The sequence below is a fragment of the Mesoplodon mirus genome (assembly GCF_964341445.2).
Source record: "Mesoplodon mirus genome assembly, chromosome: 5".
NCBI classification, from domain to species: domain Eukaryota; kingdom Metazoa; phylum Chordata; class Mammalia; order Artiodactyla; family Ziphiidae; genus Mesoplodon; species Mesoplodon mirus.
Window position 1 is genome coordinate 27963890 of NC_138980.1, and position 72089 is coordinate 28035978.

General features: G+C 38.3%; 1 protein-coding gene across 2 annotated transcripts; it reads left to right on the top strand.

Moving 5' to 3' along the window:
• Positions 1–23841: 23841 nt before the first annotated feature.
• LOC309803727 (dual specificity protein kinase CLK4-like) lies at positions 23842–42253 on the top strand (the record flags this gene model as incomplete). Of its 2 annotated transcripts, XM_082620364.1 has the most annotated exons (14): positions 23891–24002; positions 24770–24836; positions 28838–28879; positions 29402–29600; positions 30651–30741; positions 31138–31204; positions 34148–34264; positions 34357–34523; positions 34730–34824; positions 35075–35204; positions 37982–38064; positions 40877–40956; positions 41679–41769; positions 41853–42253. In XM_082620364.1, the coding sequence occupies 14 exons, from the start codon at positions 23900–23902 to the stop codon at positions 41991–41993; spliced, it is 1473 nt and encodes a 490-aa protein (XP_082476490.1). In that variant the 3' UTR covers positions 41994–42253. The 2 variants fall into 2 exon arrangements, with proteins under 2 accessions (XP_082476489.1, XP_082476490.1); XM_082620363.1 differs by lacking the exon at positions 24770–24836 and having other exon boundaries at positions 23842–24002.
• Positions 42254–72089: the final 29836 nt, after the last annotated feature.

Sequence of the window (72089 nt, forward strand, 5' to 3'; positions counted from 1 at the left end):
ACTGTACATAAATTAGGTAAACAACAAGGTCCTACTGTATTGCACAGGGAATTATATTCAATATCTTATAATAAACCATAATGGAAAAGAATATATATATACACACACACACACACACACACACACACACACACACACACACACACATATATAACTGAATCACTTTGCTCTACACCAGAAACTAACACAACATTATAAAGCAACTATACTTCAATTTTTTCAATTAAATTTTTAAAAAAGAAAAGAAAAAGAATAGACTGGAAATGTAAGGCATTTTTGACTCTAAATTAGAGGATGTTCAAGGATTTATTGTATTTCTTATTGGTGCATATTTGAAGAAAGTTTGTTTTGCTTTTCTCCTAAACATTACTCCTATAATGACATAAAATTAGTATATATGTAAAGGTTATCATCAAAACACTAAATGCTGCGGTACAGAGGCCCTTACAGTCAGCTCTTACTTTAATAGTATTAATGTTGATGATTTATGTACTTTCAGCCAATTCTTCTCTGTGTAAAGCTCACATTTTTGTATCAGTTGTTCCCCCAGGTTCATCACTGTTAGCAAACACGTTGATGTATTGTCATGAAAACAACCGTGCCAACGATAATAATACGTACATAAGTGTAGGGTCCTGCGAATAAGAGCAGAGGATTTAGGAGACTGGAAGGTGATGAGACTTATGGCACATGTCAACAGACACAGAGAAGATGAACTTCATTTAGGAGATGAAAACCAGAGGAGGCATTTACAGACAGCAGGAATTACATGTTCTGATGTCTCTAAAAGAGCTCTCATGAGTAACAGAGATTGGATGAAGCCAAGCAAGGGAGTGGGAATTCCGCCAGGCACAAGAAGCTTCCTTCATCTCTCATAAGGTTTTGATCTCCTTTCCCTAGCATCTCTCCTCCACACACAGACATTCGTAACTGTTCTCAAGAATGACTATGTGTGTTCACCCTCTCAACAGATATAAGGAAATGGCACACTACTAAAACACCAGTTAATAAACAAAAGTTGGAACATATCCTGTCTTTAAGAAGAAAGGTACCATTGAGGGTGCCTGGGAGGGGATATATTGTCAAGCAACTGTGAGGACACATATACATATGCATATGTTTGTATGCATACATACAAATCTGTTGCGTGTGCATGTGTGCATTATTCCAGAGAAATAAATTTTTGTCAGAAATTTCATTACCAGAGTTGAGGAATACCCTCTAGAACCTTGCTATATAAAGTGTGGTCCTTGAGCAAGCACCATCATCACCTGGGAGCCTTTTAGAAACTCTCAGGCTCTAACTCAGACCCACTGAATCAGAATCTGCATTAACAAGATCCCTTATGATTCATGTACAGATTAAATGTTGAAAAAGCTGATCTACAATACTTTTTTCAAAGAGCCTAATAATCACTCATGAAATCAGTTTAGGCTGTTGGACCCAGCCCTTGAAAGAAAAATCAGGACAGGGGGATGGAAGAAGAGATGGCAGGAGACGGAAAGAGAAATGGAGAGAAAGCGAATCAAAACAAATAGGAGATATGAGAGCATATTGCAGTTAATATGGATAAGTATTATTTCATGAGCATGTGGTTTCCAAGGTCACCATAGCAGAGGAGCAGATATGGAGGCTGCACACTGGCTTTATACAGCCTAAACCAGAAATCTATGAATGCCCACAGTCCATTGGCCAGATTTAGTCACATGGTTCCAACCTCACTGCAAGGAATGCTGGGAAAAAGAGAGGAGCACATGAATATTCAGTGAACACTGTCTCCTCCACAACCCATGCACTGTTTTACCCCACAAACTTGAATGTGACTTCTATGAGAGATTTATCTGTTAGGCCTCCCTGCTGGATCCCCAGCCATGAGCTCTGTACCTGGCACAGAGTATGCCCTTGTTAAATGTGTAGAGAATGAATAAATGTGCCTTTACCATTAAGTTAACTAGATACTGAGATTACAAAAATAAATCTGATGCCGTTCCTCTTTTCAATGAGCTCCCAGGATTCTTCTCTCACATTTTGGAAAAAAACAGGTTTCAGAAAGTTCACCTTGCCATCTCTATATCTCCTAAGAACTTCCTTTGGCCTTAACTACATCAATCATCACTTCTCTCCCTTGGTCATTACTCTTACTCTACACTTACAGGATTCTCCTGCTGCTCTCCAAGTGGCTTCACATCGTCCCAAACCTAAAATAACCTTCTCTCAAAACTGCTTCCCCTACATGGCTCCACACCTCCCATTCACATGCCACAGTCTTCTATCCTCACCTATTTATACTCTATTTAAAATGCTTCCTCAAAAGCTATTGGTGACATCCTAATTTTTAAAGCAGATTTATTGATATATAGTTCACATACCATACAATTCACCAACTTAAAGCTCAAAATTCAGTCATTTTTAGCATATTCACAGATATGTGCACTCATCACCACTCAATTTTAGAGCATTTTCATCACCTCAAAAAGAAACCCCATACCCTTTAGCAATCACTCCACATCTTCCCACCATCCCCTACCAGCCCTGAGCCATCATTAATATACTTTCTGTCACTCTCTTTTCTTTCATATGAATGGAATCTTATAATATATGGCCTTTTGTGACTGGCTACTTTCCTTAGCATAATGTTTTCAAGGTTCACCCATGTTGCAGTGTGTATTAGTACTTCAATGCTTTGGGTTTTTTTTTGGTGTACATGGCCCTCTCACTGTTGTGGCCTCTCCCGTTGTGGAGCACAGGCTCTGGACCCGCAGGCTCAGCGGCCATGGCTCACGGGCCTAGCCGCTCCGCGGCATGTGGGATCTTCCCAGACCGGGCCACGAACCCATGTCCCCTGCATCGGCAGGCGGAGTCACAACCACTGCGCCACCAGGGATGCCCCCTTCAATGCTTTTTATTGCCAGATAATATTCCATTGTATGGATATGCCACATTTTGTTCATTATTCATCAGCTGATGGACATCTGGATTATTTCCACCTTCTGGGTATTATGAATAACACTGGTGAGAACATTCATGAACAAGTTCTTATGTGAACATGTGTTCATTTCTCTTGGATATATACCTAGAAGTAGAATTACTAGGTCATATGGTCATGTGGTAACTCCATATTTAACATTTAGATGCTATCAGACTGTACCATTTTAATTCTCTCAGCAGTGGACAAGGGTTCCAGTTTGTACATGTCTCACTAGACTAGTTATTCTCTAACTTTTTGACTTTAGCCATCCTAGGGGCTGTGATATCATACCTTATTATGGTTTTAATTTGCATTTCCTTGAAAATGAAAGACTTCCTAACTTTTTAATTCATTTTTTTCCTCATTCTTTATCCAATGTGTCCTTTCTTTAGCTTTTAACACAATTCTTGACACAACTCAGTTCTCTCCCCTTATATGGTACCTGAGATCTGCTGCTCACCCCAGGTTCTGTTCCTGAATCTCTGGCCTCTTTTTCTCAGTCTCCTTCACTGTCTCTTACACCCACCCCATAAACTCTGCTGCCCCCCAGGACTCCATCCTCACCCATGCCCATGTCCCTCCATTGTCCATCCACTGACCCTGTCCCTGCCTGTGCCTCCAACCATCACCCAGATGGAACTTTGGAATGTATATACTTCCCAGGTCTTAATACCAAATTTACTTTTAAATTAGTTTTAATAAGAAACCCAATTAAAAGTTCAATCAAATATTAATAAAACGTTCATGGCTAAGATGCACAGAAAATATTATAAACTATAATTAGTGATATGATCCCTTCATCAAGCTATCAGTTAAAAATAGGTACATAGATAACATTATATATTAAAAGAAATCCCCAGATAAAAGAACATTAAGTTGTATCGTACTGTTTTCTCAGTGTCTTTGTGGTCCAAGAAGGCAATTCATGCTCTAGCCCAGGAGTCAGTAAACTTTGCTTAAAGAGCCAGATATTCGATATTTTAGGCTTTGCTGGCTATATGGTCTCTGTCATAACTTATCACTCCATCTTTGTAATACAAAAGCAGTTATACACCATATGTAAATAAATAAGCAAGGCTGATTTCCAATAAAACCTTGTTTCTAGAACAGCCAGCCAGCCCACGGGTTGTGGATTCCTGCTCTAGCAGATGTGATGACATCTGCATCACAGCCAGCAGGAGGAGGAAGGAGAATAGAAATGTATACCTTCAACATTTAGGAACATTTCTACTTACTTATCATTGCCTGAAATTTGTTCACAAGGCCTTACCAATCTGCAACAGAGTTGGCAAAATAGAGTCTTTAGTCTGACTATCAGCTGCTAAATATTGGGGAGGAGAACTATTACTGAGGAAGTAGGAAAGAGTAGATTTAGGGACAATTAGCATTCCCTGCATCAGTAAGCTATTTTTATGGGAGAAAGACACGTACTATATGACCTCACATGTAGAATGTTGAAAAAAAAACAACAGAGTTCATCGATACAGAGAACAGATTGGAGGTTGCCAGAGGTGAAGGTGGGCTGAGAGGTGGGGAGGGGGAAACACAGTGTGGGGGGAAGGCCAACATAGGTGAAGAAGTCAAAAGGCACAAACTTCCAATTATAAAATAGATAGGTCATGGAGATGTAACATACAGCATGGTGACTCTAGTTATTAATACTGTATTGCATATTTGAAAGTTGCTAAGAAAATAGATCTTAAAAGTTTTATGACACAAACACAAATGTGTAACAACATATGGTGATGGATGTTAACTAGACTTCTTGTGATCATTTTGCAATATATACAAATATCAAATCATTACATTGTGCACCTGAAACTAATATAATATTATATGTCAATTATACCTCAATAACTTAAAAAATGAATATCAGGTAAAAGGGAAAATGAACCCCTACCATCAGAACATTCCACTATAGCTCCTGAAAATTAATATAATATTACTATTCCTAGGTTCATTTTACATTGGAATAAAATGAGAACATGTATCTTTAATTAAAAAAATATTATTCTTATGTTGATCTAATTTTTCTGAAAAGTCTCTCTGGTAAACTTTCCCCAGCTTGGGATTGGCTTAAGAAAACAGAAGTTATGGAAACATATGGTCACTGAAGACAACTAATCCCAATCTACATGGCACATGAAGACATGAACAAAAGAATCAGCATTAACAGAATTCTTGGCCAAAAGCAGCCACATTTCTTATTTAAGAAAAATAATATGAAAGTGACATAATGCAACTTCACATTAAGGATGTTAACCAAGAATGGGACCCATCCCTTCACTAGATGCAGATATGGCTCCTAATATTCTAGTTGGGAAGCCTACACCTCATTCTTGCGGTTATATTTTGCAGTTCTGTCATCTATTTTTCTCCACAAAATACTCTCTACCCTATAAGAAAGAGAACAAAAATAAGGAAAAGTGAGCTGTTGGCTCAAAAAGGTAGCTTCAACCTGATTGAGACCAAGAAGACCTAAAGTTGTCACCAGCCAGCTCAAAAGCTTCTCTCAGGAGCTTCCATTCACTGAATTCCTTAACTCCCCGTCTGAACTATCCTATCCCTAAATCTCTCAGAATGCCACCGCTTCCATAGGTACCTAAGAGCCTGAGTTCCCTGTGATTCAGCTCAAAATATGACACTACCCTCACCCTCCTTCTCAGCTGTTTAAAAAGGCAATACTTATAACAAAGCAGGGAAGGGGGAAGAGGAGCAGGGAGAAAAAAAGAATATAGATCTACCACAGCAAAAAGGATGCAAAAAAAGGCCAGTTTTCCCATCACCCTTGTAAAATATCTTCATGCATTACCATGACATATCCCTCCCCCTTCATTAAACACACACACACACACACACACACACACACGGAGGAGGGGGCTGTAGCTACCACCTCTTTATCATTCCCCAAAGAATCCACCCCTGTATTAGACACATAACCAGAATTGTGTGTTAGTGAATATGTTCATGCACAAACCTATTCAATCTTCTCATGTCTAGGTAAAGATCTCCAGTGACCCATCTGCTCTTTTACATGCCTACACTCCCATGTTAAAAAGGTATTATGCCCCCGAATGGTAAACACATATCACCTTTCCCTTGAACAAGTCACCTCTGGTAACTCTCCCCAGTGTTGCCCTATTCCCAAGGTCATGTCTCAGATACAGAAAAGAACTTTTCAGATCACTTTTGATGGCCCTCAGACAGCTATCTTGTGGTGCTCCTTGGACTGATGAATTAGCCTGCAGCAATGTGAAAGGGGGTAAGACAGTGAGACAAGATTTATGAGTTCCAGGTTTCTCTAGTATGACTCAAGTAATTCCCAAGACCAAATTATAGGCTATTGTGTGATGTCTCCACCATGAAAAGCATTTGTAAATATATAGGCTGGTTTTATACAACAAAGAATTATTAACATGAAAGCATAATAATGGCATGTAATATATACATTCTCAGATTATGTAGATAACGGAAAGGTTTTTTTTTTTCATTTTAAATTGTGAGATATAATGCATGCACAGAAAAGAATATATTGAAAAGTAGAAGCAAGGTTTTTGAAATATTTGGGGTTTTTAAGTTGTAACAGATATGTTCATTTTAAAGCAAGGTATATTTTTTTGCCTATTGACTTGGAAAACATAAAAAAATATCATCTTGTGATATAAAGTTTTTGGGCTATGTATCAGAAAGTCTTAAAAATGTGTACACACTTCTACTGGAATTCCACTTCCAGGAAGTTATCCCAAGGAAATAATCTGACCAATGTATAATTATTTAGTTACAGAGATTATTGCTATGTTTTTAAAAAATCATATTCCCAAATTGAAAAAAAAATGTATCTCAGAATCAATGAAATAAGTATAAAAGCAAATGTAAGATCTGGGAAGGAAAAAAAAAGAAATGTATAAGCAGGGTTGACAAACTTTTTCAGTATAGGGCTAGATAGTAACTATTTTAGTCTTTGTGGATCATTCAGCCTGTCACAGCTTTTCAACTCTGCAGTTATAGTGCAAAAGCCACTCCAGAAAATATGTAAGTGAACAAGCATGGCACTGTTCCAATAATACTTTATTTACAAAAAACAGGCTGGATTTGGCCACGCTGGCCATAGTTTGCCCATACCCAGGGTAAAGAAAACTCACAAGGCAAATACATAAGCAATCACTAAGTCCAGAAAGAGTGCATAGCCAACATTCACAGGACTTAATTATAAGAGTAGTAGAAATTCAGAGGTTGACTTCTCAACCCCAGTAAGTCTTCTATGCCGTGGTCAGGACCCTATGTGGGAAGGGGTAGGACCTGACACTTGGAATAAGGCTATCTGAGTTGATGCACTCAAGTATCTTGAATTCTTAGAATGCTCTGAGCCTTCTGGGCATGCAGAAGTAGCCTACTCTTCCCTGTAAAAGGCCAGTGCTGCCCCCCATGCTTGAAGATACTGAGACTTCTGCTTCACAAGTCAGCATGCGCCTTACTCAGGGTCCTCCCACACCTCCCCTCAGGTGACCAACAACTAAGCTGGCCAGGGAAGTCCTAGGCCTGTTAAGTGAAGAAAGGGACTGTGGGAAAAATAAGCTCCAGGGCCTTGCCAACAAATACTGGTGAGAGCTGAAAGAGTATATATGGACCTGGATCCTCCAGGTACTAGATAAAGAGGCCAGGGTGAGCAGGTCGGTGAAACAGAAGCTTGGAAGAGGGAGAGTTTATCAATATGGGAGAACTCACCTGTGACACAGGATTTTAATATCCTGGCAAGGACCCTGAGAGACAAATCTAGTATGCTTCTAGAATTGCTCTTAGAAGCTTAGAAAAAGTGCCATTCACACTATGTAAAGTACAAATGCTGGAAATGCTGTGGAAAATGGTAGAGGAAGGAATCAAAAGACCCGGAAGTGGGCATGCTAGAGGGAACATATTCTATAAGACCAGAAAACTCATCAGCTGACTACGTGTTGTAGGAGGGCCTGGAGGATGCTGCATTTACCAAAGTGATAAGAGAAGTGCTATTGAGAGGGTCACCAGCATCACCAAGAAGCTCAGTGGTGAATATCCTCCAGTGACAGCACTGCCATAGAAGAAGTTATTCAGAAATGGAGCTCAGAGCAGGAAATGGCTATGTAGTAGGTCTAGGCTTCGGTGTACACAGCCCTGCCACTTGGGCTATACAAGCTGGCTGACCTATTGGTATTAGAGGTATCTGTGGTGGGGAAAAATATGCTATGAGGGGAATTTGTGCTCTATTTCCCCACAACTCTATGCTCCGTTGTTCCAGAGGTCTTCATTCTCAGAGGGAGAGTGCTCCCACATGGACACAGAAAGAGTCCCATAAAACTTTAAGCTACGACTGCTGCCCATTCCCTTTGTGCTGCTTGTGCCAAGAGGGAAAGGAGTGAGTCAGAATACTGACCCCGACCATTAGGAGGAGGCAGGATTGCTGTTACACGATGGAGACAGGAAGAACATGTTAGACACTGAGATGATCCACTTGGTGCTCCTGGGACTCTATTTTCCAGTCTTGACAGTAAATGGACAAGTATAGCAGCAATGACCTGAGAAGGACACAGTGACTAGGGGCTCAGACCACACAGGGTTGAAGGTCTGACTTACTTCACCAGGTGAGTCACCAAGATCAGTAAAGGAGCTAGCCAAAGATGAAGAGAATCTTTCTTTTCCCCTTGGTGAAATCTCTATTTTCCTACCTGGTATGTGAACAATGTGAACATGAGTCATAAAAGTCAGCTGCACTGAAACACTTCAGCCAGTTGTGGAAGAAGGAGAACATGGTTACCAGCTGTGACCTGGGAACCAGCTGTAGTGGAAGGTGCTATATATACTTCATCCCACTAGCCTACCTCTATTCCTCAGGAGAAGAGAACAACCAGAATCCTGGAAGAGTTGTTCTGGATGGAGTGGATTTATATGAAGGAGGTGGATCTGAGTAGTAGAAGAGGATAGAGTGCTACCCAGATCCCACCTCAGGACCAAGGCCCTCGTTCCTCCAGCTGCTAGAAAGTCTGGGCTTTGCTGGCTTATAACTCATTCACTCTCCAGAAAACGCCTTCAGCCAAAAGAAGCTTCTTATCTGAAGTAACATGCTTTCCCTGGTGTCAGCCTACTTCTAATGGCTAGTCAATGTGTGAACATAAATATCTGGACTCAACTGGGACAACTATGAAAGGTGACTTCAGAACTAGATTTCCTAAGAGGATCAGCTGGAGATCACCTCCACCCAACCCTGCTTCTCTTACATTTTTAGAGGTGTTATGCCCCAAAACATTCCTTAATAAACTTCTTGCCACAAATCTCAGAGTCTCAGGGTCTGTTTCCTGGGGGACCCAACGTATAGATTTCTGTTTCTGGGCTCTCTATTCTGTTCCATTGGTTTACCTACCTTTGTGCCAATACCATACTCTGTTAATGACTATAGACTTACTATAATATTAGAACATGTCCCCTACCTTATTCTTCTTCAAGTCACTTGGCTATTTGGGCCCTTTGTAGTTTCATAGATCTTTTAGAATCAGCTTGTCAGTGTACAAAAAAAGTCTCATTCTGATTTTGCTTGTGACTGCTTTGAACCTAATGGGTCAATGTTTAAAGAACTGGCAGTTTTTTTTAAAAAATATTGAGTCCTTCACTCAGTGAATTTGGTATATCTTTATTTAGGTCTTTCAAAGGTATCTTAGTAAAGTTTTTATCATTTTTGCCATAGAGGTTTTATGCATATTGTGTTAAGTTTACTCTCAGCTATCTGACTTTTTAAAAATATTTACTTATTTTATTTATTTAGGCTGCACCGGGTCTTGGTTGCGGCATGCAGGATCTTTAGTTGTGGCATTCAGACTTCTTAGTTGTGGCAGCATGCGACTCGTAGTTGCAGCATGCGGACTCAGTTGCGGCAGGCATGTGTAATCTAGTTCCCCAACCAGGGATCAAACCCGGGCCCCCTGCATTGGGAGCACGGGGTCTTACCCACTGGACCACCAGGAAGTCCCTCAGCTACCTGATTTTTTATGTTAATGAAAATGGCATCCTTCAAATTTAACTTTCCAACAATTTGTTACTTGCATATAGAAATATTTGATTTTTTTACATGATTTTACATCCATCAGGCTTGTTCATAATTTATAGGTTATATTGCATTTTCTACATATATACACTAACATCCACAATTATGATAGTTTGTTTCTTCCTTTGAAATTCATTTATTTCTTTTTCTTGCTTTGATGTGCTAGGATCTCCAGAAAAATACTGAGTAGTGTTGAAAAAAGCTTAAGGCAATGGAGAATAGCATAAGATGCAGCCAGATTTTGTAAAGCCTTATAGGTCATAGTAATGAATTTGGATTTGTTTTTAATTAAAATTTAAAATTATTGATAGCCTTATATAGAGTAATCAGTTTAATATTTTTCAAAGATTGCTAGAACTTCTGTGTGGATAATGAATTAAAGGAGAGTAGAGAGAGACCCAATTTATTTCATGGACACAGATACAAAAATCCTTTTAAAAAAAGTTTGCAAACCACAACAATGACCAAAATGTATAGATATGAAAGTTTTATCAGAAATGCAAAGGTAGCTTAAGTTAGAGAATATCTAAATATAATTTTTATATTACTATAAAAAGCATATGACCATGTCAAAAGAAGCATAAAGAGCAAATTAAATGCCTACCAAGAATGTGTGTGTGTGTTTGTAAATTAAGCAAATTAGAAATAGAAGGCAACCACCTTAATCTAGTGAAAAGTTGCTACCAAAAACCTGTTATACATATCTATCTTAATGGCAAAATCTTAGAAATAGTTCCTGTAAAATCAGACAGGACAGTGTTGCCCACTATTACTGCTTCTATTTATAACTGTCTTAGACATCACAGGAACAGAAGAAAAATAAGTGGTGTAATGGTTGGAACAGGTGAAACAAGTCCATTATTATTTGCAGATGATATGGTCTTATATAGAGAAACTCTAAAAGAATCCAAAGACAGAAAATTAGACATAACAAGAGAGTTTAACAAAGTGACCAGACATAAGATTGATATTAAAAATCAATTGCTTTTCTCTACTCTAACAAATGTTAGAGCTGCATGCTCAGTATAGTAGCCCCTAGCCAATATGTCTGTTAGACACTTAAATTGTGACTAATCCAAATTAAGATGAGCTGTAAGTGTAAAATGTATATCAGATTGCAAAGACAGCATTTAAAAAAATGTAATGTATTTTATTAATAATATTTATATAACCAAGTCAACATACAAAAACCAGTTGCATTTCTATACACTAGCAATAAACTAGCTAAAAATAATCAAATAAAACACTCCCATTTACAATAGCATCAAAAACAATAAAATATTGGGAATTCCCTGGTGGTCCAGTGGTTAGCACTCTGTGCTTTCACTGCCGAGGGTGCGAGTTCAATCCCTGGTTTGGGAGCTAAGATCCCACAAGCCACGAGGCACAGCCAAAATAAATAAATAAATAAATAAGTAAATACTTAGAAATAAATTTAACCAAGGAGGTGAAAGATCTCTACACTGAAAACTATAAGACAGTGATGAAAGAAATTGAAGAGAACACAAATAAATGTAAGAATATCTCATGTTCATGGATCAGAAGAATTAATATTGTTAAAATGTCCATACTACCTAAAGCCATATAGATTTGATGCAATTTCTATCAAAATTTCAATAGCATTTTTCACAGAAATAGATAAAAACAATCCTAAAATTCATAGGGAACCACAAAAGACCCCAAATAGCGAAAGCAATCCTGAGAAAGAAGAACAAAGCTGGAGACATCACACTTCCTGATTTCAAACTATACTAATAAAGCTATAGTAATTATGACAGTATGGTACTGGCACAAAAACAGACACAGAGACTCATGGGAGCAGAATCAAGAGCCCAGAAATAAACCCACATGTATATGATCAACTAATATTTGACAAGAGAGCCAAGAACACTCATGGGGAAAGGATAGTCTTCTCAATATATGGTGTTGTGAAAACTGGATATTCACATGCAAAAGAATAAAATCGGACCCCCCTCTTACACTTCTCACAAAAGTTAACACAGAATGAATTAGAGACTTAAGTGTAAGATCTGAAATCATAGGACTTCTAAACGAAATTACAGGAAAAATCTTCCTGGCATGGCTTGGCAATGAGTTTTTGTATTGGACACCAAAGCACCAAGCAACAGAAGCAAAAATAAACCCATAAGACTATATCAAGCTAAAAAGCTTCTGCACCAGACACACAAAAATTAACAAAATAAAAAGGCAACCTACTGAATGGTAGAAAATGTTTGAAGCCATATATCTGATGAGGGGTTAATGTCCAAAATGCATAAGAAGTCATACAATGCAATAGCAAAAAAAAACAAAAACAAATAATCCACTTTAAAAATTGGAAAAGGGCCTGAATAGACATTTTTTTTCCAAAGAAGATATACATGGTCAACAGGTACACGAAAAGGTACTCAACATCACTAATCATGGAAGTGCAAATCAAAACTACAATGAGATATCACCTTACACTTGTTAGAATGGTTGTTATCAAAACAAGAGAGAGTGAGAGAGATAAGTGTTGGCAAGGATATAGAGAAAAGGGAATCCTTGTGCCCTGTTGGTGGGAATGTAAGTTGGTGCAGCCACTATGGAAAACACTATGGATGTTCCTCAAAAAATTAAACACAGAATTACCATATAATCCAGAAATCCAACTTCTGTGTATACATCTGGAGAAAATGAATTCACTGTCTCAAAGAGATATCTGCACCTCCATGTTCATTGCAGCATTATTCAAAATAGCCAAGACATAGAAACAACCTAAGTGTCCTTCAAAATTTAAATGAATAAGGAAAATTTGATATATGTACAGTGGAATATTATTTGGCTGTAATAAAGGAGAAAATCCTGCCATTTACAACATGGATGAATCTTAAGGGCATTAACTAAGTAAAATAAGTCAGACAGAGAAAAACAAACACTATATGATCTCACTTATATGGACTGTACAAAAGCCAAATTCACAGAAAAAAAAAAGGTAGCTTGGTGGTTGCCAGGGGCTGGGAAGTAGGGGAAATGGGGAGATGTTTGTCAAATGGTACAAGCTTCTAGTTATAAGGTACATAAGTTCTCTGGACCTAATGTACAGCATGGTGACTGTAGTTAACAATACCATATTGTATACATGAAAGTTGCTAAGAGAGTAGATCTTAGATGTCCTCACTGCACAAAAAAATAATGGTAACTATATGAGGTGATGAAAGTGTTAACTAACCTTATTGTGGCAATCATTTCACAATATATACTTGTAGCAATCATCCCATTGTACAACGTAAACTTACATGATGTTATATGTCAATTATATCTCAATAAAGCTGGAAAAACTATATAAGTTACATGTTTAAATGATAATTTGATATATTGGATTAAATAAAACAATTTAATATTAATTTTACCTGTTCTTTTTATGTTTTAAACATAAATATTAGAAAAATTTTAATTATACTCATGAAGAGTTTCCAGAAGAACAGATAGAAGACCTTGACACATCTTTTCTCCAAAAGAAGCAACTAAAAAACTGATGAATTACTAGAAACAACCATTTCAGAACTCTGGAAATTAACTAAAGGTATACAAGTTGAGAAACATTTATTCAAGAAAAACTACTGAGCCTCGGTTAGAACAATAGGGTCTGTGACATTTTAACTTGGAACTTGTTCCATCCTCACTTTCCCCGACTCAGCAACATGGTATTATAGACCTTGCTGGTGCCAGAAGGGATTGATATGATTTGGAGTTCCAAGGAAAAGCCCCATGTCCACAGCTCTGTTAAAAACAATAGTGCTTGGTAGCAAACAGTCAAAGGCCAACACGGAAGCTGCCTAAGGCTATAATAACAATAGCGGCAAGCAAGAGACCAGCCAAAAGTTTAAAATGAAGGGAATAAGACAGTTCAAATAAGGATATGAAAACTCTGACTTTTTCCTGCTGATTTGGAACGCTGTGCACACGGGTAGGCCTACATTCACACACAGGAAACACCAGAGAGGACCCCAGTCTACTGTTCATATCTGACTGACATTTAGACCCTGTGCAAGCAAGAAGTGAAAGCCCAGTCAGACTTGTTAACTCCCTGAATTTTGAATGCATTCCCTAACGCATACATAGATCACCTTTGCACTGAATGGAAGCCTAACCAACTCAAAGTGATAGAGTAGGGTAATTAAATGGTTAATTTGAATATCCCACTGGAGGATTGAAGACAGAGAGAGAATTTTAAGGGAGTCTGCAAGACTGTTGTAAGCTAATGACCATGCAAGAAAAGAATCCAGTAACCTAGCAACAATCTACACTACTTGAAGGAAGACCAGGCACATTCAAGCACCAGGCACACTCAAGCCACAAGTCCTGATAATTAAAACGCAAGACAGTAGATATGAGTTCTGAATCTTGTTACATGAATTCAGGGAGTTAATGGTTCTTGAAGAGTAGCATTTCTGCATGTGGCCAAGGCAGGAATATAGGTGAAAGGGGAAAAAAAACTAGGTGAAAGGGGACATTATACTGAAACCTGATATGAAGTACCATATTTTAGTGTATGTTACCACCCCTCTGCTAATATACGTATGTTTAACTAGTACCATGACAGTCCCATTTAGACCATATAGGGCCAAAGGAGGAACTAATGATGTAAGCCTTGATATCCACCACAAAATGAGGAAGAAGGTGGTCTTCTCCCCTCCCCACTTTTTCTTTGATTATAAAAACATAGCCTGCTTTGTTCTTGGGGCTGCTGTGCTCCCTTGCCTGCCCATTTGTATCTCTCACAAGCATCCTATGCTAATAAGCTCACTCTTTGCCAATCACTTTGCCTCACACTGAATTCTTTCTGCATTGAGAAAAAAGAACCTGAGCTTCAATAAGTCCTGACACCAGGTGAGCAGTTTCAATTAAAAGACAGTGGGTGTGAGTCGTCTCCTAAGTCAGGGATCATGGGTTCAAGTCCCAATCTGAGTTTTGGCTGAGTTCGAGTCACATTCAAGAAGGAGTGCGGTTTCAGCAGCATTCAATCTGACTGACTACTAAACTATGCTGACCCAAGGTAATCCCTAGGAAGCCAGAAATGACAACAACCCCAGGAGGTGGTATCAGAACAATATATTATCTAAAATGTCCAGTTTTCAACAACAACAAAAATAAGACGTGCAGATAAACTGGAAAGTGTGGCTATACACAGGATAAAAAGGCAGTCAATAGAAACTGTCCCTAAGGAAGCCCAGATATTGGGTGCAATTCATAGAGACATCAAATAGGTATTAGAAATATGTTTAAAGAACTAAGTGAACTAAGTGAAACCATATTTAAAGAGTTAAATGAAAGCTTGACAAAAATTCACACACACACACACACACACACACACACACAACCAAATAGAAATTCTGGAGTTGAGAAGTAAAATAACTGAAATGAAAATTTTACTAGAGGGTCTCAACAGCACAATTGAGGCTGCAGAAGAAAGGATCAGCTGAATTTGGTGTAGATCAATGTAGATTATTCAGTCTAAAGAACAGAAAGTTAAGGGATGAAAAAAAATAATGAATGGAGTCTCAGAGACTTGTAGGATACCATTCAGCATATCAACCAATGTGTAATGAAAGTCCCAGAGGAGAAGCAAGAGAAAAAAGGGCAGAAAAAATATTTGAAGAAATAATGGTTGAAATTTCTCAATCTGATGAAAAACATGAATCTACACACCCAAGAAGTCAATGAAATTCAAATAGGATATAATCAGTGTTACAACACTTTGACACATCACAGTCAGACTGCCAAAGGACAAAGAGAGAATCTTGAAAGTATGTGGAGTATCTTTTGATGTGCTTCTCAGTCATTTGTATATCTTCCTCGGAAAAAATGTCTATTCAGATCCTTCACCCATTTTTAAATTGGGTTCTTTGCCTTTTTATTATTGAGTTGTAAGAGTTCTTTACATATTCTATATACAATGCCCTTATCAGATATATGATCTACCAATATTTTCTTCCATTCTGAGATTGCCTTTTCACTTTCTTGATAGTGTCCTTTGAAGCACAAATGCTTTTAGTTTTGAGGAAGCCCAATTTATTTTCTTTTATTGCTTATTCTTTTGATGTCATGTCTAAGGATATATTGCCAAATCTGAGATCCTGAAGCTATACCCCCATGTTTTCTTTTAAGAGTGTTATAGATTTAGCTCTTAGCGTTTAGGTCTTTGATACATTTTGTGTTAATTTTTGTATAAGTTATGAGGTAAAGGTCCAATTTTATTCTTTTACATGTGGTAATCTAGTTGTTCCAACATCACTTATTGAAAAAATTACTCTTTCTCTATTGAATGGCCTTGATGCCCTTGTCAAAAATCAGTTGAGTATGGACCTATGAGTTTCTGAATGCTCAGTTCTATTCTACTGTTTTACATATCTACCTGTATGCCTTTACCCTTCCGCCATCTTCATTACCATTGCTTTGTAGTAAGCTTTTATATGGAGAAATATGGATCCTCCAACTTTTTTTTCAGGCTTGTTTTGACTATTCAAGGTCCCTTGCAATTCTACATGAATTATAGGATCAGCCTGTCAGTTTCTACAAAGAAGCCAGCTGGGATTTGGATGCGGATTCCATTGCATCATTAGATTAATTTGGAGAGTACTGTCATCTTAACAATACTGTTCATCTTCTGATGAACATGGGATATTTTTCCATTTATTTAGACCCTCTAATTTCTTTCAATGATATTTTGTTATTTTCAGCATAGAAGTCTTCCAATGTTTTTGTGAAAATTGCACCTAAGAATTTGATTCCTTTCAATGTTATCATAAATTGAATTGTTTTCTTATTTTCATTGTTAGATTATTCATTTAAAGTGCATAGAAATACAATTGATTTTTATGTATTGATCTTGTATCCTATGACCTTGCTGGACTCATTTATTAGTTTTAATAATGCTTTATTGGATTCCTTGAGATTTTCTGTACATAATTTCATGTCATCTGTGAATGGATATAGTTCTACTTCTTCTTATTCAATACAGATGCCTTTTATAACTTTTCCCTGTCTAAATTGCCCTGACTAGAACATTCAGTACAATGTTGAAGGAAAATGATGTGCACAGACATCCTTGTCTTGTTCCTGATATTAGGTAGAAATCATCCAGTCACTTACCATTCAGGATCATGTTAAACATGAATTTTCATAGGTGCTCTTTATCAGGCTGAGGATGCTTCCCTGTATTCATAGTTTCCTTCTATTTATTTATTTATTTATTTATTTATTTATGGCTGCATTTGTTCTTCATTGCTGCTCACGGGCTTTCTCTAGTTGTGGCGAGTGGGGGCTACTCTTCATTGTGGTGTGCAGGCTTCGCATTGCGGTGGCTTCTCTTGTTGTGGAGTATGGGCTCTAGGCACATGACCTTCAATAGTTGTGGCTCACGGGCTCTAGAGCGCTGGCTCAATAGTTACGGTGCATGGGCTTAGTTGCTCCACAGCATGTGGGATCTTCCTGGACCAGGACTGGAACCCATGTCTCCTGCATTGGCAGGCAGATTTTTAACCACTGCACCACAATGGAAGCCGTATTCATAGATTCTTGAGTGCTTTTATCACATTGAATTTTGTCAAATGCCTGTGTCTACTGAAATGATTAAGTGGTTTTTATCCTTTATTCTATTGATATGATGCATACCCTTTTCTCCTCAAATAATTTTAAAAACAACTGCATAAAACAATAATTATAGTGCTCACTTCAGCAGCACGTATCCTGAAACAATTATAAAACATTGTTGGTCTCATAATGTTAAAGATATACTTTACAGTAAAATAGCACAAAGGAGGGGGTAGGAAGAGAAACATATTTGAACAGTTTCTGTGTAATATTGGAATTAAGTTAACATTAATCTGAAATTGTTTTTTAACTTAAAATGCATATTTTATTCCTCACTTGAAAATATCTGTTTAACACAAAAGAAGAAAGTAAAAGAGGACAGAGGCACCAAAAAAGATATGAGATATATCCAAAACAAATACCAGGAACACCCCACCCCCACCCCAGTCAAAGCCTCCGCCAGACAGCACAGGTCCTGGTGGCCTGCGTGCTGCCCCCAACAAAGCCTCCTTTGGCCATGCAGGCCCCAGTGGGCTGTGCGCCATCCCCCTCCAAAGCCTCCTTTGGCCATGCAGGTCCCAGTGGTTTGTGCCATGCCCATGGAAGCCTGCACCCCAGATGGCTTACACTAGCACACATGCTCCAGGCCAGCTTCAGGAGCAGAAGCTGGTGAGAGGAACACACGCAGAGGTGGGTCCGACAAAGCAGGTCCAGAGACCTACCTAGAGGTCTTGCAGGGCCTCCTGGGGAGTCAGGGGTTGACTGTAGCTCTCTGTGGGGGCAAGGACAATAATAGCGGAGGCACCAGGGAAATTTTTACTTTAAAAATTTTTTTATCTTTTAATTTTATTTTTTACTTTTACTTTTTAAATATATTTATTTCTAATTTTTTTGAGCATAATCATATAATGCTTTTAATAAAGGCAAATAATATAAGGCAACAGGAGAAAGGTAATTCAAAGAAACATCCAGGAACAAGCTTCCCAATGTCCTTATTTGCCTGAAGACATGATTCATCATCTCTGAATGAAACTGCTGTTATTTGTGCTGATGTACATGCGCTGAAACTTGGTTTCAGGAGAGCTCAGGCAGAAGTTTCCTGCAGAGTAAATTTCAACCTTTGATTTAATCCAACTTAACCCAACTGAGCAAAACAACCAAAAGCAGCTTCCATAAACAACCTACAAATATGTACTGGGTTGTAGCCACTGAGATACCAAAGATAATATAAATCAGGTCCTTGTCTCCAGTCAAAGCACATAAGCCACAGAGAGTAAATAGGAGCACCATACATGTCGACCTCCTCCTGATCATGACACACTTTCAAATATTAGACCTTAATATTTAAGTGGCAGACAAACTTGAATATTCAAAATGACACTAAAATAAGATAGCAGCAACTACAAAGCAGACTCCACTACTGGGTAACATTGTTTTGTGATGTCTATAAATCCCTCTGTAGGGGGCCTTTCCACTTGGCTGTCTTTTAACTTTATATTGTTGTTTGAGCAAAACTGTGCACTGTCCTGACCACATTCTCTTTTAGCCTCACAAGACAAAGATCCTTCATGTGCCAGGAAAAAAGGGGAGCTTTTCTTTGCTGCCAGCTTAATTTATGCCTCTATATGCCTCAAGCTGAGTCCCACTTTACCTCGCAAGATGGCCCAGTCTACTCAGATAAACATTCCAACTGATAGATGTCCCTGAAATAGTAGGTGTAATCAATTGTAGAACCAATACATTTCACACTATGGGCAAAATTGGTCATCATATTTTGGTGGTTCCAGGCACACCAGTGTGCCTTGGCCAACTGATTAAGGACCTCATCTCTAACCAGAGTAGTCAAGAGCAGGGAGATGGGTGGGAACTCATGTAGTCAGAGATAGCATGTTAGAGATAGACCTCAAAGGATGGGTAAGATTTACAATTGTAGATGCATAAATGGTGGCTATTCCAGGTGAGGAGAATAACGTCTGTTTCGTTCTACAGCATAAAGAATTTTCACTTCCAATTTTCCAAGTATCTTTTCAACTTCACTTCTTCACTTCTTAACATGGGGTACAATCTCCATAACAATTCAATTTATCCAAAGTACGTGGCACACATTTTCTACAATATTAGATCATGAAATGACAGGGCCCTCCTTTCACCTAACAAGGTACAAGGTACAAACCCACATGTTATTGGATTTATGCCTGCAAGAGTCCAACCGTGCCCTCCCAAATCTGATTTCTGACTTTCTCTTTTATCCATCGAATGTTTGTCAGAACACAAAATCCCCTTGACACTTTTCAGGACCAACCCTACCTGACTCCTTCCCAGCATTTGTCACTGTCAGCCTTTCCCTCATTTAAACCCTTCTCTCACTTACTCTGACACCAAACTCTTGGTTCTACTCTCCTTCTGATCATTCCTTCTCAGGCTCTTTTCCTCTGTCCCTGAAGTGCTCCCCAGGGCTCAGATTTTGGCCCTCTTCTCTCTTCTCACTCTACACGCTCACAACGGGAAACTGTCTGGGGATCTTTAGAACTGCGAAATACCTTATTTGAGGTAAGCAAGCCCCTTAACGGGGCTCACTAGCTCTCAGACATTACTCTGCATTGGTTAACTAAAACTGACTCACAGGAATAAATAATGGGGAAAAGTTTGTTAGGGAAACTTCCAGCTACCGAATCTGCCCAGGAGGCAGGGATCACAACAGGAAAAATTTTGTAAGGAGTCTCAACTGAAACTTATTTTTTTTGTTCTTATCAGGAACACAGGCCTTAAAAAGATAAGCACCTCTGAGCTTGTTTCCTAAGACATCTTATTTATCAGAATCCATTTTTAGACAGGACGTTCCAAGCGGGCTGGACTACACAATCGCGTTCACTGAGCTAACCCCAGCACCAGCCTGGGCCTAGCACCGAGACGGTTTGGGGTTTGTCTATTGCACGGTGGCTCTGCCTGACAGTTCAGCCGTGCTGCGGCCCACTGGGGTGGGAGAGCAGGAAACGGAGCCAAGGGTGGCTCGGCTAAGAGGTGCTGCATTCAGCATAACTCCTCGAGTAGCAGCAGACACGTGCCACAGGCTTAAGTCGTCTCCTCCTGACTTCACCCAGGTTCTCCCGCAATGAAAACAATCTAAGGAGTCGCCTCAGCCACTGCACATCTCAGGGCCGGGACTGCTCCGGCCACGCAGCAGCGTGGTGGAGGGCCGGGCGCGGCCCTGACGTCACACTGGGCCCCGCCCCTTAGGGGCGGGGCGGGAGCGCGGGAGCTCTGTTACATAGGCGCCTTCGTCCTATATAAGTGGCGCTAGAGGCCGACGGTGGGGTTTTGGGGAGATGGTTTTGCTGTCATTTTGTCGGGTGTTTGTCGCAGCGACAGGGATTGAAGACGGCGGTTTGGTGACAGTTATTGGCCAAAGGGCCTTTTGCTTTTGAGGAGGTAAGGTTTCGGATAGGGTGTTCTGGGCTGGGCGGTTTCCCAGTGTTTTAGGTCTCGAAAGCCAGGTGTCAGAAAAACGACGGGATTCGGGGCCTCGGCGACCGGGGTTTCTTCGGGACACAGCTCTGCTCGTGGCATTTGAAACCTAAAGTTGCCCCGGTGTCATGGTAGATTTAAAATCCTAGGGCGGAAAGGCCTCGGCTCTGCCGCTGACTCGTCTCAGAGAGGCCAGGCCACTCATATCACGGCTCCTTAGGCCCGTGACCCGTCCCGCCGATCAGAGTGAGACCCTGCGAGAGCCTCCTGGGGCAAGTGTTGTCCTAGATCAAGGCTTACTCTGGGTCCCTGGCCTCGGCCGTTTGTAGCATTCTGGGATTTTCCGAGGTCAGACTTCTGCCTCTGAGTGCGCCAAAGGCCCTGGCCAGGTGCCCTGGCGGAGAGGCGAGGGGTGGGGACTGGGCGTCCGAGGAACTGCTCGTTTGCGAGTCCAGGTGGTGGAATTTAGCTCGTGCTTGTGAGAGGTAAATACGGAGAGGCTCATCCTTTGTGCGAACTGTTTTTTTCCTAAAGTGGAGCATAGTATTGTTGCATCAGATGTGCATTTCTGATACTTTTGGATCACCCTGTCCTTGATTACTTAAGTAACCATGAAACGCTTATACTATTCTTAGGAAACAGCGCTCCAAACTGACCACGTCAACCACCTGGTCTTATTTTAGAGCTATCTTTGTATGATTGTGCTCCATACATACACCCACAGGCTTCTTGTTATCCATTACATACAGTCCTCTTGGAGCCATCTAATCATAACTTTAACCTACATAGATATTTTTATATAGATAACATCAAATTGTCGGGTAATATAGGGTGTTAAAGGGCAGTAGAGAATCAGGTTTCTAAGATGGATATAAACATCTGATGTTTGTTGTATCTGATGTTTTTATTGAAGGATGTCCGATGATTCTAACATGTAGGATTCTTTGTTAATAAGAACTAGTGTGATAATTCTAGCTAGTTTTTCTCTTTTTTTGTATGCGAAGGAACCTAATCTGTATAACCTGGATCTGGGATTCTTCTCTTGGCCTCCTGAGAAAATATTTCTGAACAGTAGTGGCGGTGGGGGGGGGGGGGGAAGGCTTCCTATCAGCTGAATTAAATTTAAAGTAATGAACTTGGCTAGAGAAATAAAAACCTTTGGCTCTCCCAAGATGCTTATTTTAATATTTGCATATTGATAACTGTGGTTATTTAAGAATTCTGCCTTGGTGAGCTAGTTATGGCCTACTGATAGTAGAAGGAAAAAACCAAAACTGAAGCAGACACACGTGTTTTGCAAAAAATGCATTATAATAATCATAGTAATAAACCTCAGTCATCAGATGTTGTAATTTTGCTTGCTATGATTTAAGAATGCTTAACTAAACAATTTTAAAGAGTTCCTATGTGGTTAAAATATAATTTGGGTAATTGAAGGGTTAGAAGAATTCCACTAGAAATATAATTTTTTTGATGGCTTTTCTGATGGTCTTTTGGCTCAGGTTAATTTGTAATGTCATTTATTTCCGTTTCCCATATTCAAATGACTATGTAAATCAGAATGCTCACTTATCAATTTCCAGTGAGAACCCTGACTCGAGTTTTAGGATTTTTGTTGGACCTAAGAATCAACAAGAGAAGTGAGTTAAAAGATCTAAATATTTGGTGGCTTCGGTCCCTGATGGCATGATACCTACATTTTCTTAGGGAATACCTCCCAGGAGATGCCTCATTTTAAAGTCTTTTAATTCATTTGAAATCTTTTAAATTTTTTACTTGAATTTGTCTGCTTGTTACTGAGTCATTTGGGCTAACTGAAGGAGGTTAACTAAGTTGGTTTTGCTCCATTTTACCTGTTTTCAGCTCCTTGCTGAGTTGTGAACCTCACCCTCTTCAACAGTTTGGACATCACTGTTAAAAACTTAACTGCTTTGTGAAAGAATTAAGATGGGAAGAGGCAGATAGGGATGACATTGTTAGAACACAGATCGTGATCCTGAATGGAACCTGTGAGGATGTAGATGGAGTCAAGGAATTGTCACAATTATCTGATTTCAGTGTGACCCTATTCATCCTTATAGGTTCATTTCTTTAGTCACCCCAGATCTATAACAAATATGTTTAATTTTAAGAATGGTTGCAGGATGATCTGAAAATAAACAGTCATCTCCTATATTCTATCCCTAAGTGTTTCTCTGACTTCAGTTATTTGTATCACAGTATTTCAACAAAGCTGCATGACACTTGTGATATTTGTTTTAAATTAGTTCACATTTAAAGTTAACATCAATAACTTAATAATTTGATTATATCAATAACTTAAGAGATTAGTAATAATTTACCATAGAAAGAAGGTAATGATAAAAATAAAACCAAAAAAGTTATTAATTTCTAGCTAGATATTGTTGTCTACTGAAGGCTGTAAGCCTGAATCCTGACTCTTGTTTTAAAAATGGCAGTTAGCAAGTGTTAGTTGAAGATATGCACCAAGCTGAGAATTTATCCAGAAGAACGGAAAGAAAATGCATTCAGGTCTCACAGTGTTATCATTTAGTGCTAGGTGTGTATGCCACTTAGAATCATCTGACATACCAGTGGGACAGTGCCTCCATGCCTTGGGAACCATTACCTACGAAGATTTTAGAACCTGTAGGACCCCATGTGCTGGGGTTTTTCTATTGAATTAATAGTAATGTGAAATATTTTATTTACTAAATATAACCGTCTGTAAATTCCACAACTCACTTTTCATTTCCATTAACAGATGAGTCATTCCAACAGAACTCACTGCCCTGACTGGGATAACAGAGAAAGCCTGGGACATGAAAGCTACAGTGGAAGGCACAAACAGAAGAGGAGATCCCACAGTAGTACACAAGAGAACAGATATTGTAAACCACATCACCAGCTTAAAGAATCTTATTGGTAAATTACGCTTGAACTAGTACCATTTTAACACTAATAGTTGTAATGACTTGTCATTAGCTTATATAACTTTCATCTGTCAGATTGTTTTATAAATCAGTCAACAAATACTCATTCAGAAAATATTTACTGAGTGCCTATTATATGCTAGCCACTGCTGTGAATAGAACAGAGTTCCTGCTCTCACATATCTGTGTCCATTTGGGAGCTGTAGGAGACAGTTGATGGAGTCCCAGCTGCCAGTAATATAGTTGTGGGAAATGAGACACACGACAGTTAAGTAAGTGATTAAAGGACCAGTGAGTGCCTTTAACTTGTATGTAGTAGGGAGAGCTGTACATTGGGGCACTTATTTAGGGTTCCACAAATGAGAGCTAATGAAGGGTGGGGAAGAGTTCATCCAGATGAGAAAAATAGCATGTGGTGTGTGAGAATGTTACAGTGTGTTGGGGATTAGTTGCCTATACTGTATTCTACAGGTTATATTTGTAGATAAGGCCAGTGGATATGTTTGGGATTTTTAGAAGCTTGGCTGTTGTAAGAAGGGCCTCAATAAAAATTTCCAATGGCATGTGTCCTGTTCTGTTGTATTCTTACCCGTGTAAAATTTGGAGGTACTACGTTTATATAGAATTGAAGGAATTTTTCAAGTTCCTAAATGATTAAACAAAGCCTAGGTGAATAGAGTTTCTTTCATTCTGTCCTCCATTAATTTCCCTTTCTCATTTGTTTTTGTTGGTTCTATGTTTTCTCCTTGTTTTGTGCAGATGTTCCACTGGGACTGTTTGCCAGATTGCTTTCTAAATTAGCCAACTGGGGTTACTTTAAAAAACAGTATGCAATTTTTTTCCTTCTCCATGCCAAAACAGACTTGTTCTGTAGAACAGTGAGCTTGTTGTTAATCAGTGCAGACTAATCATTCTTCACACACTATCATATGGAGGGAAGAGGGAGAATCTATGCCAGGATTTCAATGACCTGAGCTAATTAATGTATTATACAAGAATATCTGTACCCTATATTAAGATAACTACAAAATACTCTGTAAGGCTGAACATATAGTACTAACCATTCATGGATTTATTATGCATTGTATGTGTCGAAAGGAAGTGATATGAATGATGAACAGTTATTCATATTCATAATTAACCACAGAAAGATGATACTGAGTCAGTGCAATAACCACTAGGCCAATAGTTTCTTCTTTGATATTGGCACCAGAGATGTCTGGTGGTAATTGCTCTCCGTAATCTGGAGTAATCTAATAGTCATTTTCAAGATTCAAAACTTTATAAGAGTGTTTTTTTGTAAAATTATAGGAAAAAAACTGAAAAATACAGAAGCATATAAAGAAGGTACTCTTGGTAGGATGCTAGTCCCCCATTTGGATGTAAAGTTATTTCTTCTGAAAACTATCTTTGTATACAAATCTTTGCCTCTGAATATTTCCTGAAAATAGGTTCTAAGAAGGGACAGTTTCAAGTGAAAGGGTGTGAACTCTTATAAGGCTCTTGCTACATATTCACATATTTTTCCACATATTTTTCTAGAAAGTTTGTACCAAGTTACACTCCCTACGACATGCTGTCACCAGTCTTGTCTATTTTGAAATGCCAAGAATAGTGTTTTCTTTTCATTTGAATGTTTAAATTTCTGCTGAATTTGTCCTCTGTCATGTGCTTATTGAACACTTGAATATTTTTTTAATTGAAGTCTAGTTGATTGTGAACATTATTTTTGTATTCTTAGCCTATTTTTTCTATTAAAGCATATTTTTCTTATGATTTATCAGCGCTTTTATTGTAGATCAATTATCTTACCTTTTTTCCTATATATTTCAGAGTGTCTTTTCTTTCTGATTTGTAAGTAGCCTGTGAATTGCTCCCTTCCTACAAGCTTAATCAATTAATTCTACACAGGAAGACTGATGTGGCTGTGAACACTGTGAACACATTTTATATCCTTAAATGTCTTGTTGTAACATAGAGTATCAAGCCTTAAACCAGTGATTCTCAAACTTTAGTGTGAATAGAATCACTTTGGAGGTATGTTTAAAATGCATAGTACCAGATTATTCAGTGAGTCTGACCTGGGGTCCAGGGATCTTCATTTTTAACAATTCAGTATTTCGATATTGTTAATAAACAGACCACCCTTTGAGAAACACTGTTTTAAGCCCTTTAGCCTGGCATGCAAGATTTTGGATGATCTGTTCCCAGCTTATTTATTTGCCTATGTTCCCCTATGTGAAAATTGCTCTTGCTGAAATTGTCTACTTACTAGTTCCTAAGTAGCATGTAGACAAACTCATCTCTAAACCATTCTGGCTAAAAGTACTCTATAAATGTAAGATGGTAATATGCCATTTTTCTTTCCTGGCACTTCTTCTACTTCCTACTTTATCCAAATCCTGATGTCCCTATAAGATGCAACTCTTCCCTTCTTTTTCACAAAATCTTCCCTGACCATTTTAAGCATTATGAGTTTTTTCTCCTAAGCACTCATATCCAGGCTTTTGGCATTTCCTGCATGGTTGAGTTTTGTTTGATTTTTGTGTGAGTAATCTCAAATTGAACAGTTATTTGTTGGCAGGGATTTTGCCTCATATATTTTTTATCTTCCACAGGACCTGTGTGGAAATAAAAACGAATGCCCATAGCCTCATTAGTCTTGGCTGTTTTAAAGAACTACAGTGAAATATTCACTGGACATTCAGTGACTCTTTTTAGAAATTCAGTCAGTCTGTTCATCCTGTTCACTCTGTCCATATAGCCTTTATAATTCTGTAGACTTTGTTTATCTAATCTCTAAGGCTCGGTTGTTGTAGGCTGAAGAGGTCCTCATCTTTTTAGTTTATCCTCATAGTATTACTTCACTCCATGTTTGTTATTCTATAGATTATTTATGGATTATCAGCAGCTCTAATTTCATGCACTAGTCCAGCTAAGGATTATTAGTGTTAGAGTTTTCCGATACATTTTAGACTTTTATGGGAAGGATGCCTTACAGAATTAAACAGATGCCCTTTAGAGTATGGTAATTTCTAGTTTGACGTATTGTAGATCTCTCCCTTAACGGTTCCAAGCAACTGATCAGATCCCTGACTTAGACCCAGATTTAGACCCTAATATCCTGAGTTGTTTCTCCAATGGCTAGAACTTAAGGCTGACACTGGGGAAAGGGGGCTTCTGCATCTCCCCAGCCTGGATTTGATGCCAGCCCTGTTGAGTAGCAGTTTTAGAGATGCTTCTCCTTTATTTTTGCATAAACCAGCCTCCTGAGCAAAAAGAATGACAACATATTCTGGGAAAAAGAACGAGGTTAGTGAGGGCAGTCTAGTTAACATCTGTCACTCCATTGCTTGTCAGGATTATTTTAGCTGGTGTGTCTGACTGGGCAGGTGTCCCCTCTCTCCCTCAGTGCTCCACGTGCATCCCTCTTGAAGCTTCACACTGTTGAAAAGGATACTCATCCCAGGTAGAGAGGGGGACTGGAAACTGGGTCAGTTGGCTCTGTCTTTTTCTTTCCATCAAATCAAGGCTGCTTAACTGGAATCCATTGACTTCCTGAGGTCCATGATCTCTGAAATTCCTTGCCAAGATTTGTTTACGCATTTGTGCGTTTCTTAGGGGAGAGGGCCCATACCTCTCAATTAGATTTTCAAAGGGATCTGTAGATTCAGCAGTCAAGCACTATGGGGCTTACCTGGTGGTGCAGTGGTTGACAGTCCGCCTGCTGATGCAGGGGACACAGGTTCGTGTCCCGGTCCGGGAGGATCCCACATGCCACGGAGCGGCTAGGCCCATGAGCCATGGATGCTGGGCCTGCGCATCTGGAGCCTGTGCTCCACAACGGGAGAGGCCACAACAGTGAGAGGCCTGCGTACCGCAAAAAAAATAAAAAAATAAAAAAAGAAGGTAAGCACTATGGCACCAGATGATGCTGTTTTCCCTGAATTCTTGTTTATTTCACAAGCAGGAGTGACAGGAAATTCAAAATGCAAAGGCAAGTAGGGGGTTGGGAAATCCTAAGCAAGCAATTATAAGAACCTTTTCTCATTTGAGGGGCATATATTTTGGATATTTTTGGCACATGAAGCAGCGTTCAAAAACTGTGTTGACTATTTCTCAGAAAGATACAGGAAGCTTGAAATAGAGGAGAGGAGATGGAATAGGTGGTGTGTATAATAATACTGGCACATACAATAGGATTTAGAATGTGCTCTACAACCATGGCAAATCGTTTTCCTTCTAGGGATCTCAGTGTAGTCATCTGTAAAATGAAAGGCCTGAAATATATTTAAGATTCCTTTTAGCTCTAATACACCCTTCGTGCAAGAACTCTGTGTGCCAGAGATACCTAACTTACATTAAGAAGGAAAGGAATCCTGTTTTGCCTGCCTCATGTTGTGTGTGGCTCTGCAAAAAGGAAGAGAGCTTAGTTACAGATGCATATATCATAAGATTGATGAATTTCAGAAGAGCAGTTTTGTGAATTTTTGGTCTTAACTTTCACCAGAAGGTAAAGGGACACTTAATCAAGTAAACACTGAATATGTTGAATGATTTGACCCAAGGTTTGTTCCTTCATAGCAGTATATATTAATAGAGATATATGTACCCATTTGCTTGTTGGTTAAAGTAAAATTATTTAAGTTTTGTGAGTTAAGTATAAGTTCTAATTCATCAATTTGTATTTTTTTCTTTTATTGAGTTAGCTGTTGAAACCAGGAATTCTTGAGAGAATGTTTTATTTTAACCACGTTAAAATGTGGTTAAACGTTAAAGCGTTCTAGAATGAAGAGAGTAATTTTAAATCCTTTAATGTGTTTGCAGTCATTATTTAGAAGCAAGGTTCTTGAATGAGAGATATTATCAGTACCGGAGATACATGGCTGAATACAGAAATGACTACTGCAAAAGATATGTTCTTAACATTGCTGAATACAGAAATGACTACTGCAAAAGATATGTTCTTAACATTGATGAATACAGAAGTGACTACTGCAAAAGATATGTTCCTAACATTGATGAATACAGAAATGACTACTGCAAAAGATATGTTCCTAACATTGATGAATACAGAAATGACTACTGCAAAAGATACGTTCCTAACATTGATGAATACAGAAATGACTACTGCAAAAGATACGTTCCTAACATTGATGAATACAGAAATGACTACTGCAAAAGATACGTTCCTAACATTGATGAATACAGAAATGACTACTGCAAAATATACGTTCCTAACATTGATGAATACAGAAATGACTACTGCAAAAGATACGTTCCTAACATTGATGAATACAGAAATGACTACTGCAAAATATACGTTCCTAACATTGATGAATACAGAAATGACTACTGCAAAATATATGTTCCTAACATTGATGAATACAGAAATGACTACTGCAAAATATATGTTCCTAACATTGATGAATACAGAAATGATTACTGCAAAAGATGTGTTCCTAGACGTTATCACAGAGACGTTGAAAGCAGTTATCGAATCCACTGCAGTAAATCTTCAGTCCGAAGCTGGAGAAGCAGTCCTAAAAGGAAGCGTAATAGACAATGTTCAAGTAATCAGTCACGTTCGGTATGATTGATTTTGTTTTTATTTTGGGTGGATACTTATTTGTGTGTAAAAGCTCTTACTGAGCCAATAAGTTTGAAAAAGTTTATAATACTATATGAATATAATTGTGTTTATATTACTTGAATCCTTAAAGGAAACTTCCAAATTCTTACAACTAATCTGCATTTATTAGTTAGTCCTCATTTGCCCACATTTACTCATTTTCTGCAGACCAGATCATGAGGTTCTTGATTTTAATGTTAAAAATATTTTTATCTTTTATAACATAATCATACGAAAAGATGAAGCACCCATCTTTTCTTTCATCTTAAACATTTTTTACTTTAAAAGAAACCCCTTTCCCAGTACTTGGAGACAAATGTAGAAAGTTGCACTGGTGGATACTTACCCTGTGTATAGCACAATCTGCAATTAGTTCCATTGGAGTTCTGAAAGTGGGTGCTGAAGGGGAAATTATTGTCCAGAAAGCCTGCCTTTTTTTTTACACTCATGAATCTTCACTTGTTTGCAGTAAACTATGAATTATTATTTTCCTCCCCAAGTTTTCTTCAGTAGAACTATCATTGATTAGATCAAACATTGACATTAGCCTTTATTTTCCCCTTTTATTTTAATAAGTATGTTTAAAAATATTGGTAAGTATCAATTTGAGCTAATCTTGACGTTTTAAAACATTTTCCTGACAAACTAGACATCTCAACTCACAGCATAGGCTATTTTATAACGAGATTAATAGAGCATGACATTGCATTCTTTAAATTTCAGACTTCAGTTAAGTCAATATTTTAGAGACAATTGTGTTGTTTTTTCTATTGCCACTTTAAGTAACTTATCTGAAAATCTTGCCATGTTTTTCTTCTGTAACATAAACTGTGTCCTGTGAATCTCTGGGGACTGAATTTGAACTTGCTCCTGCCAACTCTTCGTGGCCTGGTTCTTATCTGAATGCCTGAATATCTCCCTGCTGAATGAATTGCGTATTCTGCCCTGAATTCACTCTGCTATATTGATTGGCTGGACGATCTTGGTGCTGCCCACTTGCCGTTCCAGAAGAGCCACCAAAGGAAAAGATCCAGGAGTATAGAAGATGATGAAGAGGGTCACCTTATCTGTCAAAGTGGAGACGTTCTAAAAGCAAGATGTATAGAATATTTTTCAACACTTTTTAAACTTTGCAGACAGAATAATCTTTTTAAGAATAGTTTGTCAGCGGGGGGCTAAAGAACTCTTCATTGCTTTTTTGTTTTGTTTTTTGTGGGTTTGTTTGTTGTTCTTTTGTATTTCTTCTTTTCTATAGAGTTTAAATATTTCTACTCTAAAGTTCCAAAATAATCAGTGGAATTTGAGATTAGAGCAAGAAAGATAGCTATCTACATTATTTTTGTAGCATCTGAAAATAAAATAATTTGAGGGCTGGAACCTTAATTATGCTTTAATAGAGAGCATTTGAAAAAATTCCACACTTAAGCATTCATTATTTGAATAACTGATAATTTGTACTCAGGTACTTACACTTCTTTCTCCCCCCTCACTTTAGATGAAATCGTGAACACTTTGGGAGAAGGGACCTTTGGCAGAGTTGTAGAGTGCATTGATCATGGCATGTAAGTTTGTTGTTTTTCTTTTTTGAACATTCTGATACTTTTGGTGGAGAAGGATCCATAATTTAGATGAAATGGAATTTAAGTGGTAGCTATGTGTTTTCCTGGGAGGTATAAGTATTCAGAAGTTATTGAACTGTGTACGATTTATTTACCATAAGTATGGATTTTGACCAAGAATGCTGAAAATGTTTATCAGATGGAGTTCATGGAAATTAATGTCAGTGTTCAAGTGAAGACTTTCCCAGAACTTAGGTCCTTAGCTTTCTATAAGAGATTTGGAGTGCTTTACCCTACTTTTGAATTGCAGAGACAATAAATTAGCATGTCTAATCTTCTTGGTTCAAAAACTTTTATTTCCAAAGGATAATATTTGCACGTTAGGGTTAGCTTCTCAAACTATAAAAAAATTATATTACTTGAAGCCTACAGAATAAAGTCCAGATTCTTTAATGAGTTATACTAAACTTTTTGTTATTTGACCCTCTCTGCTTCGTTTTCATGTTTTCCTCTAGGATCTCTATTCTGCGGTTGCAAATTTTTTTGTAAGTGAACGTCTTACAACAGTTTAGTGGAAACTGCACATTTCTAAATTGACATCTATACTTTTCATCATAAAATAGTTGAGGATGTAATTTCCAGCTTATTGTAAATGGTGATTTTTTTAAAAAAAACATATCTCTCTTTCTAAATATGTTTGGGGGAATCTAAATACAACAGCTTGATACCTCCTGTCATCCATGAACAAACTTTTCTTGAATACTTAGAAATGCTTTATCTTGAACTTAACTTTTACTTCACTTTTCATAAAGAATATTATCCTAAGTGTCTTTTATTATCACCCTTTCCTCTCTATGACAAAAATGTGAACATAAAGTAAAATTTTAAGATATTTTGAAATACTTTGACTTAGGAAAGTTGCTAAGAATTCCCATCTATTCTTCACCCAGATTCCACAAATGTTAACATTTTACAGTGTTTAATCATTCTCTATATTTACATGTTATATGTATTTTCAAGTTTTGCCAGCTTATCTACAACCTGATTCACATTTCACTAGTTGTCCCATTGAGGTCTTTTAAAAATTTCTTGAGGTTCCAAGACTTGAGTATTTGAGATATTCCAATGAAGAGTATTCAATTGATCAAGTACAAATCTGTTACAAATTTTGATACTTATTAGACCTAAAACATACAATGTAATTGTAAATATATCTTTTATCGAGATGGTTGGGGCCTTTAAAAAAATGAGTTCATGTGTCCATAGATAAATCTTACTGTTTTAACATTAAGTTTCCATTTTTCTTTTTTTTTAATTGACAAGTAATATGAAAGCTTATAAGTTTAAGGTGTATAACGTTGGTTTGAACATTTATATACTGCAATATGATTACTATAGTAGCATTAGCTAACACCATTATCCATTTTTCATTTTTATAGCTATTAGCACTGTTCATTTTTATAGCTTATTAGCAGTTAGAAAACTTGTCCATATGATGAAATAGATGAGACTAGAAGAAGTTTTGTCACAGCAGTTTTATAGTAATTCTTTTAAGTCTTGAGATATATGCTATACATCATAGGGAGATAAATCATTAAAAATTTATTTTGATGATTATATATCAGCCCACAACTTCATTGGGACCTTGTCAAAAGAAATGAGTTCGGAATAGGTTTGCTATCCAGCCACTAGAAAAATTTTTGCCTCAAAGAATTTTTTTTTCTTTTTTATAAACAGCCTGGGGCACAAACCTTGCCATATTAATTTCACGTGCATGGGGTTCTCTTTTGTAATGTGGGAAGGCCATAGTGAAAAATGCAGGGTTGACTGCTGGCTTGTATTCAAGAAGATCAGGTTTAGAAAAGAGGACAGAAGGAAGCTGAAGATTTGGAAATCCTTTTCCTCAAAATCATTTACGGCTTTTTTTTGGCCGCACCACATGGCTTGCGGGATCTCAGCTCCTCGACCACGGATTGAACCTGGGCCCACGGCAGTGAAAGCTCATGTCTTAAGCCACTGGACCACCAGGGAATTCCCTCTGTACTTTTTAGGAAGTACTACAGATGCCCCGGTCTAAAACACGCTGCCCTACATTGTTGCTATTTATACCTCTTCGCATCCGTGAATGCACTAAACATTTTTTTGGCTTGATGACTTATTGCTGGTGTCTCCTTTGCCAGAATTATCTAACAAACTGATAGTTGTCTTTCTTCTCTGAAGAAGTCTGAGCTCCCCTAACTCTGATGGTTAGGTTCTTTCTTCTCTCTATACCTTATACCAGGCACTTCTAACCTAATGATAAGTTGTTCAAGTGTCTGTCTTTTCCATTAGACTGTGAGGTACATGGGACAAGCTCTTTTTAACAGTGATTCCAATGCAACATCTGGCACATTCGGTCTAGCCTGGCGAATGAGTGAATGTTTTCAGCAGTAGTATGTTCAAGGTTTATATTTTTATCCTTTTTTAAAAAAAAACTACTTATAAAATCTAGGTCAATTTAAACTTTTGGAAACAAACATTAACGTTCTTAAGTATTAAGAGAAATCATCACTCTGTATAATGTATATTTTGTCAAAATGTTTTGAAAAAATGTTTATAGATCTGCTATAATATACCCTGAAAGATTATTTTAGGAAAATAGCATAGAGTGATTGGTACTTAACAAGATGATGCTTTAGAGCAGGGGTCCCCAACCCCTGGGCCGTGGACTGGTAGGAACTGGGCCTAACAGCAGGAGGTGAGCAGTGGGCGAGCGAGTGAAACTTCATCTGCTGCTCACCATAGCTTGCATTACCACCTGAACCATCACACCCTCCCCTCAACCATGGAAAACTTGTCTTCCATGAAACCGGTCCCTGGTGCCAAAAAGGTTGGTGACAGCTGCTTTAGAGGATACATGTCTTCAACGCCCTTCTGTACATTTACCATTTTCATTTTGTTTTTAAGGGGTGGCATACATGTAGCAGTGAAAATCACAAAAAATGTGGGACCATATCGTGAAGCAGCTCATTCAGAAATCAAAGTATTGGAGCATTTAAATAGTACTGATCCCAATAATGTCTTGTAAGTAAGAAACTTGGAACTGTGATCCATTATGTTACATGAAATAATCAGAATTCTGTGAACTGAATTATTTGTATTCTGATCTGTTTCAGCCGATGTGTCCAGATGCTAGAATGGTTTGATCATCATGGTCATACTTGTATTGTGTTCGAACTCCTGGGACTTAGTACCTATGATTTCATTAAAGAAAATAGCTTTCTGCCATTTCAAATTGACCATATCAGGCAAATGGCATATCAGATCTGTCAGTCAGTAAATTGTAAGTATACTTGTTAAATTTTTAAATACCAGTCAATTAAAGGTTTTATTGGACAAGCAACATATCAAACCATTGTCACTAAAAATGCACGTTGCAAGTAAAGATGAAACCACTTTTGATCCCTACCTCTACTACTAATTCTCCTTTCCCCCGGTACAGATTACATTTGTAAGTGAAACTAATAATGTCTTTTTGTTCTTTTGTAGTTTTGCATCATAATAAATTAACCCATACAGATCTGAAGCCTGAAAATATTTTATTTGTGGAGTCTGACTATGTAGTCAAGTATAATTCAAAAATGGTAAGTTACACTTGTTTTAATTTTGGTAGTTGTCTTTAAAATGAATTTAGCTTGGTGATCCTTGGATGAGGAATTTTACCTTTGAGGCTTATTATATCCTGACGTTTAACCCAAAAAGGGTAATCCTTTGCCTTTCTCATGGGGTTATTTTGAAAATCAAAAAGAGAATTCATGTGCAAGCCTTTTGGATAGTGCTATAAAATATTTCATATCTTTATTGATCTTTGTGTTTACTTAACTGTATCTCTAGAAACGTGATGAACGCACACTGAAAAACACAGATATCAAAATTGTTGACTTAGGAAGTGCAACATACGATGATGAACATCATAGCACTGTGGTATCTACACGGCATTACAGAGCTCCAGAGGTCATTTTGGGTTAGTAGATACCAGACTTCCTGATATTTTAATTGAAAAAGAGATTTTTTGTTCTCTATAGCTTTTATTGGGGGGCAGGTAGTTGGGGGATAGCTGTAATTTTCTTAGCAGTGTACAGAAAATGTTTTCTGTTTTCATAAAAGCTGTCTGGACATTGCTATAAATAATTTTCCTGAGTGGGAAAAATGTGATATCATCTGTAAAGATATTCCAGGTGGTGGTTCTTTTTGAACAAGTCAGTCTTACAAGATCATAAGAGAACAAGCTGTATTGGCTAAGTCCATGACAGCAGTGTGATTTTGAAGCAATGTGGGCATCTCTTTTCGTCTCATCACAAAGCATGGTGCTGGTGAAAATGCTAAAGATTTGGCTGGCAGATGTCTAGATGTAGGGTGGATGGAGGTTAAGAGGAGAAGAAAGAGGGGCTAGTCTAAGAGGAGAGCTTCTTTGATCATCTTTGACATGGGAAAGCATGGAAAGGAAAATTAGTTAAGGTGCAGGGTTTTTCAATATTAATAAAAGGGAACTCAGTGAGGGAGAGCACATCTTATGCCTCAAAATTTAAAAGTTCGAGACCGAATCATGTTGATAGAGCAAGGAAGTCAGGGATGGATTTGGGGGCTTGGAGACAGTGGGAAAAATTCAGATCAGGTGATATTGGGAGATAGTTAAATGGTATAAGCATATTACTTTGCCAAAAGTAAGTTTCAACCGAGGTTGGATAGTAAAACATCTTTGTGGAATCAGTCTTTTCCACTTTTTACCTTTTGTCGAAGAGGACTGGGTAGTTGAGAATATGAGTGTGAAAGCAAACTAATGATGTTTACCTAGAGTAAAGAATTAGTAAAAGGGACAGGAAATTAAGAATAGTTTGTAGTGCTGGCTAGTAGAACTTTCCATGATGATAGAAATGTTGTATATCTGCACTATCCAACATGGTAGCCATTAGTAGCCACACGTAGACTACTGTGTACTTTCAGTATAGCCAGTGTGACTGAGGAACTGAATTTTAAATTAATTAAACTTTTAGATTTAAATAACCACATGTGGCTAGTGGCTACCACATAGGATAGCACAGGTTTGGAGCTCATCTTTGAGATTGATGTTACTAGGATTTCTGCTTAGTATGGTCTGAAAGGAGCTGCTATGTTGCAGTAGTTTAGAAAATGTATTCATGGTTGAGGACTGAAGCCTGCAATGAAGGTAAAAGAAAAGAGTGTGGGAGGAGATTGTGGACAGATAGGTATTTTCAGAGCTTAAAAAGAGATAACTTGCTGTGTTTTATCAATTTTAAGAAGAAGATTTTTCTCCACATTTTAACATGTGAGGAAACATAAGACAAAACAGCATTTTTTCTTGGTTATTGGTTCATAAAACAGTGGTGTATCTTACAGTTAGTTAATGGCCTCCTCCTAGATTGCGTAAGATACAGTGATTCTTAGTAATAATACAGTCCCATGTGTGGCCAGGCTGGGGATAGTTGATATAAATCTGAAATTGGGGTTATTGGTGTTTAGGAAAAGAAATGAACAGATGGGAAGATTAGAAGGGTTCTTTGTGTGTTTGTGAAGTGTTACTCCTGAGGATTAAGGCAGAATTAGGTTGAAGAGGAAGATGTTGTCAGGTGCCACCACTGAGGAGGGCAGTTAGTCTCATGTCTTGGGTGTTGGTAGTAAACAGAAGTTGGTCAAAGTGAATGATGTGAAATTCCAAAGAGTATGAGAGCTGAGCCATAAGAGAATGAGGTAGTTTACAGTTACTTGGGAGAAAGCTGGACTGGGAGACAGGAGTGGCTGGAAAAGAAAACTTTCATCTTAGATCCAAGCTCTATCATTTGCAGATTTTGTATGTGTTACTGTAAGTAGAAACCATGCTCCATTATCCTTTTGTTCAAGTGATAAGTACCATGAGGGTTAACAAAAATGGCTAAATCATAGTCAAGTTCCTTGAATATATTGTTTCTTCCTTTGTCTTTAAATTCAGTAATGTTACTGAAAGTAATTGAAATGTCTTTTAAAGTAGGTTTTATTTGTACATTATTTTTTTATTAAAAACTTAATCTTTAAAAGGTTAAAACATCTGTATGGTTTAGGTTTACTCTTTTCCTTTCTAAATAGATAGAGACTTAAGGCTAGGTGTTTTTTTCTTTTCTGAATAATGTTACTATTGAGAATTCTGAAGGAGAAAGTATATATGATCATGTATAGACAACCTGAAAGAACATATATAGATACCTCTCTATGTGAACTTTAAATATCTGTATAATTCTGCTTATGGGTGACACTGCTTATAATATCCATTATAATTCTTACATAATTTAGGTGACACTACTATTTCTTTTAATGGAAGAAATAAACTCAGATATCAAGCTGATGGTAATTGATAAGGGGTTAGTAATTACACTCTGAGGATAATTATTGACCTATGTTTGCACTAATAAAATGTAAAATTTCATAGAACAACCGTTAAGTGGGTATAACAGTGCTCCTCATTGCACAAGCAATTCAGAGACTATGGACTATTTGCTAACCCCTCTTACTTTCCATAAAATGCCTCCTCCCCCAGGTTAAAATACTGTAAGTTGATACAAGGATATGGAGGACTCTGAAAGCATACTGAATCATGTTTGGTATAAAACTAAAAATGTAAACCCTGAATTTACTATCATCTTCTCCTAAATGGGCTATATAAAGAGAGCACCCACATAGGAAAATATATTGTGTATTGGCAATTAAAAATTGTTGCCTAATAAAATGTTTGGTTTTGTTTTTAAATAGCTTTAGGTTGGTCTCAGCCATGTGATGTTTGGAGCATAGGTTGCATTCTTATTGAATATTACCTTGGTTTCACAGTCTTTCAGGTATGTATTTAGTAAATGTTACTTACTGATTCATAATGAGCTTTAATGTTAAAGGCATGTTAAAGTTTTGGTTTCCATATTGGAAAGTTGCCATAGTGTCATTATTCTTAAGATGTAAACTTCCATGTGCAAAATAGTCATCCTTCTCTAAAACCACAGTTGAATGAACTACTCTCAGTGAATGGTCATAATTCATTCTGCATGTGGAGCTTTTAAACACATGGTTCATATTGACTTCCTATGATCCATTTTACTGTGATGCTCCTTCATAAATTTACATTAGTGTTACTATGGTCAGTTTTAATTCAGCTCTGGTTATGTTGCACTTTTATTAAAAGAATTCAGAAACAGTAAGTTGTATTAAGCATGTATGACACCCTAGGCACATTTCTAAGCACTGTGTGTATAAAAATGAAAAGACAGCATCTCTCTCCTCAAGGAAGACATACACAGGATAGACATGGGAAAACGTACAGTACAATATGATACTTGCTATAATGGAACAATGTAGAAGGGAACCCAGAAAAGGTGAACGGTTAAGTTTCCTTCGAGAAGGCATCACTGAGGAATAGGGAGTTTAATCCAAGCTATAAGGAAGAGTAAGAGTTTGTCAGAAAACTAGAGTGTGTGATGGCCATATCAGGAAGAAATGGTATTCATAAATGCAAGAGGCATAAAGGAAGCTACTCTAGTTGAGGAAGGATGAATAGTGCTGCCAGAGTGTCTTGGATAAATAGGAAAATGGTGTCAGTAGGCAAGTACTGATTCATAGTGGACTTGTTTGCCATAGAAAGGTATTTGTTTTATCCTAGGAGTCAGTGGTTTCCAAATGTAGACCGGTCTAAAATGAAAATGATTTTGTAGGGTTGCCGTTCTGGCTTTCATTTAGAAATTATCTCTCCTGGTTTTTTTGGTATTAAAATGTTCTTTCTATGCAATGATAATAGTTATTGGCTTACTTGGCAGAACAAAAAGGAGAAAATGTTATTTAGGTCTCTACTTGTTTTCCTCATAATTTTGCTTATGTCGGAAAACTAAAAGTCTTGAAAGCTTCAAGTGGTGTAACCATTGGAGAACTTTAAGAGGGTTGTGATTTGATCAAGGTGTGTTGTTGGATGGGGTGAGGGTGGTTAGGAAGTTCCTGGCTAATACTGTCAAGGTTGCTTTGAGGTTATGGCAATGCAGGATGAGGAGGGAGGAAGCTGTGATGAATTATAAGTCACTTAGGTGGCTGTTGCAGAATATATGTGTTCGCCGCTATGGGGCACCTCACCAAACTTCTGTCTACTCCGTAGAGATCTGTTAAAAGTACTCTGAGTTTGTAGACAAGTTTGATATCTAGAACATAGCTGTCGGACATTTCTAGGGGGTGGTGTCTGGTTTTGTGGTAGTAAGCTATAGGGTCAAGGAAAAAGTTGAGCACAGTGCATGCTTTCTTCATTCTGACACATATAAAATCCTTCAGATGGTCTTATGATTGTAAATCATTCTGAGACCTTAAGCGTCGATTATTAACTTTGGTTTGAGATGTGGTTTATATTTTAATTCCACCCTCCAAAATAGTCTTCAACTAAGGAACTTTTTGAAGATAATGGAGCTTGTATTATTTATTCCTGTCATGACTTAAGAACATTTTGAAAGCAGTGTGCTAGGCACAGTAGTTAATGGATTTAAAAAGCATTGCACATAGACTCTGCTCTTCAGAGCAAGGATTGGCAAACTATATCCTATCTGATGCCTGCTTTAAAAAATGAAAAAGAATATGTGGTGGAGACCATCTGTGACCATCCAAGCCTAAAATATTTACTATCTGGTCCTTTATAGAAGAAGCTTTCCAGCCTCTGCTTAGGAGTGTACCATTTAGTTTAACAATTTATTCGACTTTAGCCAAAGCTCTGTTACTGTGTAATTTAAGAATATGAGTTTTGACTTGGGTTCACAGCTCAGGTTTCCTCATTGATGAGCTATATGAGCTTGAGCTAGTATCTTAACCTCTTTGAAAGTTATGTTCCCACATTCCTAGCTCAAGGTTGTTGTAAGAATTATTGGGACTGTATTTTTATTGTCTAGGATTAGTGTTACAAAGTTGCTATCCATTGGGTAATGGAGGTTAGTTAAGCAACCGATAAAATGAGTAGCCAGGTTATTGGTAATCTTCCCAGTCATCCCTCAGTTAAACAGTGCAAGTAATACAAATAAGGAAAACTGTTCTGTTTTACATTAAACAAATTATTCGAACATTGTAAATCAACTGTACTTCAGTAAAATATACTTAAAAAGTTGTTCCTCAATCAGCTCTACAAACCTTACCAATTCATTTCAGAAATCAGACAATCAGTGTAGCTCATTCAGTTTTATTCCATCTTTGAAGTAGAGTGTAATATAAATTGTATAGCTGTCTAATCTAGTCCTTTTATGGAAACACTATTTTCTTTTTTTTTTCTTAACATTTATTTATTTACTTTTTTTGGGGGGTTGCATTGGGTCTTCATTCCAGCACGTGGGCTTCTCTCTTGCTGCGGTACGTGGGTTTTCTCTCTCCACTTGTAGTGTGCGGGTTCCAGAGTGTGTGGGCTCTGTAGTTTGTGGGTCGCGGGCTCTCTTGTTGTGGTGGGCAGGCTTAGTTGCCCCGCAGCGTGTGGGATCTTAGTTCCCCGACCAGGGAGCGAACCCACGTCCCCCGCATTGGAAGGTGTATTCTCTACCACTGGACCACCAGGGAAGTCCCGGACACACTGTTTTCTTGTGTTATCCTTTTATGTGCGTGTAGGGAAATGGAAAGTGCTAAGTTTCTTTTTCCTATATTTTTTAGACTAATGATAATAAAGAACACCTGGCAATGATGGAACGTATATTAGGACCCATACCAACACACATGATTCAGAAAACAAGGTATGCTTTTTAAGATTAAAGTCCTTATTGGGTACATGCAGTGGCCTATATTCAAACTATAGAAAACCCATCTTTGTTGTTATTGCTTATTCCAAAGACTGTAGATTTTGAATTCTTTTTCATGAAGTCAAGTTTTTGAAAAGTAATGCAATATTTACTTTGTGATCCAGTAAATAAAGTGGTGTTTTTATACTCAGGTTAACCTTTGCATAAATGTTTTCCTAGGTTGATTTAAAAATAATACATAGAGTAGTAAAAAGAGCTTGATTTTGGAGTCCTATCTAAATTTGAATTCCAGACTGTTGCAAACCACATGTACGTCTTTGGACAAGAATACTATAAGTGGTTTCAAAACATAGCTTCACCGCAGAAGTCATCCAGGGAATTGTTAACGATTTCTAGCCCCATTCCAGATCTAGTGAAATCAGAATTTACAGGAATGGATCTAGGAACCTCTGTTTTTGAAGCTGGCATTGTTTCACATATGGTACAACTTAGGTGGGATACTAAAACTTCAGAGGGTACAAGATTAGGAAAAATACCATATAAGGTATCCGATATAATTATTGCTGAGATTTTTAGAAATTGTATGTTTATGTATATATAGAGAGATGTCTATGGTTCCATCTTTTCCCCCAATCCCCTGTTTGGGGCAGGGTAAGAATGTGGGTTTGGGGTTTCTTTTTTTCTTAAAATTTAATCCAGACTTCTCTTTCCTATAGGAAACAGATGTATTTTCATCATAATCAGCTAGATTGGGAGGAACGTAGTTCTGCTGGTAGATATGTTATGGGACACTGCAAGCCATTAAAGGTAAAACAAAAAAAAACACAAAAAACACCCTGTTTTAACTATTTTTTATTGTCTTTCTTAAACAAAGTCATTTTTCCCCTCAGGAATTTATGCTCTGTCATGATGAAGAACATGAGAAACTGTTTGACCTGATTCAAAGAATGTTAGAATATGATCCAGTGAAAAGAATTACCTTGGATGAAGCATTGCAGCATCCTTTCTTTGACTTATTAAAAAAGAAATAAAATGGAAATCAGTGGTCTTACTATACTTCTCTAGAAGAGATTATTTAAGACTGTGTCAGTCAACTCTAAACATTCTAATATTTTTATAAACCTTAAATTATTTTGTACAGTTAAGTGTAAATGCTGTATGTTTTGTATCAATCGCATAATTATCTTGTTAAGCAAATATGGTCTTGATAATGAATGAAATATAAAAGCTAAAATTAATTTTCCTTTTTTGAGATTAATTACCATTTTTAAAGACCTTTGGAATATCCTTTGTGTCCAGTGATTGATCTTGCCTTTTTGTACATGGAGGTTGACTCTTGGAAGTGATTTTTGTGTTTGGTTTTTTGTTTTTTTTGAGTAAAAGGAAATCTTGACTATTTCATTCTTAAATGAATATTCTTTATTTACCTCAAACTTTCCTTAACTTTAAACGATTTTTCTGTAATTGTTGAACAGGTAATAAGTATTATTAACTTTAGGTAGGTAGGTATTAGAAACCAAAACCCATAGGAACTGTTTGCTGTTGGAATTTCATTAAATTGTAAGTATTGTGTGCTGTTTCATTGGTTGATGTCAGTGGTGGTAAGTAGCATTCATGGAAAGACATCCAACTTGTGCATCGTAATAGATTAATAAAACCACATACACACATCGTTTAAGATTAAAGTCTAACTGGAAAGTTAGCTTGGAAAGTCCTGTTTTCCAGTGGTTATTTATGTAGTTAGTCACAAACGTAGAAATAGGAATTCTGATGACTGAGGTTTTTGTTTTTAATGCCAAATCTTCAGGAGTCTAGAAATTGTCCAATATCTGTCTCCTTACCATATGAAGTATAAATACTTAAACCTCAGCCTATGAGACTTTATGGTTATTATTAAACAATTTGTATTTATGTTACTGTTTACTGGAAAACAAAAAAAAAGATGATTTGATCGGAGAACACTTGGGAAGAAAACTGCAGAAGTTTCCAGACCCTGATTGGTTAACATAATGAACTTTTTGTTTGTCTGTAGGTATTCTTTTCTGCTTACCTGTTTACACATGAAAAACTAAGTGGTAGGGGCTTCCCTAGTGGCACAGTGGTTGAGAGTCCGCCTGCCGATGCAGGGGACACGGGTTCGTGCGCCGGTCCAGGAAGATCCCACATGCCGCGGAGCACCTAGGCCTGTGAGCCATGACCTCTGAGCCTGCGCGTCTGAAACCTGTGCTCCGCAACGGGAGAGGCCACAACAGTGAGAGGCCTGTGTACCACAAAAAAACAAAAAACAAACAAACAAACAAAACTACATGGTAAATGTTAATTTAGTAAAAAAAAACCCCAAAACTATTGATCAGTCTGCCAGGTAAAAATATTTTTTGTTGTAGAATTCATGATTGCTTATCCAGATAAAGATTTTTGTTAAAAGTATTCCCATTTCTGAAGTGCATTACCAAAGATTTGAGTTTCATCTGTATTCTGAACATAAGATGCATGTAATTTTTTGGTATGACAAATGGTGATACCAAGTGGGTTTCTCTACATGATCCGCTGGTAGCATTTGCACATAGAGTAAAGCTATGTTCCTGACGTTGACTAGGAATTTAAGAGAGCTGAAATAAGTTTTGCCATAGAATCACTGCCTAAATTATTCTTAGGCCTCTGATACAGTCCACATATAGTTCAACTATGTTATATGTTATAAGGTTTTTTTTTAAAGGAGCATTTGATGTAAAGAAAAGGTTTTTCCTTAACACAGCAATCTCGTTATAGAGATTCAGAAGTCAGCCATCCTTTATTTTCCTCTCCATTTCCATACTGCTAGAGCCACTGTACTACCGAAGCCTCCTGACCTTTCCCTACAAGTGCTCCAGGTTCCCAAATTAATGTTTACATTCTCCCCCATCAGAAACTCATTCCTTTGGAGTAGCTGATCTCAGGATATAGGAGGAAAGAAAACTATCCACACTCTTTCTTACTAAGAAGGTAATGATCGCTAACCCCTTTCCCTGCTGAAAAGTATTTACATTCTTCACTAAGGGTATTTGCTAGTTCCCAGGCCCAATTCACGGAAGTTTAGGAATTAAAGTGAAACGTCAGTGAATTAGGTAGGATAGAAGAAAAGTTTAGTGGTGAGGATGGTACCTCTGGTATCATATGAGTGTCTCCTGCTAACCTTCCTTCCCATCTTCTGTGAACTCTCAGGTTCCTACTCTTACTTGCCTTTTTCCTTGTACTTCTGGACTCAATTTCTGAAAGCACCAGGTTTTTATTTGACAGTGTTGGGAGCTTCAGCACTAACAGGAAAGGTTTAGAATGGCCAGTGTATAAATATGGATCGTTTGTAACTGGGTATTTTCCCTCATGATTTGATGTCTCCTAGTTTACTATTTCTAGAAATTCCACTGACGTCAAACCTAGTTTTAAAAGTGCAGCTAAATAGGTTATTTCCAGTGTTTGCTGCTACTGCTTATTTGCTCAGGTGTTCTCACCCATGCATTCATCAAAATTTTTGGAGTAGACGAATAAAATTGACTTATGCAGTTGACAGTAGAAAAATACCCAATGGAGTTTTGTAGTTCGTACAGCTGAAAACTATTCCTCTGAATAATCTTGAAGGGCTTGATGCTAGAGAAATTAGAAATGACTCAGCCACGACTCCTAATAATTGCGGCTGAATTGTGACTTAAACTCAGGTATCCTAGATTCTAGCATTGTGCCTTCTTGTGATAATACACCTTACTGAGTTAAAAACTTCAGTTTGATTCTTGTTCATGGTTCTGTGAAATGGGATGAAATGAATGTAATGGCTAATAGTTTAATTACTTGGATTCCACTTTTCTCACGTTTTTCTTTAGTAGTTGATACATAGCTTCAACCATCAAAATGGTTAAAATGGTATGATAATTTGAAAATATACTCTGTTTTAAGTAGATAGGCAGATAACCTATATTTAAACTATCTTGACATCCTGGAATGAAGAAACACTTTGTCAGTTAGTGGCCTGGCTTTTTAACTCATTTCCAGTTTGAAATTTCTGATTCCCACAAAATTTGGTGCAAGTAAGGTATTTTAAATTTAAACATCCAGGGACTTCCAGGGTGGTGCAGTGGTTAAGAATCCACCTGCCAATGCAGATGACGCAGGTTTGAGCCCCGGTCCGCGAAGATCCCACATGGCGGAAGCACCTAACTTGGTGTGCCACAACTGCTGAGCCTGAGCTCTAGAGCCCGAGAGCCACAACTACTGAGCCCATGTGCTGCAAGTACTGAAGACCGCATGCCTAGAGCCTGTGCTCCTCAAGAGAAGCCACCGCAATGAGAAGCCTGCGCACCGCAACGAAGAGTAGCCCCCACTCACTGCAACTAGAGCAAGCCCACACACAGCAATGAAGACCCAACACAGACAAAAAGAAATAAGTTTTAAAAAATTTGTAAATTTGAACATCTAGTACTTCGTTTAACAAGCTGCATTTTCTGGGAATTCCCTAGTGGCCAGTGGTTAGGACTCTGCTTCCACTGCAGGGGGCACTGGTTCAATCACTGGTCAGGGAACTAAGATCCCACATGCCAAGCAGCCAACAACAAAAAAAGGCAACCTTTTCAAATAGAACAGAAGAATTCATGAGTCATTAACAGTATTAATAGCGTCAGTAATTGTTGGCTTAGTAGATTGCACGTTTGCAAATAAATAGGTAGAAACAATTTTAATTCTTAAAAGAGTTGATCCAATTAGTTGGTTAATTGGTTTTATTTTTTCCATATTTTCATAGAGGGAAGGTAAAGTTTTAAGTCAGGTTGGCTTTACAACTCCTTGGCCAGTCTAGCCTTTGCGGACAGTTTTATGTTAGTGATTTTTTAAAATAACATGCAAAAGTTGAATAATGAACCTCTAAATATATATAGCCCAGCTTAAAAAATCAAAAGCATTTTGCAAATTTTGTTTCATCAGTTCCCCAACTTATTTTCCTGTTGCATTTAAGTACAAATGTCAGATACCATTTCATCCATATTTCTGTACTGTATATCTTTTACCATGAGTTTCTAATGCGAGTATCACACCTAACAAAATAATTCCTTATCTGGTAGGGTCTATAAAGTTTCCTGATTGTCTAAAGAGTTATTTTAAGTTAGTTTGAATCAGTACCGAGTCAGGGTCCACACATAGCTAATTTGTCTCAGATCTCTTAATCACTATGTGCCTTTTTCTCCTCTTTTTATTTCTTTGCTAATTGAAACTTGGTCATTTGTCTTTAGAGAGTTTCCCATATTCAATATTTCATTGGAGTGGTGTCCTTTCCTCTAGTCCCCACTTATCCTGTAAACTGAGAGTTAGTGAAGTTTTTTTTATAGTATTCCTTCTGATAAATACAGAAGGGATGTTAGAAATACACTGTGTTGCTACTCTTTATGAAATACTATATTTGGGCACCAATCATCAGTGGATGCTAAAACCATGAGGGGAAAACTGATGGAGAACTTTAAAATGAAGGGATCAGGCTGAACCTCAGGTTGGCAACCAGATAGATGTGTTGATATGCGTCTGAGGTGATGCAATAGGAAATACACAGCACCTGTGGGGTATCACTGCCTTTAAAACAAAAACATTGAATTTGGATCTAGTCAAGCCTGTAGATTGAAATTGAAATATAAAGAAGCATCCCGACCCTTTTTGTTCATTTCTTACCTGTCTGTTAATTCTTTGGGGTAGCAGTTCAATGAATTAAAAGAGCTCAGACTTCTTACTAGCATGGTTTCCACTTTAGTCCTAGGTCTTCTCTGTGTTTGGAGGAGTAAGTTACTTTAAAGTAACTGTACTTCCTTACTTGGAATTACTGAGGGATAATATCTGTTATCTAATAGCCAATGCAGGGGACACAGTTTCAATCCCTGGTCCGGGAATATCCCACATGCCACGGAGCAACTAAGCCCGTGCGCCACAACTACTAAGCCCACACACTGCAAATACTGAAGCCCATGCACCTAGAGCCCGTGCTCTGCAACAAGAGAAGCCACAACAGTGAGAAGACCGTGCACCACAACTAGAGAAAGCCCGCACTCAGCAACAAAGACCCAACACAGCCAAAAATTTATTTATTTTTTAATCTAGCAGATTACCTGGCTTTTAGTTGACCCACTAGTAAATAGCAGTTATGTACTTTGTTTTCTATAAATGCTTTAACCCCTAGTAAATAGCAGTTACTTTGCTTTCTATAAATGCTTTAACCCAGGTGACTTCATGTTTTTTAAATTTTCCCAGTAATGTTGGTTGTTCCTCTTTAGGGCACCAGGAATTACAAGACTATCAAGAATTCTACATTTTTTTTTTTTTTTTTTTTTTTTTTGCGGTACGTGGGACTCTCACTGTTGTGGCCTTTCCCGTTGCAGAGCACAGGCTCCGGACGCACAGGCTCAGTGGCCATGGCTCACGGGACTAGCTGCTCCACGGCATGTGGCATCTTCCCGGACTGGGGCACAAACCCGCGTCCCGTGCATCGACAGGCAGACTCTCAACTACTGCACCACCAGGGAAGCCCAAGAATTCTAGTCTATGATATGACTCCCTATCATAGCAGTTTTTATTGTGACATTTCACTGAAACTGGAAGGGGGAATAGAATTTTCAAAGAATTTTCAAAGAATTTTTCCTTTTTTAACCAATCAAGAATGGTCAACTATTCAGATATATTTTCTTCTATTCACTCCTTTCCTGGTTTTAGTTTGTTTTTAAACGTTGCAATTCTGGGGAGAAGTTATATATAATTAAAAGACTTTAGCATAGATTTAATTGTAAAGGGACAATTTGTGGTCCCTTTGGGATATTTAATCCTAAATCCTAAATATCCCAAAGGAGCAGACACCTCATAGGTCTAGTTCTTTAGATACTATCAACAGCAGTTACATGTAATGAGATTAAAGATTAATTGTAGATTTGGAGGAGTTCCCATGCACCCCCTCCTCCCAGTGACTTAAAATGTTTCCCATTACAAATATAAATGAAAATTAAGGTTTTTTTAACTTAAAAAAAAAGAAAACAGTGCTCCTTTTTTTTATCATGAGCTTTGAATTTTATTTTTATTGAAGTATTAGTTTCAGGTATACAGCAAAGTGATTCAGTAATATATATACATATATATGTGTGTATATATATATATATTCCTTTTCAGATTCTTTTCCATTATAGGTTACTACAAGATATTGAATATAGTTCGCAGTGCTATACAGTAGGTCTTTGTCATTTATTTTATATATAGTAGTGTGTATCTGTTAATCCCAAACTCCTAATTTATCCCTACCCCACTTCCCCTTTGGTAACCATTTATTTTCTATGTCTGTGAGTCTATTTCTGTTTTGTACATAAGTTCATTTGTATCATCTTTTTAGATTCCACATATAAGTGATATCAAGATATTTTTCTTTGACTTATTCACTGAGTATGATAACCTCTAGGTCCATCCATGTTGCTGCAAATGCCATTTTTCATTCCTTTTTCATGGCTGAGTAATATTCTAGTGTGTGTGTGTGTGTGTGTGTGTGTGTGTGTGTGTGTGTATCCACTCATCTGTCGATGGACACTTTGATTGCTTCCATGTCTTGGCTATTGTAAACAGTGATGCTATGAACATTGGGGTGCATGTATCCTTTCCAATTAGAATTCATTTTCATCTTTTCTGGGTATATGCCCAGGAGTGGGATTGCTGGATCATATGGTAGTTCTAGTTTAGTTTTTTGAGAAACCTCCATGCTGATTTCCATAGTGGTTGCACCAAATTATGTTCCCACCAACAGTGTAGAAGGGTTCCCTTTTCTCCACACCCTCTCCAGCATTTATTTTTTGTAAACTTTTTGATGATGGCAATTCTGACTGGTGGAGGTGATACCTCAGTAGTTTTGATTTGCGTTTCTCTAATAATTAGCAATGCTGAGCATCTTTTTGTGTGCCTGTTGGCCATCTGGATGTCTTCTTTGGAGAAATGTCTATGTAGGTCCATTTTTTGATTGGGTGGTTGGGTTTTTTGTTATTGAGTTGTACGAGCTGTTTGTATATTTTGAAAATTAAGCCCTTGTTGGTCACATCATTTGCAAATATTTTCTCCTAGTCCATAGGTTGTAGTTTTGTTTTGTTTATGGTTTCCTTTGCTGTGCAAATCTTATAAGTTTGATTAGGTCCCATTTGTTTATTTTTGCTTTTATTTCTTTTGCCTTGGGAGGCTGTCCTAAGAAAACATTGCTATGATTTATGTCAGAGAATGTTTTGCCTATGTTCTCTTGTAGGAGTTTTATGGTGTCATGTCTTATATTTAAGTCTTTAAGCTATTTTGAGTTTATTTTTTTGTATAGTGTGAGGGAGTGTTCTAACTTCATTGATTTACATGCAGCTGACTGTCTAGCTTTCCCAACACCACTTGCTGAAGAGACTGCCTTTTCTCCATTGTATATTCTTGCCTCCTTTGTCGAAGATTAATTGACCATAAGTGGGTGGGTTTATTTCTGGGCTCTGTATTCTGTTCCATTGATCCATGTCTTTTTTTGTGCCCATACCACACTGTTTGGATTACTGTAGCTTTTGTAGTATTGTCTGAATTCTGGGAGGGTTATGCCTCCAGCTTTGTTCTTTTTCCTCAGGATTGCTTTGGCAAATCTGGGTCTTTTGTGGTTCTGTATAAATTGTAGGATTATTTATTCTAATTCTGTGAAAAATGTCATGGGTAATTTGACAGGGCTCGCATTAAATCTGTAGATTGGTTTGGGTAGTATGGACATTTGAACAATATTAATTCTTCCACTTTGAGAACATGGGATATCTTTCCATTTCTTTGAGTCATCTTCAGTTTCTTTTATCAATGTTTCACAGTTCTCAGCAAATACGTTTTTCACCTCCTTGGTCAGGTTTATTCCTAGGATTTTGTTTTTTGTTTTTGATGTGATTATAAAATGAATTGGTTTTTTACTTACTCTTTCTGATATGTCATTATTACTGTAAAGAAGTGCAACAGGTTTCTGTATGTTAATCTTATATCCTGCTACCTTGCTGAATTCATTTATCAGTTCTAATAGCATTTGTGTGGAGTCTTTATGGTTTTCTATATAGAGTATCATTGTCATCTGCATATAATGACAGTTTTCCCTCTTCCCTTCCAATTTAGATACCTTTTTAAAAAGAACCCAGTGCTTTTAAACACTGCTGGATTTACTCTTTTTTTTTTTTTGTGGTATGTGGGCCTCTCACTGTTGTGGCCTCTCCCGTTGCGGAGCACAGGCTCCGGACACGCAGTCCCAGCGGCCATGGCTCACGGGCCCAGCCGCTCCGTGGCATATGGGATCCTCCCAGACCGGGGCACGAACCCGCATCCCCTGCATCGGCAGGCGGACTCTCAACCACTGCGCCACCAGGGAGGCCCTGGATTTACTCTTAACTAAAGGCAACATGGGTAGGTACAGTTTTGAGAATGATTGATAATAACCAGCCTAAATGATTAGAGCATGTCATTAATAGAGGAGTTTAATTTTTAAAGATCTTGCTATTATTTTTTTAATATTTTTCCCATTATTTTTAGGAACATTTAAGTTATGTTGTGTGTCCTCACAATAATTGCACACGTGAGAACAATATGACTTGTGTGACAATGCTTGCCTGCAGAGTCAGATTGAATTTAGACCCTGGGATTCCCTGTATAGGTAGACAAATTAGGTATTCTCTGTAGTCTCATCTATGAGTTGAAATACTAATACCTAACTTCCCAAGAGTGGTTGTGAGGATTAAATAAGGGAATTTATATAAAGTAGCTGTTATTTTCACCATTTCTTGATGTATACCCTATATTCTTGATTTATACAGTATTCTATAGTCTATAAATGATTTTCCTATCCTTTTGGTTTTAGTCCTGTAGGAACCATATGAAATGAGCACAAATAGATACTATTTCCATTTGTATGTTACCATGGTACATCTTTTTTCCATCCATTTATTTATTTATTTATCTATGAAGTGTTTTATGTAGGAAGTATATATTTGGGTCTTGCATTTTTATCTAATCTGACAATCTTTTTTTAAAAACATCTTTATTGGAGTAGAATTGCTTTACAATGGTGTGTTAGTTTCTGCTGTATAACAAAGTGAATCAGTTATACATATACATACATCCCCATATCTCTTCCCTCTTGCGTCTCCCTCCCTCCCATCCTCCCTATCCCAGCCCTCTAGGTGGTCACAAAGCACTGATCTGATCTCCCTGTGCTATGTGGCTGCTTCCCACTAGCTATCTATTTTACATTTTGTAGTGTATATATGTCCATGCCACTCTCTCACTCTGTCCCAGCTTACCCTTCCCCCTCCCCATATCCTCAAGTCCATTCTCTAGTAGGTCTGCATCTTTATTCCCATCTTGCCCATAGGTTCTTCATGACCATTTTTTATTTTTTTTTAGATTCCATATATATGTGTTAGCATATGGTATTTGTTTTCTCCTTCTGACTTACTTCACTCTGTATGACAGACTCTAGGTCCATCCACCTCACTACAAATTACTCAATTTCATTTCTTTTTATGGCTAAGTAATATTCCATTGTATATATGTGCCACAATCTTTGCCTGTTAGTTGTGTTTAGACCATTTATATTTAATGGGATTTTTGATATTTGGGGGTTTAGATTACCATCTTCCTATTTTTTTTATTTTTCCCATTTCTTCCCATTTTCCTTTTTCTGCTTTATTTTGAACTGAGTATTTTTCATAATTCTACTTTATTAGCTGGTTTATTAGCTAAACCGTGTGTGTGTGTGTGTGTGTGTGTGTGTGTGTGTGCTTAGCATGTGCTTTAGAGTTTGTAGTATACATCCTTATCACAGTATGCTTGTAATTGACATTATACTATGTCACATACAGTAAAAGAATCTTGTAACAGTACACTACCATTTTCCCCTCCTGGGCTTTATACCATTTTGCCATACATTTTACTTAGCCATATGTTAAAACCCTGCAATACATTGTTATTTTTGCCTTAAGCCATCTATTATCTTTTAAAGAGATAATACATGTTCTTTTTTTTCTTTTTTTTCAAGCTTTTTCCTTCTGTTTCATTTTAGATAGTTTCTACTGCTATATTTTCCTTTTTTAAAATATATATATTTATTTATTTGGCAGTGTTGGATCTCCATTGCTGTGCACGGGCTTTCTCCATTTGCCATGAGCGGGGGTTACTCTTCGTTGCAGTGTGCGGGCTTCTCATTGCGGTGGCTTCTCTTGTTGCAGAGCATGAGCTGTAGGTGCACGGGCTTCAGTAGTTGTGGCTCATGGGCTCTAGAGCGCAGGCTCAGGAGTTGTGATGCACGGGTTTAGTTGCTCCATGGCATGTGGGATCTTCCCGGACTAGGGCTTGAACCTGTGTCGCCCGCATTGGCAGGTGGATTCTTAGCCACTGAGTCACCAGGGAAGTCCCATCTACTGCAACTATGTTAATCTCCTGCCGTGTCTAACCTACCTTTAATCCCATAGAGTTTAATTTTCATCTCAACATTGTCATTTTAGCCTCTAGATTAGACTTTTAACAAAATCTTTTGTCTCTACTTAACATGTTCAGTCTCTCCTCTTAGTTCCTTGAACATATAGAATACAGGTATAACCTTTAATATCCTTATCTGCTAATGCTATCATCTCTTTCATTTCTGAGGTGGTTTTGATTGATTGCTTTTTCTCCTATCATGGGTCATATTTTCTTGCTGTTTTGTGTGCCTGGTAATTTTGGCTTTTTGTTTTACCTTGTTGGTTATTGGGTATTTTTATATTCACTTGAGCTTTATTATGGAACATGATTAAATTACTTGAATCATTTTGATCTTTTCAGGTTTGGGGTTTAAGCTTTATTAGGCAGGACCAGAGCAGCATTTAGTCTAGGGCTAGTTTATGCCCACTGTTGATGCAAAATCTTTTGAGTACTCTACCCAATGCCCTCTGAATTAGAAGGTTTTCCATGCTGGCTGGTGGGAAGAAGAGCTCTCCCTGGCCTGTGGGCTGTGGGGATTGCTTCCTCTCTAATTAGAGTCTCATCCTTTTGAGTGGTTCTGTCCTGGCCCCAGTAGTTTCCTCACAAATGTGATGAACTCAGGCGGAGAGTTCTCTTTCTGTGTGCAGCTCTGCTCTCCAGTCCTCTACCCTGCAAATTCTAACTGCCTCAGCTTCTTTGGACTTGCAGCTCCTTCACCTTAGGGTGGCTCTGCCTGGGTCCCCCTTCCTGCACTGTGGCCTGAAAACATCTCTCCATAGAGTAAGGTGGGACAATCCTTGGGCTCACTTCATTTTTCCACCATCTCCCAAGGGTCACTGTCCCTCGTTGCCTGATGTCCAGTATCTTGAAAACTGCCGTTTCATATAGTTTGTTTAGTTTTCTAGTTTCAGATTGAGTAAGTCTAGTCCCTGTTGGTATATCCATTTTGCAAACTAGAAAACTGGGGGTCTGAAATAGTAAGTAGCTGTGAGCTATTAGTGGAACCACAACTGGAATCTAGGCATTATACATCAATACCTGATGCTTTTTCCACAATATCATACTGCCTTTTCTAAGTAACAATTTCCTCATGGAATTGAAACTTATCCTTTTAAGACTTAAAGCTTAGTTTGAACCATTTTTGTTGGAAATTTAAAAAAAAATATTTAAGTAACCCTGCCTTCTTAAACAGAGCATTTTGAATATATCTGAACCTCTTCATTATCAACATTATTTATGATCTTATACAGTGGTTATCAACCCTATCTGACCCAAGTAATCCCTTTTGAATAAGATATTTTATAATGCCCTTTTATTCTGAAGAGTCTGAGCCCTTGAGAAACATCAGGCTGGGTTTCTGCACTTGCTATTTACAGTTAGGATGGGCAAAGGAGTGCCAGACGGTGCCTGGCATATTCCTCCCTGTCCCCACTGTATAAAAGCAGCCTCCTCTCCCTACTGTTGAGGGTCAGGTACTCCTGCCAAAATGGTGACTCTTAGACTTCAGGTCCCTGGACACAGAGTTCAAAGTGCCCTGGGGGGCAGCCATAGCTTGTAGTTGAATGGATCCCTGCTGTGTGCCCTTGCAAGTGTAACACTCTTGAGAAGTAGGACCTCCAATCCTGCAGGGCTCAGCTTTGTGAGGACAGCAAGCACAAAATCCCCCAGTGAGTCATGGGACGTGATGGTGAGTGGAGCTACTCTTGCTTCTACCCGTTGGTTCCTGGACCCATGCATTATTGGAAAAAAAGGGTCATGTAGAGGTCTCTCTTTTTTTTCTTTTTTTTTTTTTTTTGTGGTACACGGGTCTCTCACTGCTTTGGCCTCTCCCATTGCGGAGCACAGGCTCCGGACGTGCAGGCTCAGCAGCCATTGCTCAGGGGCCCAGCCACTCTGTGGCATGTGGGATCTTCCCAGAGCGGGGCACGAACCCATATCCCCTGCATCAGCAGGCAGACTCTCAACCACTGCACCACGAGGGAAGCCCGAGGTCCCTCATTTAATGAGTATTCCACATCCTGAAAGATGGCACTGCAGTCTTTTAGCATATTGTCTCTGAATACTCTGAGTTGGTGCTTCACCTGTGCCTTCAAAAGGCAGTTCCAGTGTTCTGTGAGGCTGGCTGCTTCTGGCTGGTGCAGGATGTAATACAACCAGTGGATTCCATGGTCATGGGCTCACTCCCCCTCTTCCTCTGCTGTAAAGTGGGTTCCCTGGTCAGATGCTCTGTTATATAGGACTCCACACCTGTGGAATGGGGAATCTGTATGGATAGTGGTGCTGCCTGAGGCTCTGCAAACAGGGAAGACAAGCCCATACCTAGTATAGCTATCCACCCCTGTGAGGGACAAAGTGCCGGCCCTTCTGGGATGAAGGGAGTCCAAAGTAGTTGATTTGCCACCAAGTAGCCTGTTGGTCTCCCTGAGGACTAGTGCCTATCGCTGACAGGTTAGCCATTTCAGAGGCAGCAGTAGCTAGATTGACCCTGGTAATCTATATACATGTTAGGGAATGCAGTGGATTCCTGCCCACCTCCCAGATCTGCTCTCCACCACTCTGACTCAGCTCTCTGCCCTTAGGAGGCTGACCTCTTTGCACTGCATCATCTGGGCTCCCTTGCCCTGTAGGTTTGGTCAGTGGGAGGCCCAGCAGTTCAGAGAGTAAGAGGAGAGAGAGATTATCCCCCAGCTCCTTACCTTCCAAGCCATGGTTTTGCAGAGGTGGTATCCCTTGACCAAAGGCCACAGCTCCTGTTGAGCTGACCTTTGTTGAGCTCCGAGCATTCACAGGGTTCCCACACAGTTCGTTCTTCTCCCCCCTGTAGCTAGAGATGATAGTGGCCTCCCACTGTTTATACTCCAGAGTGCTTCTTCAACATCCCCTGTTGACTTCCCTTTATCTGCCCCACCATGTAGACAGTCTCTACAATCAGACTGTCTTCAGTCTGAGGATGCCATCTGTTCCTTCCAGGACCCCAGCTTACAAAACAGAGTATTTTCTGCCTTGTCTTTTAAATTAAGCTGTAGACAGTAAACATATTTTCGCCTTTCCTTAATTCACTTGACAAATATTTGCCAGATCCTGTACTGCTCTTTGAGAAAACAGGGGTGAACAAGACAAATGGATAACTTTGTCTTGTTAATAAAAAGGTAACTTCAAACAGTGATAAATGATCTTCCTGAGTAATCCTTCTGAGGACTGCGAGTGAAGCCTCCTTAGATTGGACAGTCTGGGTAGGTCTTTTGGAGATAGTGAGGTTTAAGGACCTGAGGACCTTGACCTGAAGGAGGAGCTTGCTCAAAGATCTGAGAGCAGGATATTCCAGATAGTGAGGCTGTAGGCAAGGGCAGAGGCCAAAGAGACCAAGGAGCTTGGCTTGTTTAATACACAGAAGCTTCTGGAATATGGTGAACAATACTTTACAGGTGATGGGCAATTTCACTATGTGTTTGTAGCAAGAATGATGTGCCCACTTGTAACATGGTGTTGGCCTCTTTTCAAAGAAGACAATCCAGTTTGCTGAGCAAGTACTTTTCAGACAATTTATTGGGCATATGCTAGATCTTAGCAAGACCTATCTCTGTATAACCGCTTAACTGTGACCCCAAGTTACCTAAGGTCACAGCTACAAAGTTGCAGAGGTGAGATGCCAACCATTTGTTTTATTCCAATCTTGGAGGTAACTTTCCCCTCCAAATTCAGGAGTTAAGGAGGAATATGTCAGCTGAAGGTCCTCAACCGCGTTCAGAGATAAGTAATCTATCCAAAGACGCTAATAAATCCAAAGATACCCAGAGAGTGGGAAGATATAACAGGTCTTGTTTTCAAAAACGGCTGTGGATTTGCCCAAATTACAAAGGTCCAAGCAAGTCTGTTGTTTTTATTTGATTATTACTGGAGTTAGTGGGAGAGTTATGTGGGACCCATTTTAGGATACAATATGCCTGGTAGGAATCTGAGCCAGCAGAGAATGTGCTTGACTTCCAGCCTTGCCCCCCTTTCTTGAAAAAGACTGTTCGGCCATTTGATTCTCATTCAGGCTTTCCTACTTTACCCCTGGGGTGTACATTTGCATCAGAATCGCAGTATAGGTTAAATGTGGTGCATACTAGATGATTATTTTTGGCCAAGTTGTGTTTCCACTACAGAATTAAGCCATCCGCTCATCAAAAGTTGGAGTTCTTTTCCCCTATCTTTTGCATTTGTTAAAGCCTACATTTTCTCAAATGAAAGACTTCTCTAGGTCAGGAACAAGGTCTTTCAATTTGTTTCCAGCACCGCATGTCTGGCACATAATAAATGGTGAGAGTATTAAATATTCTAAGAGGCATCCTTCCACTGGGCTCAATCCCGACCCTGACTGCGTCTGTAAGGATGAATGCACAAGAGGTCGCTTTCCACCACCAAGCGGCGCTAGGGCACCATCTAGAAAGGATTCACTAAGTTTTCCACAGGGTTTGAAGTTTCGTACTTCAAAACTTGTGACACTTCAAAGTGTCAGGTTAATTCACAAGTCGAGGGGAATTTTCCCAACAAATGAATGATGCCGCAGCCAGGGGTAGGCTGCAGAAGGCGCTCTGAGTCTCTGGGTGCACCACAGACCTCTTGGGATCGCAGCTGGAACTCGGGCTGCGGAGTCGCAGAGGTGCATGCACGGGAGTGGGTGCAGCCCGGCGTCCAGGTGAGGGCGGAGGTGCGTGCTGCGCGCGGGGTCAGCCAGGTACGCGCTGTGGGGCTCCGAGGAGCCAGCTCCGTTTCCGCCCCCGCCCCCGCCCCCTCGCCACGCAGTTCTGGCCTGGCCGCTCCTCGCCTGGGTGGGTCCCGGCCCCTCTTCTGGCAGGGTCTATTTGCATAGAGGAAACTGCCCAAAGTGGCCGCTGTGGAGGAGCTGGCGGCAGGGAAGGGGGCGTGCGCCGCGGTCCGCTGCTGCCTGGAGGCCAAGCCCCGTGCCGGGCCGACCTCGTTCCTCGGGCTCTCCAGCACGCTCAGCCAGCGACCCCGGCTCTGTGCACCGTCCTCTGTGAGAGTCCACCCGCGATGAGCTCACCATGAGTCCAGGCCAGGGCGCCGGCGGCGACGCGCGGAAGGGCTGCCGGACGGGCGGCGGCGGTGCGCAGCTCCCCGCGACAGCAGCCGGGGCCTGGGCGGTGAGCGCGTTGTGCTTGCCACTCTCCGCCGGCTCAGCGGTCGCCTGCCTGCTGCTGGGCGTCCAGGCCGCCACGCTGCAGGGCCGGGTGGCGGCGCTCGAGGAAGAGCGGGAGCTGCTGTGGCGCGTGGGGTCGCCGGACACCCTGGTCGCCTGGGCCGAGCCGCAACTGGAGCACCTGGAGCACCTGCTGCGCGAGGTAAGTCGCTGAGCATGGGGCTGGGATTGTCCGTGCACCGGGAGCCGTCGCGGTGCGGAGCGGCCGCCGGCCAGCCGTGAGCGCCTGAGTCCGTCCGAGCAGCCTGCGCGGGGTCGGGGGTGGGGTGGGGTGGGGAGGGAGGCTGGGGTGCTGGCGGCCGAGGGGTCCTGCTGTCCCTGCTCCAGCCTCAGGGTCGGCCTACGTGAAAAACAACCTAGAAGGGCTGTTTCGGGGACGAGCAGGGGGAGGAAGAGGAAAGACTGCGGGCTTTGAAATAACAGATCTGGGGGCGAGTCTCCACAGGTGTGTGCACTCGGACCGGTGGCTTCCCGCCAGCATTAAGGGCCTGCCTTCCTACCTGTGCCGGGATAATGAAGAAGCTCTTGCGGGAAGTGTGTGGTGACTTCTGTCACTGGTAGCAGCTATAGTTCCCAACGCTGATATACCTGCAGAGGTGTGGGGCCCCCAGCAGACCGGAGGTTTCCTGGTGGCAGGAAACCTCAGTCAGAACCTGGCCGGGGCCCTTGGAGGCACATGGTCAATCCAACCTGCCCTGTCCACCCTACGGCCCCTCAGGAAATTGTTTCAGAACAGCTCCATCTTGGAGATGCTGTGCTGTGCTTGGGGTTGCTTGGGCTCAGCGCTCACCCAGGGCAACCCAGACCTGAGGGGGTGCCAACATCAGCTTGGCAGGGTGAGGGGAATCAAAAACAGTCCGGGCCAAAAAATACAGACTCTGGATTCGGTCGACGCCACCTAGGCGATGCCACCTGGGCATTGTGGACCCAGCAGATGCTGAGTTTCCTTGCTGGAAGCATCATATGAGACTCTCGGACACTTCTGTTAAGGTTGCTGCTATGTGTCTTCAAAGCAGGAGCCACATTTGGGACTTCAAATCTCTCACCCATCATGCTGATCAAAACCTCCAGCAGGGCACCTCCCCATAGAACAGTGGTGGTAGACTGGCCAGAGTGCCCCTGTTTGTGCTGGCCTCCCTTGCCTGAGCCATCCTCTTCTTCCTAGGAAAGGCAGCTACCCCAAGGTGGCAAGCATACTCCCCAAAGGGGCATCCTCAACTGTAGTATGAATAGCACCACAGTGTTTCAAGGTAGAGGAGAGGATGGGCAGGGCTGTTACTACCATTTCCCCTGAGCTGTGCCCAGCTGTGATCTTTATTACTGTAGCTGTGTATCCATTGTTGAGTTAATTTGGATTCTTTAAGGTGAATGGGAGAAGACTGTACCATGCCTTTGTGTTCACCATACCTATTTCTTAGTCACTTTAATTGAAGCCAGTATCACATCTCTTCTAATTTGGTTTTGGGCAAAATTGCTGCTTCATGAAATGATTTCCTATGTTCCTCTTGAAAGTGCCTGCAGACTTTAGAAATCTCTCTGGAGCCCTGCTGGCAACTCCTGGTGATGTTTTCATAATTGCAGCCCATTACCTTTAGGCAAGTCCTTAGAGACAAGGATGTTGAATTGATTTATGGAGGGCCAGTAAATTTTCTCCCTGTTAGTGATATAACTGAGGCTGTTCTTTCGAATGGGGGGCCCCTTTTACTTTATTAAGTTTATTAAAATAAACTGCAAGCTTTGATTGAGTAAATCAGAAATCCCAGTAAAACCTTTTAGAAGGAACTTGCAAATTGTGTCCATTAATAGGGAGGGGAGTCCTGGGAAAGCAGCCACTGCTGAGATTTTCAAGTCCTGAACTACGCAGATCATAGGAGGCTTCATCCTGCTTCCAAGGAGTTATTGGGCAGAGTATTCCCCCTCTCCCTCTCTGTTTCTCTCTCTCTCTCTCTCTCTCTCTCTCTCCAAACCACTCTCCCCCCGCGCCCCCCACACTTCTTTCCTCTTCATTAGTAAGGGGAAGGGAAAATTTGAAATCCTGGGATTTCCACTTGAAATTCGCTATACCATTCTGCAGGCTGTACCATTAGCATAGGACACATCTTAACACTTCGTGCTACTAGCTAACCAAATTTGGTGTTGAGGAGTCTCTACTTGGAGCACCTGAGATGCCACACTATGAATGCAGTTGGGGTTCAGCTTCTGGCTGTTTGAGTGTCCCTCTGAAAAGGCATCTCTTTCCCAGGGCACCAATCTGTTCCTGCTCCTAGCCATTCTTCTTACAAATGTCACTGGATGGGAAATGTGCATGGCCTGGCCAGTGATCCTGAGAGTCCCTGGCTGAGATGAGGGGACTCATGGGAGGTGCATAGTGGGAGTTGGTAATTGGGTTTAAATAGATGTGAAGATAATTTAGGAAAACTCTTCGATATGAAGGACAAATAAATAATGAACTGAAAATCTCTTAAAGAAAGAACCTTTGTACTTGAACATGTTTTTCAGTTCTAATTTGTTCTCAGTGAAGCATCCTTTCAGCCTGTGCTGAAGTAGTTGTGTATGTGAGGATGCCTGCAGCTTGTCCTTTTACCAACAAGCTTGTTTTCAGAGAACAGAAATCCTTACCAACCATACACAACTTTAATGTCAGAAAAAAATAAGGAAACAATAAGCCAACAGAAGCCACTGTTAATATGGGACCCACTGTCTTTGTTCCCTTGGGAACAGAACTGTGAAATAACTTCTTTGGGACTGGTTGATGTGCCTGATAATGTAGATACAGAAGCTACAAAAAAGGGATATTCATGATAACTCATCATTATTAAAGACCCTTCCCATGGTACAAAATAAAGAAATGGTTTTCAGAAAATAAAGCAAGATTTTTGAGCAAGAGTCATTAACAATAGTATCTTCAGTACGACCCAAAAATATAAATGCAAAACAAGCATATGATATTATGCTTTTAAAGTGCCTTAAAGAGCTTGCCTCGGTAATCAACCCCCCCATTAGTTATACCTATAGTTACAGTATTACAAAAGCTTAAATTTTAGAGTATATAAAATAGCTGCTATACTACAGCAAAAATTTTAATGCAAGAATTAAAGAAATATTTAGTTGTATTCAGAGGAAACTATTTTCAGCTTACGAGTGATTTATTGTTGGCTGTTGGTCTTCCATTCTCCAGACCAATCAGTTTGAAAACAAGAAAAACCCAGAGACTCAGGGTAAAATTCAAGTCCTTTCCTTCCCTACCATCAACTATATATATTGGTTAAGTTACCATAAAACCCAGAATCAAATGTAGCTTTTTTTGGCCTCTGTGGCAGCTTTTCACTTATCAGGACTGCTCTAAGGTGTATGCTTTAATAAAAATGCCAATTTTTGAATCCCATGGCACAACTGGAGATGGAGTATAAATCAGAGCTACATTTGTTTCCTTGACATTTCCTGGCTCCCAAACCAAAGAAGTTTATAGTTACTTCCTGGCATGCTCACTTTATCTCTCCACTCTTTTTTTTTTTCTTGTTTTATTTTGCAGAAGTTTAGGAGAGCTTTATAGTAATAGCAGCATGTTTCGAATGAGCCAACTGTTGGGACATTCCTTTCACAGATATATTTTGGAATTGTTGAATTGGACTTTTACACATTAGCTTTGAAGATTTGCAACATCGCTCCTGAAGTTCGGGGATCTGAAAGCTGAATGAATTTATACCAGCAGGCAGAGAGGGGTAGATGATAAATGGGGTTTCAGTCCCACTATTTACTAGTCGTGGCATCTAACCTCTTCAACTTCCTGAGCTCCTGCTTCCTCTTCCCTAATACGATGGTCGCAACTACCTGTGTACTGATGAGCAAATAAGATAATGTAGAGGAAAGTGGTGGTCAGTAAGTCTTTGATGGTCAGTACCAAAATCCCCAAGTGTGATTCCTTAAACAGTACAGTCATTGAATTATCTTGCATAACCTGAGAATCCTGGAAGTCAGCCTGCAGATCCTGGGTTAGTTCAATGACTTGGCCATGACTGGGTGCCAGGTCATTCTCTGCCATTTTCTGAAATTTCCATATGGCTACACAGTGCTAGTACAGAGTTTGAGGATTTATTAGGTACCTGTCCTAATCTTAGTTTCAGATAATCAGGAAACAGAGCACTTATAGTTCACCTATTAAGAGGTAAGAAAGAAGCATTGGAAAGGTCAGCAATTTTCTGGAATGAAATTCAGGAAATGAAAAAGATACAGAGCCCTAAGAGTGACCTAAATTTCAGAGGAGAACAGCTGTAACAAACCCTCACTGTCATCCCACTGGAGAGCTAGTCAGCATGCACACATTACACCAGCCCCCATCCCACCCTCACCACTTAACAGAGCAAATTTATTCACACTGTCTGTATCATCAACAATGATCTAGTCAGCCATTGCTTCTCCGGAGAAATAATGATATAATAAGCAGTGGGTGGAAAATTTGGTAAGAACTGTGGTAATTGTAGTATTCATAACAGAAGATGGTTCCCATTGCTTCTACCAACAGGTAGAGACCATTTGAACCATCCTTCCAGCCATCACTTTAATTCTAATTTCCTTACCCTCCCTATGAATCCTCTACATGATAGATGAAATTAATAACTCTTCCAGGAAGCTATACTGGAAGTAACTTTATTTCCACTCCTGATTCATCACAAAAGTTCTGGTTCCTTGTGATCAATTTCTCAACTGCACCATTCCACTATATATTTTTTTTCATTTCTAAAACTTTTGCTACATGTTATTATAAAAGATACTTTTATAATTACTTATAGATATCTCCAATGATTATTAATTCATTGTGAATACAAAGGTTACTAAGGTTATTAACTTTAAAAGACATTTGTCCCCACTATAACTAATTTTATCAATTACTTTTGGCTGACTGAAAATGAAATTACATTCTGGTATCTATAGCTACATGCTGATTTATTTTTCTGACTACAAGTTACTCTCAGTATATTCACGGGATCTCATTTATTTTTTGATTTCCTTTCCAGTTATCCATAAGTGAACTGTCATTTTGTAATATCAGAAATCTATTTAGTATTTGGTCACCATGAGAAATGTATGCAACATATATATATATATATATATATATATATATATATATATATATATATATATATACACATACACAAACACACACATATAATAACTAACATGTATCAGTACTTTATTCTTCCTCTTCATCTTATAGCCCAAATAATAAATAGTCCACTAAGATCTCTCCAATTCTCACACAATGTTGTCGTCCTTCATTCCCAAATCATAGTTATTGGTTGAATGACTCAATCCCAGAAGGAAAGAGAGCTTTAGCTGCAACATCAGTTGGTAGCTTGCCTAGTTTCAATGCCATACATAAAAACCATGTATTTCTTCAAATAGAATAGCCTATATAGCCAGTCCTTAGAGAACTCTATGGCTGACATAGAATTAAAGCATTCTTTCTTCCAGTTTTATCACTGGAAGATACTCAAAGGGAACAAAAGAAGAGTTCCATATTATGTTGAATTGGGTTTCCTAGAAAGTGCCCTCTGAGCACAGGAAGCTAGTATTTGTTAAACACCAGCTGTGAGCCAGATACTGGGAAAAGTGCTTTATAGGCACTTAATCCTTACTACAATTCTTGAAGAAAGAATAATTATTACCCAAATTTGACATATGGAGAAACTGAAGAATGCAGAGGTTATGTTACTTGCCCAATGTTATAACACTAGTACATGGTAAACGTAGTATAAAACCCATGCAGTTCAACATCATTGTCTGTATGTTTTATGGAAAAACTAGACTGTTTTATGAACTTTGAACCTGAGTCCTAATGAAATTAATTTCCAGTTGCCTTTGGAATGGTGCTATAAAGGTGTTAGAAAGAATACTTAAACTTCCTACTTATGGTATTAGCAGTTGAATGGGTATGACAGGCATTATTGTTTGTCTAACCACAAATCCATTTCCAGATATACATTTTCTCACTTGTCAGTCTTCACTATAAGACCTGCCAAATCTAATTACTTATCCCACCACCCTTCCAGTTTACCTTACACAAAGAAAGAGCACGTGACACAGTTTAGTCCAATAATGTACAATTAGAAGTTACAATGAGCTTTTGGGTATGTTTTTACTTTTTCTGGTAAAAAAAAAAAATGATAGAGAAACAGGATTCTCGGAATAGTGGAGGAGAAGCTCAGCAAATTCTCTCCACAAAGTGTGTTGATAAAATTGGACAAAATTGTCAAGAACAATTTCAGTTCTCTGGAAATCAACAAAGGGCATACACCAGATTGGAAACTTTAATTCGAGAAAAGCTACTGGAATGCAGATAAAAACAATGGAACTTTATGCTGTTTTAGCCTGAAATTGCCCCTATCCCAGCCCCACCTCCAACTCCATCTGTTCAGTTGTTTAACCAGAATAAGGCAAGCTGTGAAAACACCTCTTCTGCCAGAGGGCACTGTCTTGACTTGGAGCAAAGCCCATCCCCAGGGGTTGTTGAAACAATAGTACTCCCAGTGGAAAAATTCAAGGAAACCAACATCACAATAGTCAGAGGTTTCAATACCAGTTGTGTCAAGCAACAGAACGGCATACTAGCCAGAACTTCAGTAGTTATATCCAGAAAGTGAGACAACTATATTGAGTCTTGATATACATTCACATATCTTTATGGTCTGGAAGGCTGTACATATACCCAAGAGTACGTACATGCTAAGGAGACACCAGGGAGGTGCCTAATTGTCTTTTGTCTATGACTAAATGTTAGACCTGCTGGGGAGAGAAGACATGAGAAAGACTAGCAGAAAGTAAAAGCTATGGCACACTTGTAAACTACCTAACCTCTGAATGCATATCCTAATTCACACAGAATTCACTGACAAAGGATGGAAGATTTATAGACTCAAGATTTATTTGACCAATCAATGTCAATCACTGAGCTATGTTGATTCATCTCTAGGGTGTCAAGCTTAGAAATAAAAGAAAAATATGAGCAGAGACATCAGTGACCACAGTCTTAGGAAAAGAAAGACTGTACACAAGTAGTCCATACAAGTAACTAAAAAAAAAAATGAAAAAGAAAATAAAATATCAACAACCCCTGAGAAGAGGGGGTATCTGATCTAGATTTGCTACAATGTAGTTTCCAAGATTGTAGTCAAAAATGGGAGACATGCAAAGAAACAGGAAAGTGTGATACATACACAAGACAAAAAAATAACAGTCAATAGAAACTGTCTCTGAATAGGATGTTTAACTTAGGAGACTCCAAAGCAGCTACTATAAATATGTTCAAAGAACTAAAGAAAACCATGATGACAATGACACATCAAATAGAGAATGCCAATAAATGTAGAAATTATAAAAACTAATTGGAAAGTCTTCAGCTGAAAAGCATAATAATCAAAATTAAAAAGAATTACTACAGAGATTCGAGAGCATAGGTGAGGCAGAAGAAGAAATCGAATATTAAAACAGGTCAGTAGAAAGTATCTAATCCGAAAATCAGAAAAAAAAATACAAATAAAACACAGAGCCTTAAAAACCTGTTCAAGGCCAGCAAACACATCAATATGTGAAAAATGGGAGTCATGTAAGGAAAAGACCAAAAGGGCCAGAAAGAATATCTGAAAAAATGAGGTCCAAAAACTGCTTATATTTCATGAAAATTTACTTGTCCAAAAGCTCAACAAACTCCAGGCTGGATAAATTTAAAAAGATCCATACCACACATATGAAATCACACTGTTCAAAGTCAAAAACAAAAAGAAAATCTTGAAAGCTGAAAAAGGAAAATAATTGATCACATAGAGAGGAACTGCAATGAGATTAACAGCTGACATTTCTTTAGGAAAAAAGTAGAGACCAGAAAGTGCTGTGATGACATATTCCATGGACTAAAAGAAAAACAAAACAAACCAAAAGTCTGTAAACTAAGAATTCCATATTGAGCAAGACTATTCTTTAAAAATGGAAGTGAAATAACTCACTGCAAGATATACAAAGACTAAGAAAATTTCTTGCTAGTAGACCTGCCTTATAAAAAAACAATTAATGAAATTCCTTCAGGCTGAAAGAAAATAGTATTACGTAGTAACATGAATTGACACAAAGAAATTTTTTTAAAACAACACTGGTAAAGGTAACTACGCATTTAATATAAAAGGCAATATATGTTTTATTTTTCTTAATTTTTTAAAATTATGTAAAACAATTATTTTACAAATGGCATTTTGGGTCTCTAAATATAAAAATGTAATGTATATAACAAGGCCATCATAAAGGAAGGGAGAGAATAAGCTATGTTGGAGTCTAGTTTTATATTTCACTGGAATTAAACTTCATTAATTAAATTGATAAAGTATTAATCTAAAGCAGAATGTGAAAAATAAGATTCATAGTGTGATCCCTACAGAAACCACTAAGAAAGTAAGTATGTTTAGTAAGATAACCAAAAAAGAAATTTAAATGCTATACTAGAAAATTTCTATTTAACACATAACAAAAGAGTAAAAGAACAGAACAAAAAAGAATGAAACATATAGAAGGCAAATAACAGATATAAATGTGAATGGATTAAATCTTCCCAAAAAGACAGATTGTCAGACTGGATAAAATAAGATAAGCAATTATATGAAATCTACAAGAGACACTCTTCAGATTCAGTGACATAAATAGGCTGAAAGAAAAGGGACAAAAATGGTATATCATGCAAACAATAACTGCAAGAGATTTGGAATGACTATACTAATATCAGACATATAGATTTCAAGACAAAATTGTTTCTAGAGACAAGAGAAAGATTAATTAATCAGGAATATAACAATTAAACATATACACATCTGACAATACAACTCCAAAATGCATGAAGAAAAAACTGAATTTAAGAGAGAAATAGACAATTTATAAGAATAGATGGACACTTCAATATTCGTTCTCAATAACTGATAAAACAGCTAGAAAGAAATCTGTCAAAGATATAGACTTGAATGACATTATCAATTAATTGGACCTAACCAATATCTATTGAACAGTTCACTCAAAAATAAAATTCACATCTTTCCAAGCACACATAAACATCTCAAGGTAAGCAATATGTTAGGCCATAAAACAAGTCCAAATAAATATAGAAGGATTGAAATCATACAAAGTATATACTTAAACTATAATGTGAACACATTAGGTAAAAGAACAGCAGAAAAATTGGGGATATTCACAAGTGCTAAGAAATTAAACTAAACACTTATAAAGAACCCAGGGATCAATGAAAAAATAAAAAGATAAATTAGAAAGTTTCTCAAACTGACTGAAATAAAAAACACAATATGTCAATTATGATATGCAATTAAAACTGTACTTAGTTGATATATTTAAATGTCTATAAAAGAAAAAAAAGATCAAAAATCAATAACGTGTTACTGTGAAAACAGTTTCTCAGTTCCTCAAAAATTTAAACAGAGAGGTAACACATAACCTAGCAATTCCACTCCTAGATATTTACCCAAGAGAACTGATAATATGTTTACAGTAAAGCTTTAACACGAATGTTTAAGCAGCAATATTCACAACAGCAGAATGGTAGAAACAACCCAAGTATCCATCAAATGACAGATGGATAAACAAAATGTGATATATCTATGCAGTGGAATATTATTCAGCCATACAAAGGAATGAAGTACAGATACCTGTGACAACATGGACAAACCTTGAAAATGTTATGCTAAGTGAAAAAAGTCAGACACAAAAGGCCACATACTGTATAATTCCATTTATATGAAATGTGCACAACAGGAAAATCCATAAAGATAGAAAGAAGACTAGTGATTTTCCAGGGACTGTGTAGAGAAGGGAATTGGGACTGACTGCTAATAGATTTGGTGCTTATTTTTGGATGACAGAAATGTTCTGGAATTAGATAGCACTAATAGTTACATATTATAGTGAATGTGCTAAAACCCACTGATTTATATACCTTAAAGTAGTAAATGTTGTTATGTGAATTACATCTCAAGGAAAAACCCAATAACATAATAATCTGCTTATAAAACCTAAAAAAGAAGAATATTAAACTAAAGCAAACAGAAGAAAATAATAAATATTAGTGTGGAAATCAGTGAAATAGAAAACAGAAAAGCAATTGAGGAAATTAATAATACCAATATTTTTTTAACTATCAAAAACTCTGACAAACCTTTTGTTAGACCAAGACAAAAGAGGAAAAAAATAAAATTGGCAATGAAAGAGGAGACATAACACAGCTTAGAGAAATTAAAAGGATTTTAAAGGATGTCATGAATAACTTTGTCAGATTAGACAACTTCAATGAACTAGATACAGTTCTTGAAAGATACAATTAACCAAAACTGACTCAAGCAGAAGCCTGAATACACTTAAAATAAATAATGATATTGAATCATTCATTACAAATCTTCTCACAAAGAAAAGCTCAGGGCCAAGTGGCTTAACCAAGCAATTCTGTCAAATAGTTAAAGAAGAAATGATACCAATGCTTCATAAACTCTTCCAAAAAAATAGAGGAGGCGACACTTTCCAAATCCATGAATTCAGTATTGCCCTGATACCAAAAGCCAGCCAAATAATAAGAACACTAGACATCAATATTCTTTATGAATACTGACATCCAAATATATTCCTAGCAAAATAGATTGTAGTAACATATACAAAAAGATTATACACTCTGACCCAGTGGAATTTATCTCTAGGACACAAGATTTGTTTAGCATCTGAAAATCAATTAATTTAATATACCATGCTAATAGAATAAAAGACAAAATCATTCAATCATCTCAATAGATAAAGAGAAAACATTTTTAGAAGTCTAATATTCATTCATGATTTAAATTCTCAACAAATTACAAATAAAAAGTACATCCTCAACCTAAGGGCATCTATAATCCTATTTAATGGTAAAAGTAGAAATGGAAGTAACAGAAAGGAGTTAAAAACAAACAAACAAACAAAAAGAAAACAAACAATACCAAACCAGGCAAGAACACAGAGGACAGGCAAGAACACAGAGGACAAGAAAGCCAAGCTTAACTATTTTTTGAGCAAAGGATTATTGCTTCACAAGTCTTTTAGTATGATGGATGCTTTCTTTGTGTGTACCCCCAATTTCTAGCTTTACTAATATTTTTCATTACTAATAAATTGTGTGTAAAAGTGTTTCTATTGATAACTTGCATTAGACCACGTACTTTACATTGGGTTTTGCTTATTCATAATAATATTTTGTTTTTACTAAACTTACTACAGTCTTTTGATAGTTCCTTTTCAAATCAATGGCAAACATTGGTAAAGTATTTGACCAGGATAGCTGTGCAAAGCATGGCTGTAAAACCAAAGCAATCCAAGTAGTATATGTGGGAACTAGGTCTACAATATTATCAAAGACTGATTCAACCTGCTATCTAAGTGCAGATAGCTCTGGTTTTGAATCAAGATGTTTTTAATACCTACGTTACAAAGAGAGCTATCCACAGATGCATCTCAAATATTGCCCCAAATACTTAACATTATGACCAATGCAAAAACTGATTTCATTCTCCCTAAAATTATGTTTAGATAAACAAGCAAATAATTGTTTAGATATTCAATAATATATTAAATTTTGGAAACACATGAAATCTTTGAGATGAGATTGAAATAAACAGGTGATTTTTAAGTAGGTTAAGTAAAATGATTTACATATGAAAATCCACTCTCAAATTTCCCAAAAAGTCATTCAAATTTCAAGTCATGACTTTAAAAATAGCAGACTTTAAAAATGCAATGATGTTTATTATACAATGACTATAAATCAGCTTTTATATTTTTCACACTGGTATATCATATTCATGTGATTTTATTATTTACACAAAGATTAGTTATAGTTACTAAGGGAAGCATAACTTGGAAATTTTTGACTTATACATTTAGAAAGCTTGCCCTTAATGTTCTATCAATATAAGATTTTGCAATTAATTCCCAAAACAAAAAGTAAATAAAATAAAAAGGCTCTGCAAAAAAAATTTAAACTCATAATTCACTTGTAATGGGTTTTCTCTGAATGTGCGATTTTAAATTCAGTGAACAAAATTTTAAATGCCTAATTATGTATACTTTTATGAACGTGTTCTCATTATAATAAATGCAACTGTTATACTTTTCCCTTTAAATAAAAATAAATTCCACAATTTAAAGGGCCAGACTATTTAGTACAGAACTCCTGAAAGAAGCCCTGTGAATCCATGGGAAACAGTGATGATGCATCATTATTGCACAAAGCCTTGAATATCCTTTCACCCATTTCTTCATTTTACTTCAGGGGCTTCATCAAATCCTTGTTTCTCCATTATGCTTTCTTTGATTTCAATAGCAGGAAGCAATAGTTCCCACTCTCTTCTTTTAGAGCTGCATTTGTTCCTTCTTCAAGGCATTTATCACATTGTACTTTATATTAGGTTCCTTCTAGAGTTTAGAATTCAACTCTGATACTTCTACAACACCTTGCAAAGTGATTTGTGTACATGGTCAGTAATATTTATTGGACTCTAATGAATAATTTGCTATATTCTGCCATCAAACCCTGTGTTCTTATTTGACAAAATCTTACAACCTTCCCTCAATCCCCTGATCATCAAGACAAATGGAATCCCATGTCAATTGTAAATCCCAGTACTTAGGATACTGTCCTGTTTATTTACTACTACATAATATATGTTTTGAATGTGATAACATATGTCTTGAATGTGATAACTTTTCATTATTTTGCCCAGACAGAACAATGAATAATTTCACTTCATAAGGGAATAGAGCCATTAAAATTCCAATCAAAATCCAAAAGTTTGTCCTGTGAAACTGAAAAAATTAAAATATACAAATGCAAAAGGTCAAGGATAGACAAGACATTCTTGAAGAACAAGGTGAGAAGCCCACTGTACTGATCATGGAGACTTATAAAGTTCTGGTGATGAGGACAGTGTGATATTGGTGCAAGGATTACATGGAAAATAATAAATATGCTGTAAGGTCCACAGATAGATGTTGTTTTATTGCAAAGGTGTGTGATAGAATGTGTTACCAAGGTTGTTGCCCCAGAACCACATCATTGCCCCTCTCTCTGGGTAAACTTGCAGAAAAACAGAACTAACCATATCCTCTAGCTGTGTTTACATCACAGAAACAAGAGAATCTAACCACAAGAAAACCGGAGCATACTGGTTCAGCTCGAAAAGTGGGACAAAGGTTGCCCTGCAGGTCATTACCATCTCGTTATAATAGTAAGATCTCGGCCATCCCACCATGATGGTTCAACCCGCTTCTGACCCAGATGCCAAAGGACCCTACGAGGGCAGGAAAGAGATGGCACCCCAGTTCCAGGAAGAATACCACCTTTTCCCATAAAACCATTACATATGCCTCCCCCCCTTAAACCTTACCTTTAAAATATTGCCTTAATCTCCCCCATCCCCTGGCCCTCGCCCAACGTGAAGCTGGGTTTCGGAACTAAGTTCCCACTTCTCCATTCTCTAATCATTGAATAAACTTGTGTTGTTTCTACCTCAGCATAGGTTTCTTTATTGGCTGTGGGAACCCAAGCTAGGAAAAGGAACCCTCCCCACAGGGTTAGGGGGCTTCGGACAGGCTAGGGCCCAAGTAGGGATGCATATGACAAATTTGGTAACAGAATGCATGAGTATTCACTAAAATATGCTGGCCCTCCCAGTAGGAAGATAATATGTACACAAAATAGTTGAACTGCTGGCCATGTACTAGCTTTGGGCAATGAAATACGAGAAGTTAGTATCATACCAGGCCAAAAGCTTTAAGAGCCTATGCATGCTTCACCTCCTCTCCCTTCTACCACAAAGACAAGCAATGTTCCAGATAGAGGTTGTAACATAAAGCCAGAGCCCAGCCATGATGAGCATACATGAGGACTAAACTTTGTGGTTTACCACTACTAAGACTTGGGGATTATTTGATGCTATAGGAAAACCTAGCCTTTCTAAACGATAGAAGTTGTGCTGTAAAATAGTAGAGAAATTATCTATAGTCTTTTCAGTTAATTAGCCTGAGATAAAAAATAGCTCCATACGTAAAATAATCTTTAGGAACCCTCCCCTATCTCACCCACATCATACACACAAATTAATTCTATGTGAATTGCAGGTTTACAGCAAAACAAAATACTTTTAGCAGATAATCTAGGAGTATATATTTATGATGCTAGCATAGTGAAAAGCTTTCTTAAAAAAACACAAAAAGCTTTATCTATAAAGGAAAAGACTAATAAATTGGCCTACATAAACATTAAAACTTCCCTTCATCAAAATATACTATTAAAGACTCCAGAGTTAAAAAAAAATTTGCAACATATACAACTGATGAAGGGCTTTCAAACAGAATACATCACATTAAAAAAAAAAAATGG